Below are 72,089 nucleotides of genomic sequence, written 5' to 3'. Positions count from 1 at the left end.
ACAATTAACCCATGGTAATAAAACTAAAATCAACACGTCAAACATCATGATTACGGAAGTTTAAATAAGCATAATTTATATATTTCATATTTAATTGCACTTTTAATTATCGCACTTTAATTTATTGTCATTTATCGTACCTTTTAATTATCGCAATTTTATTTTATCGCACTTTCATTATCGTTATTTACTTTATGCTTTAAATTAAGTTATTTTTAATATTTTACATTAGGTTTTAACTGCGACTTAAGTTTTAAAATCGACAAACCGGTTATTAAACGGTAAAAACCCCCTTTTTATAATAATAATATTACTTATATATATTTTTGTATTTTTACAAATATAGTTTTTAAAAATATAGCGTTAAGCTTGTTTAAAAGATCCCTGTGGAACGAACCGGACTTACTAAAAACTACACTACTGTACGATTAGGTACACTGCCTATAAGTGTTGTAGCAAGGTTTAGGTATATCCATTCTATAAATAAATAAATATCTTGTGTAAAATTGTATCGTATTTAATAGTATTTCCTTGTAAAAATTATAACTATTTTATACACCACCTTGCACACATCAAGTATTTTTGGCGCCGCTGTCAGGGAACTCTTGCTTAAACGCCGGAAGCGTAACGCTATATATATAAAAAAAAGATTTTATTAGCGTTTTATTAAGTTTTTATTAAAAATATACGTTTTTTTAAAAAAATATAAAAAATATATAAAAAGAAAAATAAAATATATATATATATATATTTAAGAGTTTGTTACATATATATATATATATATATATATATAATTATAAAGTTTCTTTATCTTTATTTTTAGTTTTAAGAATTAAGTTTTTATTTAATTTATATAAATATTTATTCATATTAAAAACAGAAAAAATATATATATATAAAAACACTCGAGGCCCGGTACTGTAGCAGCCCATAACCTGGCTCGAAACCCTAGCTCATGCGACCGCATGGGCCCGAAGGCAAAAGTCCATGCGATCGCATGAACATACCTGACACGCCACAGTTGACTGATTCCTGCATTAATTACGGAGTATTTATTATTATTATTATTATTATTATTATTATTCTAAATCCTAATTAGGGTTAGTTAATTAAATAATTAATTTAGTTTTTGTTTTAATTTTTAGTTTTTATTTATATTTTAAGTATTAATTAGTTTTAATAAATTATAAAATTAATACTTTTATAAAATAAATAATATAAAAATAATATTTTTTTTAAAAATTGTATTTTTACAACTTTAAGTATATTTTTATATTTTGTACCATTTTAATCGTTTATTCATAATATTTGTATTTTTCACTCGTATTTAGTTTTAAGACATAGTTTTTGCCATAGTTATTTTTATTTCTAGATTTTCAGGTTTTGCCGTAAAATCCCTTAAGTGCTTTTTCTTTATACTAAGATTTAAGTGCTTTAGAATTTTGCGACGCCGTTTTTAATATTTTAGTACCTTTTTAAGTTATTGCCATTTTGGGATATAGTATTTCTTTTAAGCTTTAATATTTTTAGACGTAACTTTTAATTCTTAGTTTTTAGTTCCTTTTTAAGTTTCGACGCGCTACTTCTTATTTTTATTTTTCGACGCCTATTATTTTTCGACCTTTTATTTTTCGACGTTTTTTCGACGCGCTCTTTTTCTTTCTTATTTCGCGACACTCTAGTTTTTAGGACTTAGATTTTTCTTCTATTTCTTCTCTAAAATTTCTTTAAATTTCAACGAAAAATTATTTTAAGCGGTTGAATTAATAGACATCCAAATTTTCTGCTTCGCAGTAATAGTTGGATTTGTTAGTGGCTGAGTTGTGAGCTTTCGATTTAAAGGGTTCTGGCTCCCTGCTGCATCTATTGGCTATTCGAAACGTGGGAAAAAGCAGAAAAGTCTATTAATTTGATAACTTATATAATTTTTATAACTAATAGGATATTCAGTGAATGCACCGAGCAAAACGTTCACCACCTTTTGTACGTTCACCACCTGTAACACGATCAAGATATCTAGCAAATATTGTCGCCGTTTATTTTTCTTTAGAATCTTCATCAAGTCGACCAAGTACTCCAATTCAAATTTCTGATAATCCATTTTTTGAACCTGACCTCATAATTGAGAATCCGGAGGATATTCAGAGACAATTCAGAGATCCTGAACCATTAATCTTTCCTCCGGAACCACCAATCATTCAAACAGAGATTGTCGAGGAACCAACCATTAAATCAGAATCCTATAGTGATTCAGATTCAACAAATTCAATCATGGAGAATCTGGAACCTCTAAGTATGGAAGATCGAATGAGAGCTAAACGCATTGGCCAAGGTCACGCAATTACTCAACCAGACATTAATGCGTCAGATTATGAAATCAAAGGACAAATCCTACACATGGTAACTAATCAATGCCAATTTAGTGGTGCACCGAAGGAAGATCCAAATGAACATCTTCGTACTTTTAATAGGATCTGTACTCTATTTAAAATTACAGAAGTTGAGGATGAATAGATATATCTCATGTTATTTCCCTGGACTTTAAAAAGAGAAGCCAAAGATTGGTTAGAATCGTTACCTGAAGGGGTGATTGATACATGGGATGTTTTAGTTGAAAAATTTCTTAAACAATTCTTTCCGACATCTAAAGCCGTGAGACTTCAAGGAGAAATTGTTACATTCACGCAAAAGCCAAATGAATCTTTATATGAAGCGTGGACAAGATTTGGAAAGTTATTAAGAGGATGTCCTCAACATGGTTTAGACACTTGTCAAATAGTACAAATATTCTACCAAGGATGCGACATCACTACAAGAAAAGACATAGATATAGCAGCTGGTGGTTCCATTATGAAGAAAACCGCAACTGATGCTTACAAAATTATTGATAACACTGCTTCCCACTCACATGAGTGGCATCAAAAAAAAGATATCGTTAGATCATCTAAAGCAGCTAGAGCGGATTCTAGCCATGACTTAGATTCCATTTCCGCAAAGATAGATGTTGTCGAGAGACGAATGGAAAAGATGACTAAGGATATACACTCAATACGAATTAGTTGTGAGCAGTGTGGAGGACCACATTTGACAAAAGATTGTCTTAGTATTGAACTAACAATGGAACAAAGAGAGAATGTTTCATACATAAACTAAAGGCCTGGAAATAATTATCAGAATAATTATCAACCGCCAAGACCAATTTACAATCAAAACCAGAATTATAACTGAAATGTTCCATACAACAACCAACAAGGTCCTAGTAATCAACAAGTATCCAACAATACTTACAATCAGCAAAGACATATTTTTCAAAACAAACCACTACAAACCGATGATAAAAAGCCAAATTTAGAAGATATGATGTCAAAGCTAGTTGAATCTCAAACTCAGTTTTTCACATCTCAGAAACAAACCAATGAACAAAATGCTCAAGCATTTAGAAATCAAGAAGCTTCGATTCAAAATTTGGAACAAGAAGTGAGCAACCTAGCAAGGTTGATAGGTGAAAGAAAACCGGGAAGTTTACCTAGTGATACAAATTCTAACCCCCAGAATGAAACAGCTAAAGCCATTACCACAAGAAGTGGTATTACACTTAAACCACCTGAAATACCTATAATTTCTGATGACACTATTCCTACTCCACAAGAACCACAACCTGAGCAAGATAAGGAAACAGAACCGGTAGTTGAAAAGGTTAATGAAGATAACACAGTTAAGGCTAAACCTTATGTTAAACCATACCAACCACCACTTCCTTACCCGAGTAAAATGAGAAAAGAAAGACTTGAAGCCGAGCAATCCAAATTCTTGGATATGTTTAAACAAATAAATGTAAATCTTCCTTTCATTGATGTAATTTCAAGAATGCGTAGATATGCTAAATTTCTGAAAGATCTAATCACAAATAGAAAGAAAATGGAAGAACTCTCGGCTGTTACTATGAATGCTAATTGTTCTGCAGTGCTATTGAATAAGATACCAGAAAAATTATCTGATCCAGAAAGTTTCACAATTCCATGTTTTCTGGGTAGTCTTAGTTCAATAGAAGCATTGGCAGACTTAGGTGCTAGTATAAATTTAATGCCGTATTCACTATACGCTAAACTAGACCTTGGAGAATTGAAACCAACACGAATAAGTATACAACTAGCCTATTGATCAGTAAAATATCCTAGAGGGATAATGGAAAACATGCTAGTTAAAGTTGGTACTTTAGTATTTCCAGTAGATTTTGTTATTCTGGACATGGAAGAAGATTCTCGAGTTCCTCTCATATTAGGAAGACCATTCTTAAACACGGCTAAGGCAATAATAGACGTGTTTGGTAAGAAACTGACCATAAGTATAGAGGACGAGAGTGTTACCTTTTCTGTTGATAGAGCCATGCAACAACCGCAATCTACAGATGATACATGCTATTATATTCAAACTATAGATTCACATGCAGAATTGTTAGAAGAATTTCCAGAATTACAAGGAACAGGAGAATGTTCTTTAGGAGAAGGAACTGAACTAATTGATGAAACTGAAATGTTAGCTACACTTATAGCTAATGGATATGAACCAACAACAGAAGAAATTCAAATCTTAAAAGAGGAAGACAGATATCGATATAAATCATCGATAGAAGAACCACCAACATTAGAGTTAAAGCCACTTCCAAACCATTTGGAATATGCTTATTTACATGGTGAATCTGAATTACCTGTAATAATATCGTCTTCTCTTACTGAAACTAAAAAATCTCAACTTATTTCTGTGTTAAAAGCTCATAAACCAGCTATTGCATGGAAGATTCATGACATTAAAGGAATAAGTCCTTCGTATTGCACACATAAAATCCTTATGGAAGAAGGTCATAAAACGTATGTGCAACGCCAACGAAGACTAAATCCGAATATGCAAGATGTTGTTAAGAAAGAAATTATTAAACTGCTTGATGCAGGTTTAATTTATCCAATTTCTGATAGTCCATGGGTAAGCTCAGTTCAATGCGTACCTAAGAAGGGTGGCATGACTGTCATCACAAATGAGAAAAATGAGATTATTCCTACTAGGACTGTAACAGGATAGTGTGTTTGTAATGATTATAGAAAATTAAATGACGCCACCAGAAAAGATCACTTTCCCTTACCTTTTATTGATCAAATGTTGGAAAGATTAGCCGGAAATAGTTACTATTGTTTTCTTGATGGATTTTACGGATATTTTTAAATTCAAATAGCACCCGAAGATCAAGAGAAAACCACATTCACGTGCCCTTATGGTACTTTTGCTTACAAACGCATGCCATTTGGACTTTGCAACGCCCCTGCAACCTTTCAAAGGTGCATGATGGCGATTTTTCACGACATGATAGAAGAATGCATGGAAGTTTTCATGGATGACTTTTTAGTCTTCGGTGATACATTTGAGTCATGTCTAGTTAATCTTGAACGAATGCTTATTAGATGCGAACAATCAAATCTAGTACTTAATTGGGAGAAATGCCATTTCATGGTTAAAGAAGGAATCGTTCTTGGTCATAAAATTTCAAAGGAAGGAATTGAAGTGGATAGAGCTAAAGTAGATGTAATTGCTAAACTTCCACATCCCACCAATGTTAGAGGAGTTAGGAGTTTTCTAGGGCATGCCGGTTTTTACCGACGTTTTATAAAAGATTTTTCTAAAATTGCCACTCCTATGAATAAACTCCTAGAAAAGGATGCTTCATTCATATTTTCAGATGAATGCATCAAATCTTTTAATATTCTTAAAGAAAAACTCACTAATGCGCCGATCATGATAACTCCAAATTGGAATCTACCGTTTGAACTTATGTGCGATGCAAGTAAGTTTGCAATGGGAGCCGTTTTAGGACAAAGGATTGAAAAATGATTTCAACCTATATATTATGCTAGTAAGACGTTACAAGGAGCATAAACGAATTACACAACTACTAAAAAAGAACTCCTTGCTATTGTCTTTGCTTTTGACAAATTTCGTTCATATCTCGTTCTAGCTAAAACGGTGGTCTATACTAACCATTCTGCTCTTAGATACCTATTTTCGAAATAAGATACTAAACCACGATTAATCCATTGGATCTTACTCTTACAAGAGTTCAATATTGAAATCCGAGATAAAAAGGGAGCAGAAAATCTTGCCGCTGATCATCTTTCTTGTCTTGAAAATCCTGAATTAGAAGTTCTGAATGAATCGGCCATACAGGACAACTTTCCTGATGAATATCTATTGAAGATAGATTATAATGAAATTCTATGGTTTGCAGACTATGCAAACTATTTAGTATGTGGATTCCTTGAAAAAGGATTATCGTACCAAAAATGAAAGAAATTCTTTAGTGATATAAAACACTATTTTTGTGAAGATCCACATTTGTTTAAAAGTTCTCCCGATGTAATAATACGTCGATGTGTATTCGGAAATGAAGCTAGTCAAATCTTAAACCATTATCACACAGGACCAACAGGAGGGCATTATGGGCCTCAGCTCACAGCAAGAAAAGTTTACGATGCTGGATTCTATTGGCCTACAATTTTCAAAGACGCACACCTTCTTTGCAAATCCTGTGATGCTTGTCAAAGGGCCGAAAAAATAAGTCAACGTGATGAAATGCCACAAAATGTCATTCAAGTATGTGAAGTATTTGACATTTGGGGTATTGACTTTATGGGTCCATTTCCAAAATCTCATAATAATCTATACATTCTCGTTGCCATTGATTATGTATCTAAATGGGCAGAAGCACAAGCTCTCCCGACTAACGATGCACGAGTTGTAGTCAACTTCTTAAAACGTGTTTTTGCTAGGTTTGGAACACCGAAAGCTTTAATAAGTGATCGGGGTACTCATTTTTGTAATAATCAACTTGAAAAAGTTCTCAAAAGATATGGAGTAACTCATAAAATCTCCACTGCATATCATCCACAAACAAGTGGACAAGTTGAAAATACCAATCGAGCTTTAAAACGTATTCTAGGGAAAACCGTAGGATCAAATCCGAAGGAATGGTCCATGAAATTGGAGGATGCACTCTGGGCTATTAGAACAGCCTACAAAACTCCAATTGGAACCACACCTTTCAAACTAGTTTACGGAAAAGCATGTCATCTTCGAGTAGAAGTTGAACACAAAGCATTTTGGGCTTTGAAGACATGTAATCTTGATTTACATGAAGCCGAACGTCTAAGATTAAGTCAACTAAACGAATTAGAAGAATTAAGACATGAAACATACGAAAATTCGTTAATCTATAAAGAAAGAACGAAGAAATGGCATGATAAAAGAATCAGAAGTTCAAAAGAATTTAAGGAAGGAGACAGAGTTCTTCTTTTTAATTCAAGATTCAAGCTATTTCCTGAAAAATTGAAATCAAGATGGTCTGGACCATTCATAGTCAAAAGAGTTTTCCTATACGGAACAATAGAGTTAATAAATTCAAATGGAATTGAATTTAAAGTTAATGGTCACAGAGTTAAACATTACATACATGGTCCGATAGAAGTTGACAATGAAGTTAATCACAATTTCAACACCACATCTAACTAAGTGTGGGGAGGTTTGAATCTTTTTAGGGTAATATGTATTTCTGTTAGAGTTAAATATTCTGTTTTCATGTAGTTCTCGAGAATGGAATCCGAATGGTCTTTCCCTAGCAGACCCTAAAGAACTAGTCTTCTCCCCCCATTCTGAATTTTAATTTTTTTTAGGTTTTACGAGATGAATAATTCCTGTGAACTAAACCATGGTCTAATGCTACACGCTTTGATCACTAAACGTAATAATGACACACTCCTGAGTGACCTGGTATCAGAAATAAGAGCCAAATTGGACGGAGTAAGAAAAGAACTCAGAAACGATCATAATAAGTTACTTTTTGGTAAAGGAAAATCAAAATCCGCAGCGAAAAGAAGAGCACGACACCTTGAAAGATGTCACAAATGCGGAAAATGGTCACACGAAGGAAAATTCTCGACGAATCAGACATATTCCAATACCGAGTTCGTTACTTTATGCAGAGAAGGATCGTTCATATGTTTAGAAGAAAAAACGTTGAATGCTCGAGGTTACGCCTATGTAGCTATGGAAAACCAATTAGTTCGACTATCCTATGAGTGGGCTAAAGCAGGTCACTGAGAATTCTATCTCACAGGTAAGTATGTACAGTTTTTATTTTATTGCTTTTAACCTTTTGATAATAAACACTAAATCGTTCGCTATAAAGTATTAAATTAGTATTCAATAAAATTAGGTATGCGTAACCGAAATTATTGATATCATACAAAAATTTATTACATTACTGCGAAATTTACCGTTTATTCTTAAGGTATAAATATCTTTAATCAATCAACCCAAAATATTTCAAAAATTCGTCAGGAGTAAAACTAGGTAATATAGCCGAAATTACTTTACCGAAAAGAGGGGCGTATATTTTTGATAATATTTGATTGATTAAAGTGGGATAAAAGACCAAAAAGATTTTTAATTTTTAAGTTTACTATGTTTTTAAATTTAATATATAAATATTTAATTAATATTGTAAAACTTTTAAAATCAATATATTTAAGTTTGTAAATATTTGAAAAAAAATTATGTTTTTAATATAAGTTTGTATGTATTAAAACAAAATTATAATATAAATTTGGTGTGAATTTTTAAAATTTTAATAATATGAATTTTTAATTTTATGCATTTAAGTTTGGTGTGAATTTAAAAACAAAAATTTACTTTATTTCGTTAAGTTAAAAATGTGATTTTTAAAATTCGTCGTGAGTTGAAAACTAGGTCGTTGAACCGAAATTGCTCTACCCAAGGGAGGGACGAGAACTTTTATTATCATTATTTTTAATCTTATTGAATTAAAGTATGCCAAAAATATTTAAAAAACCCAAAAATCTTTGCTTTTAAAACAACCGCGTTTAAAAATGACAAAATTTTAAAATTTTGTTGAGGGACGGACTAGGACAACGATCCGAAACGCCCTCCTCCTAAAAATAAACAAAATTTTAATTAATTATTTGTTTTATTAGTATAAGGTTTTTATAAAAAAAAAAAAAAAAAAAAAAAATTGGCCTTCAGGGATTTGGCCTTCAGGACCATGCGATCGCATGGAGCTGAAAAATTGGCTAGGATCAAAAAGAAGTCGGGTTCTGCTTCTGTCTCCCACAACACACACACATACATACGAGCACATCTCCAAAATCCACTCTAAAATCATCAAATTTTCATCAAAATCAACCAAATTTCTCGCTACAATCCGCTCTAAACATGAATTTGATAAGGAGTTTATCAAAAAGGGTAACAATTTCATCCCTAAACCTCTTTAAATTTGATTTTTAGTGTTCTTAAGCTATATTTTTTCTAATTTGATTTTGTTAATTTCTAGTGTAATTAGAGTTAAATTGTTAGTATTTTATGCATGTATAACCTAGATTGATGCTATTTAACATGATTTGAAGCCAAAAACTTCAAAATTTTTAGAAATCTAGGGTTTGTGTTCTTGAGCAATTTGGGGCTTTTTGATATAAACAGGTTATGGTCGATTTTTGTCATGAATTATTGCTAAATTAAGTAGTGTAACATGTTTAGGTAGCTAAATGATCCAAACTTTGATCCTAAACATGATTTTTGAGAATTAAAGTGGACTTTTTAAGTCCAAAATTCATGAACTTGATTAATTTGATATAATTGCCATTTGAGACTTGTTTAATTGCTAGTAATGACTATTTTGACGTGTTATTTAAGTTAAATGCTTATGAACTTTGTATACATTTTCATATATGCTTATTTGAAAAAGTGTAGAATTGTTAAAATTATGAAAATGTGTATAAGCTTAATTTTGATTTAACATGTTATTGTAATTGTGTTAATTTGTTATTTTGCTAACACTAATGCATATTTGGATGCACAAATTTTGTGTTTAATGTGTTTTGCAGAGATTTACTAATACTGAAACTGGAGGTTCATCATCATCATCTAGACGACCTGCTCCTGAACCTGAACCAGAAATGCAATATGAACCTGAACCGGAGCAACAACAGGAACCACAACAACAGCGTGATCAACACGTACCTTATTATGATCTGCTACAATTTGTTGATGCCTTCATAGTATTTCCGATACATCCACCAGTAGAATACCCAACGATTCCTGAACACACGTTGCATCCTAATCTGAGATTCGATAGAAGCTAGAGGGATTACCTGGCATATCAAAGTAACAAATTCAAACTAATACCGAAAAATGTAGAAGTGCCAAGAGTAATCGATTGGGATCCTTTGGAAAGGGTCCAACTAGCTAACTCAGTTAGGGAGCATCTGATTCAAAGGTATGGTAGTTCTTCTTTTACCGATTGGGAACGTCTATTTACCATTCGTAGGCCTGTATATAAGGAATGGTGTGTTGAGCTGATGAGTACTATAGCGTTAAATGTAGATGTAGATAGATTAGATGATAGAAGTTTTCTTAGGTTTATACTTGGCCGTAGGATGTACAGGATGTCCATGCTGGACATGGCCAGGGCATTACAGATTTACACTCCTAGTGAATTGCTACTACCCGATTGTATGAATTTGATTTATCGTGGTGAAAGGGTAGATAGGAATTTTGACGCGAACGCCGTCTGGAGGCGTATGTCAAACTATAATGTTTTTACACTAGGAGGAAAACACTCCTACTTACATATTAACAAAGCCGAGCTTCATATAATTCATAGATTTTTGGCTAACTCGATTACACAGAGAGGTCACAACAAGGAGAAAATGACCTTACATGATTTATTTTACCTAAAGTGTATTCGAGACCCAAGAAGCTTTGTTAATATCCCCTACTGTGTTGGTTTTTATTTGTATAAGATGGTGGAAGGAATACAGGAAGGGGGAATAATAGGAGGAGGTATTTTTGTTACTCTCATTGGAGAGTATTTAGGTGTAGATAGGGACCAAGGGGGTCCACTTTTGGAATGTAGGGAACAGGTTGAGCCTTTAGGATTAAAGGTCTATCAGGATGCTAAGGTATTAAAGAGCAGACGCAACCAGCCAGTACCCTATGAAGGTAGTCATCCTCAGGTAGAGAGAGTTTCAGATGAGGAAATGGAGGAAGCAGATGACATTAGGGATGTCATTAGGGATGCTATGACTGACGTCTACCAGCGTGTGGATGAGGTAGATATGATAAACGTGGAGAGATTTCGTCGGATGGAGCAGTGGCAAGCCCGGAATGATTACGAGCATTCCAGGTAACGACAGCATGATAGATGGGACTATCATCAGCGTCTGATTATGAGCCGGCTGTCACCTCAGGATCACTACGTCCCAACCCTACCCGCTTACTATCCTCCACACCAGCCCGAGATAAGACCACCATATACTCTCTACAACCCTAACCAGGCCTACCAGTACACCTATCACCAACCATGGAACCCGAACGATGACATGAACTGGAACCCCTATCCAGATTGATATAGTTCCTGTTGGTGATTTCTATGATTTTTATCTTTTTATGATTTTTATTTATGTTTAAACATATGATATTGTGATACATTAATGTATTGTTTAATATTTTTATTATTTTGTACTAATATTTCATATTTGATTTGAAAGTGTGATTTAAAGTCCCATTTTAAATTACCATGCATGTTTATATTTGTATTGTATGTATTTTATTTCATATACACAACAGGGTAAAACAGCGCATTTTCAAAGACTGACATTAAGTTCAGCAAAAGCTACTGATTTTGACGACAAAACGAAAAACAAATGTGATGTAACAACAAGACGGAATGAACAAATGATGTGCACCATTTATCATTCAGCAAACAAACGCCAATATGTTTGGAAACTTTGGTAAAATTTAATCATTTTTCTACGCTAATCACCCTCAATAATTTAAATTATTACTGATTTCTTGCAAATGAGGGCATTGCAAGATCTTAAGTGTGGGAAGGGGTTAAATTCTTTCGGATTTTTAAAAAATTTTAAATTTAAACACTTGGTTACCATTAAAAAATACTAGTAACGCAGTAGTTGTATTAGAATCTAGTGCTCTCTGATAATAAAGAACAGCCCTAGTCTTATATAATGACTACCCAATTCTAGTAAAATTTTTTAAAATTTTCAATTAAATGAACTCAAAATAATGTTTATACATATTTATGAACGATAAAACTAGGTGTTAATACCGAAATTATTGTAACCTCAGAAAGGACATAAATTGAGAAACAACCCAAAATGTTAGAATTCATTTAAAATGGAATAGAGGACAATAAAAAGGCAAAGAAAGGAAAATAAAAGCCAAGTGTGGGAAAAATTACCAAGTTATTTAAAACATATATCACATATTTTTGTACAAATAACTGAAGATACTTTTGTTTTGGACAAAATTAACCGTTTTACCCAATTTCTTGTAATATATTTGAAAGAAAGATGGATCTACACGATGAATCAATTCCATCATTAAAAGGAAGTAAAGTCTTCCGAAAAAGAAACGCGCTTCTTGATTTAGGTCAGTAAGTTGTGAGCAGCTGTAGGTTAACGAAAAATCTAGAAAAGTCATCTCTAAAATCAGCAGGAAATCCACGGACCTCAGCATCAAACAGGGTCGCCAAGTGGTCAGACTTATCCTAACCATGAGAGGATCTGTCTCGTAAAATGGGGAGGGCGCCGTGCAAATTAGCTTGATAAGACTAATAAATCAGACCCCCAGAAAGGATAATCTCCTTAAAGATTAAAAATCAGCTTTTAAGCATGATATTACTCAATCTTTGAGATTGACTTTAAAGATTGAGAATTACAAACTCATGGAATTCAATGATATCTAAACTCGAGCTTGAAAAAATATTTTGATCAAAATTACAAACCGATTTGTTTTCTGAAAAACCTATTTTCAATGTGTTCATTACCATTGAACGTAAAATCCTAAGAATTCACCTGGAATTCATTAGGTCACCTGAACCAAATCGGGTATCAACTGTAAGAACGGTGGTTGCATAGCATGGTCAAAGACAGGACCTTGTGCCAGACCGAAAAACTAAAGGGTGAGCTTTACTATTACTCCTACAAAGGATAGTAATTGCATCCGACACGTTATAGACCATAATTAAAAGCATGTCAGGGGACATTGCTTCAACAGATGCATGTTCAACGCTTTCCTTTATAACCGGACGGTAGTTTACCGAAAGTTAATATACGGAGCAAGTATACTGGACGTGTTGCTTTCCTAATACAAGGTTAGCAAGTGGGTGACACAAAACCGCAAGTTTTAAGCTAAAATTTTCAAATATAAAACCCACCAAACCTACAAAAAGATTTTGCAAACACCGATGAAGGGTTATTCCGGAAAACTTATCTAGGGTAAAAGCTAGATTTAATTTTCAAAAGATCAAATGTTTTCATAAAGATCCAATTTCCTAAAGGATCCAAATTTTTATAGTCATGTGGGACTGTAAACCACATCGTTACTATCATTGTTCATACCGCCGTATAGAAATCACTAATGTACAAAGTGTGAAGAATAAAGAAGTGATTCTAGTATTTTTATTTCAAGATTATATTGCTTGAGGACAAGCAACGCTCAAGTGTGGGAATATTTGATAATGCTAAAAACGAACATATATTTCATAGCATTATCCCTCAAGAAAGACAAGCTTTAGTTGCAATTGTTCTATTTACAAGTAATATTCGTTTAAATAATAGAAGGTGAAGACAAAAGACAGATTCGACGAATTGAAGACGCAAACGACCAAAAAGCTCAAAAGTACAAAGTACAATCAAAGTGGTTCAAATTATTGGTGAGAAACGTCTCAAAATTACAAGAGTACAAGAAGCAAAACGCAAAATACAAGATATTAAATTGTACGCAAGGACGTTTGAAAATCCGGAACCGGGACCAGAGTCAACTCTCAACGCTCGAAGCAACGGACTAAAAATTACAAGTCAACTATGCACATAAATATAATATAATATTTAAATAATTCTTAAAATTATTTATATATTATATTTATTTATTAAAACGTCGACAAGCTTAAAAACAAAAATATGTGAGCTGGTACCTACCTCCATGCGATCGCATGGCCTGTAGGCTTGTTTTCCATGCGATCGCATGGGCCACTTTTTGTGGCCACATGCCTATAAATTTCGCAGTTTTGAGCAACCTTTACACCATCTTTTTCTTCTCTTCTCTCAACGTATAAATAAATAAATATATATTATAATTTTAATTTTAATTTTAATTTTAATAATAAGGGTATGTTAGCGAATGTTGTAAGGGTGTAAGTCGAAATTCTGTCCATGTAACGCTACGCTATTTTTAATCATTGTAAGTTATGTTCAACCTTTTTAATTTAATGTCTCGTAGCTAAGTTATTATTATGCTTATTTAAGACGAAGTAATCATGATGTTGGGCTAAATATTAAAATTGGGTAATTGGGCTTTGTACCATAATTGGGGTTTGGATAAAAGAACGACACTTGTGAAAATTAGACTATGGGCTATTAATGGGTTTTATATTAACTAAATGATACCTCGTTGATTTAATATATAGACTTATAATTTGACGTATTTATATATAACCACATACGCTTGACTAGGTACGGTGGGCGGGATATCTATAAATACCAATAATTATTCATTTTACCGGACACGGAACTGGATTAATAGTTAATAGACTTGTTGAAACAGGGGTGGATAACATTCAAGGGTAATTGGTGTAATTGTTAACAAAGTAGTAAAACCTTGGACTACACGCAGTCGATAACTTGGTGTATTCATTAAACAAAGTATTAAGACCTTGTTACAATTCGAATCCCCAATTAGTTGGAATATTTGACTTCGGGAATAAGGATAATTTAACGAGGACACTCGCACTTTCTATTTATGACTGATGGACTATTATGGAAAAATCCGTATGGACATATCGAATAATCCAGGACAAAGGACAATTAACCCATGGTAATAAAACTAAAATCAACACGTCAAACATCATGATCAAGGAAGTTTAAATAAGCATAATTTATATATTTCATATTTAATTGCACTTTTAATTATCGCACTTTAATTTATTGTCATTTATCGTACCTTTTAATTATCGCAATTTTATTTTGTCGCACTTTCATTATCGTTATTTACTTTATGCTTTAAATTAAGTTATTTTTAATATTTTACATTAGGTTTTAACTGCGACTTAAGTTTTAAAATCGACAAACCGGTCATTAAATGGTAAAAACCCCCCTTTTTATAATAATAATAATATTGCTTATATATATTTTTGTATTTTTACAAATATAGTTTTTAAAAATATAGCGTTAAGCTTGTTTAAAAGATCCCTGTGGAACGAACCGGACTTACTAAAAACTACACTACTGTACGATTAGGTACACTGCCTATAAGTGTTGTTAGCAACATTTAGGTATATCTATTCTATAAATAAATAAATATCTTGTGTAAAATTGTATCGTATTTAATAGTATTTCCTTGTAAAAATTATAACTATTTTATACACCACCTCGCACACATCAACGAATCATACCTTTCCAAGGTGCAACCTTCAACATTACACGGTCACCCACGTTGAATTCAAAGTCTTTATGTTTAAGATCAGCATAACTCTTTTGACGATCGTGGGCAGTCTTAAGTCTAGCTTGAATCTGAGCAATCTTCTCCGTTGTTTCATGGACTACCTCGGGTCCGGTGATTTGCTTTTCGCCTACTTCGGCCCAACAAATAGGAGATCGGCACTTGCGGCCATACAGGCCTTAATGCTCTAGTGATAACTGTTGTTGTACGAGAATTCGGCTAACGACAAATGCCTTTCCCAGGCCTTTACGAAATCAATGACACATGCACGCAACATGTCCTTCAAGGTCTGAATCGTTCATTTACTTTGCCCGTCGGTCTGTGGATGATAAGCAGTACTCATGTCGAGACGGGTTCCCATGGCTTCTTGTAAGGAACGCCAAAATCTGAAAGCAAAACGGGGATCGCGATCTGATATGATCAATAAAGGTACACCATGACGAGATACAACCTCTTTGATGTACAATTGAGCAAGTCTCTCCATCGTATCCGTTTCCTTCATAGCCAAGAAATGTGCAGATTTGGTAAGACGATCAACGATAACCCAGATGATATCGTATCCGCCCACCGTCCTTGGTAGCTTGGTGATGAAATCCATTGTGATCTTTTCCCACTTCCATTACGGAATTTCCGGTTGTTAAAGCAATCCAGAGGGTCTTTGATGCTCGGCCTTGACTTTCAAGCAAGTCAAACACTTACCAACATAAGTTGCAACGTCTTTCTTAAGATTCGGCCACCAATACCATTCTTTAAGGTCGTGGTACATTTTTCCTGCTCTGGGATGAATCGAATATCTCGACTTGTGTGCTTCATCAAGTATGAGGTTCCGTAGATCTCCATAACGTGGTACCCAAATTCTTCCGGCAAAACATCGGAGTCCAGACTCCCTAACCTCGAATCGAGAGACAAGTATGTTCAAGTGTTCATGAGATATATTCTTCTCTTTGAGAACCTCATCTTGGGCTACTCGGATCTGACTGTTGAGATTCGAATGGATGGTGATGTTCAGAGCACTAACACGAAGAGGTGACGTCCTCTCCTTTCGGCTTAAAGCGTCAGCTACAACATTTGCCTTACCAGGATGATAACGAAGTTCACATTCATAGTCTTTTAGTGACTCAATCAATCGACGCTTTCTCATATTTAGTTGCTTCTGATCGAAGATGTGTTGGAGGCTCTTGTGGTCGGTGAAGATAGTACTCTTAGTTCCATAAAAATAGTGTAACCACAATTTGAGCGCAAAGACAACGACTCCAAGTTCGAGATCGTGGGTAGTGTAGTTCCGTTCATGAATCTTCAGTTGTCGGGAGGCATAAGCGATAACCTTTGATCTTTGCATCAGTACACAACCAAAACTACTTTTTGATGCATCACAATAAACGACAAAATCGTCACTGCCTTCAGGAAGTGATAAGATAGGTGCGGTGGTTAACTTCTTCTTCAAAGTTTGGAATGCTGATTTGTGTGCGGGTTCCCAAATGAACTTCTTGCCCTTGTGAGTCAGCGCGGTCAAAGGACGCGCAATCACAGAGAAACCTTCAATGAACCTTCGGTAGTAACCGGCGAGACCTAGAAATTGGCAAATATGCGTCGGAGTAGTGGGGGTTTCCTACTTGATGATAGCTTCAATCTTGGCGGGATCAACTTTGATACCCTGGTCGCTCACAACATGACCCAGAAACTGGACTTTCTTCAACCAAAATTCACACTTGGAGAATTTCGCATAAAGTTGCTCTTGTCTCAAGAGTTCAAGTACTTGTCGGAGGTGTTGCTCATGCTCTTCTTCGCTCTTAGAGTAGATGAGGATATCATCTATGAAGACGATAATGAACTTATCCAGGTATGGCTTGCAGACACGATTCATGAGGTCCATAAATATGGCAGGTGCATTGGTTAAACCGAATGGCATTATGAGGAACTCATAATGACCATAATGAGTTCTGAATGCAGTCTTCATCACATCACTCTCCTTCACCCTCAAATGGAGATAACCGGATCGCAAATCAATCTTGGAGTAAACGCTCGATCCTTGAAGTTGATCAAAAAGATCGTCAATGCGGGGAAGAGGATACCGATTCTTGATCGTTAATTTGTTGAGTTCACGATAGTCGATACACATACGGAAGGATCCATCCTTCTTTTTCACAAACAACACAGGTGCGCCCCAAGGTGAGAAACTTAGTTGGATAAATCCTCGATCTAGCAGCTCTTGTAGTTGACTCTGTAATTCTTGCATCTCGAAAGGTGCGAGTCTATAAGGTGTGCGAGCTACAGGTGCAGCTCCTGGTACTAAGTCGATCTGAAACTCTACTGCTCTGGGCGGCAGTAATCCAGGCAATTCTTCAAGGAAGACATCGGAAAATTCGTTCACAATTCGAACATCGTTCACGCTCTTCACCTCAGTTTCTACCGTTTTCACATGCGCTAGGACAGCAAGACGTCCCTTCTTCATAATATTTTGCGCTTTCACACAACTAATGAGGTTCAACTTCGAGGTACATCTCTCTCCGTAAATAACCAGTGGCTCACCATCTCCGTGTGGTATACGAAGTGTTTTATCTCCACAGATAATGTCAGCCTTTATCTTGGTCAACCAATCCATACCGACGATCATGTCAAAACTTCCCAATTTGATAGGTATCAAGTCAATCTTGAAATCTACACCAGCTATGTTGATAATAGCTCCTCGACTAATATGGTCAACTATCTCAAGTTTTCCATTGGCTACCTCTACAAGCATACTCTCCTTTAACGGGACTAACGACCAATTAATCTTATCGCAAAAGTGTCTACCTACATAACTTCTATCGGCACCAGTATCAAATAAGACAGAAGCTAATAGATTGTTGATAGTGAATATATCTGTCACCAAGTCGGGATTCTCGTGGGCGTCCCTTGCATTAACGTTGAAAGCTCTACCACGGGGTGGTCCGCCGTCTTTTCTTTTATTGGGGCACGCATTTCTGAAATGGCCCGTTTGTCCGCATTCGTAGCACTTTTTCGGTCCATTGGGGTTTGGCTTCCCAGTCATGGTGGTGACCTTGCAGTCTTTACCGATATGCCCAGTCCGTTGGCACTTTTCACAAACAACATTACAATACCCAGTATGGTTCTTGTAGCACCGCTTGCATTGTGCTAAGGTTCCCTTGTAGTTGGGGTTTGAGTTGGTGTTCGGATTGGGGTTTCCACCGTTGTTGTTTCCTTTGAAATCCTTATGTCATTTTGTCGGGTTTTGATCATAGGTCCTTCCCCTATTGTTATCCCATTTGCACTTATCACTACTACCCGCTTCAGACTAAGCTTTCTCCGGTTCATCGATGATAATTTGGTTCATTAAAGTATGCACCATGCGCATCGCTTCTGGGACATTGGGTGGCTTGGACGAGGTGACGTTTCCCTTAATGGACTTAGGAAGTCCCCACAAATATCTCTCCATACGCTTGAATTCCGGGGTGACCATCGTAGGAAACATCAGGGTTAGTTCCAAATATCTACGATTGTACCCGTCGAGGTCGTTCCCTAAAACCTTCAACTGCATAAACTCAATCTCCATCTTCTGGATCTCGGTCCTAGGGCAATATTCCTCAATCAGGGCCCATTTGAATTCCTCCCATGGGGTAGCAAATGCCTCATTAATACCTTTTGCTTGAGCCAACGTGTTCCACCACGTTAGTGTGCCATCAGACAGAGTGCATGAAGCAAACTTGGTTTTATTCGCTTCCGAGCAGTTACTAACTCGAAATACGGATTCTAATTTTTCAAACCATCTAGTAAGACCAACCGGCCCCTCTGTTCCACTGAAGTTGTGGGGTTTGCAGCTTTGTAACTCTTTGTACGTGTACCCATTACGAATGGGTTGAATAACCGATGGCGGTGGCGGTGGCGGTGGAGCTTGGGGTTGCATTTCCGCAATGGCTGCGGCTACCCTTTCGGTAATCATCTCCTCGATTTGGGCTGCGGTAGGTGTTGATATTGATCGTCCGTTGGCCATGGTGTTTTAAACAAAAATTTTGACTCAAGTCAAAATCCAGTATTCAAATAGTAATAATACAGTATATGGTAACCAACATGGAATCAACACATCACATGTTTATTAAGTAATACAACCAGGTACAAATACCATAGAGTAATGTAAATAGAACACCGTGCAAGAATTAAATAATGCAAAGTTCCATTCATTAATAATAATAAGGTGCATACATCTGTATAAGTTTGTATAATACATAAGTGAAACATAAAACTACAACTAGATTACATAATGAAATCTACTACAAAAGTCCTACGGTGATGGTGGGTGTAGGATGTCCAATACATGAGACATCTGGTCCTCGAGCTCAGTTACCCTAGCACGGAGGATCTCCACCTCCCTCATCAGTTCCTCGACAGAGGGGGAGGGTGGGGTAGGCGGTGCAGTCGGTACGGGTGGTGCTGGTGGAGCTGGTGGTGCTGAAGGTCCGGCTCCAGAAGTAGAGGCTGTGAGGCGGTAAGGCTTACGGATGAAGGGATCAGCTGGATACGGCACAAGTCACTTACGGGTGGTAACCCTACGACGCCCACCAAATGCGTCAGTGATTGCTCAACCTCCGTTGATCCCCAGAATAATGGTGCCGTCGAAATGGTACCACTTCTTCGGCGGGGTGGAGGGTGGCTGAACAGGTGCATCGTCAAGGTCCTCATCTGAATCCTCGTCACTAGAGTCATCTGTGGATGAGTCGTCGGATGACGGGTCATCTGAATCACGTGGAGGTGGCTGCACGGGTGGCTGTACTGGCTCTCCTCGGGCAGCCATCATCTGTCGGTATCTAAAAGGCGGGATTGGCACGAGTCGTCCATCAGGAGCGCGTCGGCACCAATGACGATACTGATTAAGGAATGGACCTTCCACAAATTCCACGGGAATCACACCACCACCAGGATGGTGCTGTGGCTCCTGAGGTACTGGGCTAGTGGAGCTGGAATCTCCGAGAGGTCCTGGGCTCCGTCTGCAGTACCCACTGGGGCAGGCGCATGGCTACTAGCTCCGGAGGATGAAGGGCCTAGGTCACTAGAGTGTGTCGTCGACGGGATCGGGGGATCGGCAATAGTGGCAGGTGAAGTGGCTGAAGTGTCTGAACTGCCCAAAATGATAGCAGGTGGAATATCCGACATCTGAACAAGGAAAAATAAATTTTCCACGTCAGTAAGTCATAAAGCAAGCACGTATTAGGCCAACAGTCTAAATCATGAATAACGGTAAATAGCATGGCAATAACGACAAGTATCATGCAATCGGAAGCAGGTAATAGCATGCAGTAGTGAAATCATATAGTAACATACGGCATATAGCAGTAAAAGTAAGCAGCAGCATGCAATAAGTTCAGCGGAAACAAGTAAACTAGCAAGTTGTAGATTAGTCCTATTAGTGAATCCAACTCGGGTCGATCTTTGACTCACTAATGCAACCTAATTCCCTACAACCAATGCTCTGATACCAAATGTGACGCCTCGTACTAAATCATCATGTACGGACCATCAACAACAGGATCATTACAAGGTCTAACACTATATGCGTTTTCAAAACAAGTTTGCATTCATGATAAAAGGTGACGTCATAACCAACGTCAAATGTTTTACATCAAAAGTATGCTTCTATGAACGGAAGCAAAGATAATAGTACATGACCCTTAGGTCGTTACAAATCATAGTTCAAAAGTAATAAAGTTTATAAATGCAAGATAAACGTTCATGCAGTGACCTCTCTAAAGCAGCGGGTGTCTACAGCAAGACTAGTACAACAACGGAAGATAGCAACCTTAAGCACCTGAGAAAAACATGCTTAAAAACGTCAACACAAAGGTTGGTGAGCTATAGTTTAAGTATAACAGTATGTAAGGTAGGCCACGAGATTTCAGTGCTACAAAGAGCGTTTCAAAACAGTATGATAAAGTATATGTTTAACCGTGGGCACTTGGTAACTAACTTAACGTTTATAACCCCCTGAAAGTACACTTGGCGAGTGCGTATGTTTACGAAGTATTAAACACTCGTTAAATGCTAGCGCGACTAGCCCGAGTGGGGATGTCAAACCCTATGGATCCATATCTTAGATTCGCGTTCACCGGTTCAAAAACCAATGACTAAACGTTACTGAGCTAAAGGGAATGTTTATGCCGTTGTATAACCCACACATATATTCCGTTGGTGCTCGATGCTTATCACGGTTCTCATCCTTGATGCATATAGCTTCAAGTGTACAACTCGTTGATGTGTTTGCATCATCTTAACCAAGGTTTCACCATCATAACACTTGTGTAAGTCTAAGACATGTAGCACAACTCAATTAAGTGTTGTATGTAGTTTTAATGAACCAAAGTTACATCAAAGTCTTAGATTTAACACATACATGAACTATAAAAGTAATATTGAATTACAAACTTGAAAGTAAACTAACTAATCAAGATCTTAAGATGTAGAACATAGTTCTTAGTTAGATCTTGAAGATCCAAGACCCAAAGGTCTAGATCTAAAGTTATTAAGTTAAATCCTAAGTAATAATACTTGAATCTTTACTTTAATGAAACCATAAGTTACAAAACTTAGATTTTCATCTTGTAAAGTGTATGTAAGCTTACAAGCTCTTGTTAATGACAAAATAAGTAGACCATAAGCTATAGAACTTAGATCCATCACAAGTACATGAAGTTATAACTAAAGAGTTACACTTCCATGTTCTTGAACTTTCAAGTTAACTTTTGTTCAAGAAAAATGAGATCAAGATTAACTAGTAATACTTGACCAAATCACAACTTTAAAGTACATAAAATGAAGAAATAATCTAAATAAACAAGTAACTAGTTCATTGTTGTTCATACTTTAAAGATTCAAGCCCAAGTCTTGATCTTTAAGAATGTAAACTTTTAAGTTTACAACATGAATTACAAGTATGACTTACAACACATGAACTTACAATCTTTTAAAATATTAGATGTAGAACATAAACTAGAGAGTTTAGCTCTTGTGTGTTCTTGTAAATACAAGATAATATGAAGAACAAACTAAAGAGTTTGGTTCTTAGTAACAAGTAAGTAACTACAACAACAAAGTAAGTAAGTAATAAACAAGAACAAGTAATAAAACAACAATCAAGGATGATGATGATGAGTGTGCATGCTTTGGTTTTTACAAGATAAAAGAAGGAGAAAAAGCTCAAGTTACTTACAAGAATTAGAGAGAAAAAGAGAGAAAGAAGTGAGAGAAAATTGCAAGTAAAAGTGTGTGTGTGTGTGAAATTTGAATGAAACTAGTAGATATGTTAACAAATTTTGAAAGCAAAACCACTCCCCCATGCTACAAAAGCCGACGGCTTTGGGAAGGGAAGGAGGAAGAGGAGTGTCCACAAGTTAATCTCATGTAATAGGCTTAAAAGTTGGTTATTATGGGGTGTTTGCATGGGAAAGAACAAGTAACAAGATTCCTTACAAGTTAATCTATCTAGTTGTAACTTAATGTCATACTTGCATAAAAGATGGGCTAACTAATCCATTTAAGGGTGTAGGGTGGGCTTCTAAACCCATGTACAATTATAAAGCCCAAGTATGTATGTAGGTAACAAGTTAAATAAATAAGCCCAAGTCCAAATAAATAATAATCCAATAAAAGCCCAAGTAATTAACTAGTAACTTTAGTTAATTAAAATGATTAATAAAACTTAATCATGAATGTAAATAATATTCAAAAATATTATTCGTGTAATGTACATGTGTCACAAAGACGTTTCGGGCATTTAAAGCCAAGTATAGTAACAAGTAAATGTAATAACATACATTCATTTTAACATAAGTATTAATAATAATAATTATTAATAAATAAACGTTGGAAAATCCAGGGTCGTTACAATTTTTGTTGAAAGTTTACTCGCATGTTTTCACAGGTACTTGACTTGTTTGGGCTTCCGCTATGTTAGAGGGTCTGCATGCATTTGGGCAGATTTTGTTAAACATTTTATGAAACATTGAACTTGCATTCTCTTTTGGTTTATTAAATTGTAGGTATTTGGTTGACAATGTTTTATGTCAACTTTGGTTATTTTAAATATGTTGGGTTTGTTTAAACTACATATTTTGGTAAATTTCCTTTTTGGGAAACTTTTTGAATTAAGAATGCAATGTTGTTTAATAAATTCATTTAAAATTCGATCAAGCTGTGGGACCAAGTGACGGAGCCGTTAAGGGTACCTGATGGGGCCATCATAGTTTACTCATCCGGAAGCAGTGCTGATCAGAACAGGCCATTAGGCCCAAGGCGATTGATATTGGAGAGTGTTGAGGAGGATATTGGTACAGCACCGCCAGCTCCTCCTGTTCGACAATCTAGATGTTTAGATAGGAGACCTGCTGAGTACACACAGCCACTAGAGATACATGAGCCACAGACGATGATACACTATGGTGCCACCTAGAATGACTCTGATGTTACATGGTCATTACTCAGAGATCAGCAGAGGCTCTATCGAGCTCTTAGAGCATACCTTCAGTGCGAAGGGATGCTGCGTAGTACTCTGGGCTCGTTGTCATATAGGCTAGCGCGCCGTGTTCAGCCGACATGAAAATCTACCCCCAGGCGTTCCACACCGGCCTCAGTTCACTCATTCGCTTCACCTGCCATCCCAGCACATGCTACTCCTATTCCCATCACGCCACCTGCTCCAGTCACTGAGCCAGTCACTGAGCTACCTGAGAGTTGTCACCTAGTCACGATTCCCATTTCAGTTGAGCCACCCATGTAGTGACCCGAACTTTTCCATGTTTATATATATTAAATGAAATTGTTATTTACATGATTAAGTATTTCCAACATGTTAAACAATTAAACTTGTTAAGACTTGATTAATTGAAATAGGTTTCATATAGACAATTGACCACCCAAGTTGACCAGTGATTCACTAACGTTAAAACTTGTAAAAACTATATGATGACATATATATGATTATATATATAGTTAACATGATATTATGATAAGTAAGTATCTCATTAGGTATTTTAACAATGAGTTATATACATAAAATTGAGTTTATTGAATTAAGAAATTCGAAACGATATATATAACGATTATCATTATAACAACGTCTTACTAAATACATATGAATCATATTAAGATATTGATACACTATGTTTAATCATGATAAATGATAAGTAAACATGTCATTAAGTATATTAACAATGAATTACATATGTAAAAATAAGACTACTAACTTAAGGATTTCGAAACAAGACATATATGTAACGATTATCGTTGTAACGACATTTAACTGTATATATATATATCATACTAAGATATATTAATATATCATAATATCATGATAATATAATAACTTAACATCTCTTTAGATATAATAAACAATGGGTTAACAACATTTAACAAGATCGTTAACCTAAAGGTTTCAAAACAACATTACGACTAACGATGACTTAACAACTCAGTTAAAATGTATATACATGTAGTGTTTTAATATGTAATATTACACTTTTGAAATACTTCAAGACACTTATCAAAATACTTCTACTTATCAAAAATGCTTACAATTACATCCTCGTTTAGTTTCATCAACAATTCTACTCGTATGCACCCGTATTCGTACTCGTACAATACACAGCTTTTAGATGTATGTACTATTGGTATATACACTCCAATGATCAGCTCTTAGCAGCCCATGTGAGTTACCTAATATATGTGGAAACCATCATTTGACAACTAGCATGAAATATCTCATAAAATTACAAAAATATTAGTAATCATTCATGACTTATTTACAAGTAAACAAAATTACACATCCTTTATATCTAATTCATATACCAACGACCAAAAACACCTACAAACACTTTCATTCTTCAATTTTCAAATTGATCTCTCTCAAGTTCTATCTTCAAGTTCTAAGTGTTCTTCATAAATTCTATAAGTTCTAGTTTCATAAAATCAAGAATACTTCCAAGTTTGCTAGCTTACTTCCAATCTTGTAAAGTGATCATCCAACCTCAAGAAATCTTTCTTATTTACCGTAAGATATCTTTCTAATACAAGGTAATACTCATATTCAAACTTTGATTCAATTTCTATAACTATTACAATCTTATTTCGAGTGGAAATCTTACTTGAAATTGTTTTTGTGTCATTATTCTGTTTCAAGAACTTTCAATCCATCCAAGGATCCTTTGAAGCTAGATCTATTTTTCTCATTTCCAGTAGGTTTATCCACAAAAACTAAGGTAATAATGATGTTCATAACATCATTCGATTCATGTATATAAAGCTACCTTATTCGAAGGTTTAAACTTGTAATCACTAGAACATAGTTTAGTTAATTCTAAACTTGTTCGCAAACAAAAGTTAATCCTTCTAACTTGAATTTTAAAATCAACTAAACACATGTTCTATATCTATATGATATGCTAACTTAATGATTTAAAACCTGAAAACACGAAAAACACCGTAAAACCGGATATACGCCGTCGTAGTAACACCGCGGGCTGTTTTGGGTTAGTTAATTAAAAACTATGATAAACTTTGATTTGAAAATTTTTCTTCTGGAAAAATGATTTTTCTTATGAACATGAAACTATATCCAAAAATTATGGTTAAACTCAAAGTGGAAGTATGTTTTCCAAAATGGTCATCTAGACGTCGTTCTTTCGACTGAAATGACTACCTTTACAAAAATGACTTGTAACCTGTATTTCTGACTATAAACTTATAATTTTTCTATTTAGATTCATAAACTTAAGTTCAATATGAAACCATAGCAACTTGATTCACTCAAAACGGATTTAAAACGAAGAAGTTATGGGTAAAACAAGATTGGATAATTTTTCTTGTTGTAGCTACGTGAAAATTGGTAACAAATCTATATTAATCATATCCTAGCTAACTCATATTATATTACATGTATTCTAATATATTATGTAATCTTGGGATACCATAGACACGTATGCAAATGTTTTGACATATCATATTGACCCATGTATATATATTATTTGGAACAACCATAGACACTCTATATGCAGTAATGTTGGAGTTAGCTATACATGGTTGAGGTTGATTCCAAAAATATATATACTTTGAGTTGTGATCTAGCCCGAGACGTGTATACACTGGGTCATGGATTGATTCAAGATAATATATATCAATTTATTTCTGTACATCTAACCGTGGACAACTAGTTGTAGGTTATTAACGAGGACAGCTGACTTAATAAACTTAAAACATTAAAATATATTAAAAATGTTGTAAATATATTTTGAACATACTTTGATATATATGTACATATTTGTTATAGGTTCGTGAATCGACCATGGCCAAGTCTTACTTCCCGACGAAGTAAAAATCTGTGAAAGTGAGTTATAGTCCCACTTTTAAAATCTAATATTTTTGGGATGAGAATACATGTAGCTTTATAAATGTTTTACAAAATAGACACAAGTACATGAAACTACTTTCTATGGTTGAATGATCGAAGCCGAATATGCCCCTTTTTGCTTGGTAGCCTAAGAATTAGGGAACATCACTAATTTTGAGAATTAGTGCACGCCTAATTGACACGAATCCTAAAGATAGATCTATTGGGCCAAACAAACCCCATCCAAAGTACCGGATGCTTTGGTACTTCGAGTTTTATATCATGTCCGATGGATGTCCCAGAATGATGGGGATATTCTTATATGCATCTTGTTAATGTCGGTTACCAGATGTTCACCATATGAATGATTTTTATCTCTATGTATGGGATGTATATTGAAATATGAAATCTTGTGGTCTATTATTACGATTTGATAAATATATAAGTTAAACCTATAACTCACCAACATTTTTGTTGACGTTTAAAGCATGTTTATTCTCAGGTGATTATTAAGAGCTTCCGCTGTTGCATGCTAATATATGGACAAGATTTGGAGTCAGCATGCTGGTATAATATTGTTTAAAACTGCATTCGAAATTTACTTTGTTGTAACATATTAATATTGTAAACCAATATGTATTGGTAGTGTGTAAGTGTGATATTTTTAGATTATCATTTCTGATAATCTAGGTGGTGTCCTTTTAACCTTGTCGATAAAATAAAGGTTATGGTTTGTTTTAAAAACGAATGCTGTCTTTGAAAAACGTCTCATATAGAGGTTAAAACCTCGCAACGAAATCAATTAATATGGAACGTTTATAATCAATATGAAAGAGACATTTCAGTTGGTATCCGAGCGTTGGTCTTAGAGAACCAGAAATTTTGCATTAGTGTATCTTATCGAGTCTGTTAGGATACATTAGTGAGTCTGGACTTCGACCGTGTATTCTTTAAAAACGATTGCTTAACACTTTTGTTGGAAACTATATATTATTAACATATAAATATTATGTGATATATTAACCTCTTAATGTGTTTGATATTGTGTGATAGATGTCTACCACTAGTACAAATTCCATCGACTCACCTAATAATAATGAAGAGTCGAATATACTTTGGGAAGATTCACAAATTCCGGAAGAGGAGGAATCGGAAGAGGAGGAATCGGAAGAAGAGGAACCGAAAGAGGAGGAACCGGAAGAGGAAGAACCGGAAGAAGAAGAGGTTCTGGAGGAAGAAATATTGATACCTACTGTAAATCGATTAAATAAAAGAAAATCCTCAACCAACGGATCAAAGTCAATAATGGTCAATGGTGTTTCCGCCAAGGAAGCAAAATATTGGGAAGATTACCAATTTTCCAATGAGGATTCCGATGATGTTATAAAAATTACCTAAACCCAATTTAATAATGCAAAAGAAAATAATAAGGGAAAAGGTATAAAAATAGAGAAACCTGATTCCAACTCCGATGAACTTTATATGTATCGGCAACGTCCGTATTTCCTAAATTGTAACAATAACCCGGGAACCTCTAAACCACCAGGTTTTTCTAAACCATTGTGGAAAATGACGGCTCGTATTAGAGGAACACCATATATCCCTAGAAAATTAGGAAAACAAACCAAGTTCGAAGAAGAAGAAACCAGTGATTCAGATTAGAGGGTTGTAATCATGTTGTGTATTATGTGTATTGTAGTGTGCTTGTATTTTTATGTTCTATGTAAAAATTGCTTGTATTGTTTGCTAATTATCTTTTATGAATCTAATCCTTGTCTATTTTATAGTATAAAAACAAAATGGACGTTAAGGGTAGACAACCGAATATTTTAGAAGACCTACCAGAGGATATGATTGATGAAATCTTGTCTAGAGTCGGGCAGAATTCGTCAGCACAATGTCAAACGTTTGAAAGACATTCCAGGCATGCCTTAGTATATAAAAGGCTTTCCTTTGAAAGATGGGGTATATCACATTGGGGAGACTTTAAGTTACGCCAAGTTTTCTTTAAGGCATTTAGTGCGGGAAACCCAGATGCAATTTTACGCTACGGGTTACGAACCTTTTTTGACTCAACATATCCCAACATAGGACTCCGTTCTTTAGAAAGAGCTTCTAACATGCAACATAAAGAAGCAAGTTATGCTTACGAATTAATAATGTTCGCTTCTTATCAAATTGAGAAAAAGAACATTGGGTTGCAACTTTTAAATAAAACATTCCCACAAGTGACGGACTCGGTAGTTGAGATGAGAAACAAGGTTTTTAGATTGTTACGGGGCTGTTGGACATTACGAAACCCTCGTCCTTTTGACAACATTACAACATGCTGCCTAGCCAATGGTCATAACGGTTACTTTCCACAAAACCAAGGATGGGAAGTCGTCTTAGTAAAACCAGAATGCATGACTTGTTTCTGGACTTATGAATTACGTGTCTTTATTTCTTTTGCTGAACAACTTGCGTATTAACTAGAATTGCCTTTATAGCTGCGGAGTAGCAATGTTATTATGTGCTATATTTCATCCTATATGTATAATAGCAGTATTGTAAGTTTATAAAATATTGTATAAAGCTTGAACGCGAAATATTATTGTAATAAGTTTTTCATATAGAAACATAGTAGTTGAATTGTATATAGTAGCTATTAAGTATGAACTTAATGGGTAGGTACTACTCAAATTAGAACTATAAAATGCTAATATGAAGAAAAAGCTTTTAAAAATAAGTTCATATTATGCTACGAAATACTATTGACTACTCATAAATTCTATATGATTAACTCAATTCTTTTGGCTATTTTTGAAGGAAATGGCACCGGCAACTCGTCAGAATTTGAACATGAGTGAGGAAGACTTCCGTGTTTTCCTTGCAGCAAACATAGCCGCAGTACAGGCTGCGATGCAAAATAACAATAACTCTGGATCTAGCAGTGAAACTAATTCCACAAGAAATCGTGTAGGATGCTCCTACAAAGAATTCACTGCCTGCAAACCTCTGGAATTCGATGGAACCGAGGGTCCAATTGGATTAAAACGGTGGACTGAGAAGGTCGAATCGGTGTTCGCCATAAGTAAGTGTACTGAAGAGGACAAGGTTAAGTACGCCACGCATACCTTCACATGTACTGCATTAACGTGGTGGAACACCTATCTTGAATAGGTAGGACAAAATGATGCTTACGCACTACCGTGGTCAGCATTCAAGCACTTGATGAACGAGCAGTACCGTCCTAGAAACGAGGTCAATAAGCTCAAGGCAGAGCTTAGAGAGTTACGAACACAAGGGTTCGACATTACCACGTATGAACGACGATTCACAGAGTTGTGCCTATTGTGTCCGGGAATGTTCGAAGATGAAGAAGAGAAGATTGACGCATTTGTAAAAGGATTACCAGAAAGGATTCAAGAAAATGTGAGTTCACACGAGCCCGCTTCCATACAAAAGGCAAGTTGAATGGCTCATAAACTCATAAATCAGATTGAGGGAAGAATTAAAGAGCAGGCGGCCGAAGAAGCCAACACGAAACAACTCAAGAGGAAGTGGGAGGAAAATAGTGACAAGAGTCACCAGTACAACAACAACAATAATTACAACCACAATAGCAATAACTATCCCAACAACCGCAACATAAATCGCAACAACAACAATTGCAATCCCAACAACAACAACTACAACAAACGTCCCAACAACAACAATTACAATAATCGTCCCAACAACAATAACAACCGCAACAACAACAATAATCAGAAACACCAATGCCAAAGGTGTGAAGAGAATCACTCGGGGTTCTGCACAACATTTTGCAACAGGTGTAAAAGAAATGGTCATAGCGTGACAAAGTGTGAGGTCTACGGACCAATGTATAACAGAACTAAAGGAACAAATAATGCTGGAACGAGTAATGTCGGAACAAGTAGTGTCGGAGCAAGTACTGCCAACGTAGTCTGTTATAAATGTGAAAAACCGGGCCACATCAGGAGAATACTAATGGGCAGGTCCGTGGAAGAGTCTTCAATATTAATACGGCAGAAGCACAGGAAGACTCGGAGCTTGTTACAGGTACGTTTCTTATTGACAATAAATCCGCTTATGTTTTATTTGATTCGGGTGCGGATAGAAGTTATATGAGTAGAGATTTTTGTGCTAAATTAAGTTGTCCATTGACGCCTTTGGATAATAAATTTTTACTCGATTTAGCAAATGGCAAATTAATTTCGGCAGATAATATATGTCGGAATCGAGAAATTAAACTGGTTAGCGAAACATTTAAGATTAATTTGATACCAGTAGAGTTAGGGAGTTTTGATGTGATAATCAGTATGGACTGGTTGAAAGAAGTGAAAGCAGAGATCATTTGTTACAAAAATGCAATTTGCATTATACGAGAAAAAGGAAAACCCTTAATGGTGTATGGAGAAAAGAGCAACGCGAAGTTAAATCTTATTAGTAACCTGAAGCCGCAAAAACTAATAAGAAAAGGTTGCTATGATGTGCTAGCACACGTCGAGAAAGTCAATTCTAAAGAAAAGAACATCAATGATGTTCCCGTCGCAAAAGAATTTCCCGATGTATTTCCGAAAGAATTACCGGGACTACCTCCACACCGATCCGTTGAATTTCAAATAGACCTTGTACCAGGAGCTGCACCAATAGCTCGTGCTCCATACAGACTCGCACCCAGCAAAATGAAAGAATTACAAAGTTAGTTACAGGAAATTTTAGAGCGTGGTTTCATTCGACCAAGCACATCACCGTGGGGAGCTCCTATTTTGTTTGTCAAGAAGAAGAATGGTACATTTAGGTTGTGTATCGACTACCGAGAGTTGAACAAACTTACCATCAAGAACCGCTACCCACTACCGAGAATCGATGACTTATTTTATCAACTACAAGGCTCGTCAGTTTATTCGAAGATTGATTTACGTTCTGGATATCATCGAATGCGGGTGAAGGAGGATGATATTCCAAAGACTGCTTTTAGGATGCGTTACGGTCATTACGAGTTTATGGTTATGCCATTTGGGTTGACTAACGCACCAGTTGTGTTTATGGACCTCATGAACCGAGTGTGTGGGCCATATCTTGACATGTTTGTCATTGTTTTCATCGATGACATACTTATTTACTCGAAGAATGATCAAGAGCACGAAGAACATTTGAGAAAAGTGCTAGAGTTGCTGAGAAAAGAAAAACTGTACGCTAAGTTTTCAAAGTGTGCATTTTGGTTGGGAGAAGTTCAATTCCTCGGTCACATAGTGAACAAAGAAGGTATTCAGGTGGATCCAGCAAAGATTGAAACCGTTGAAAAATGGGAAACCCCAAAAACTCCGAAGCATATACGCCAATTTTTAGGACTAGCTGGTTACTAGAGAAGGTTCATTCAAGATTTTTCCATAATAGCAAAACCCTTGACTGCATTAACGCATAAAGGGATGAAATTTGAATGGAAGGATGAACAAGAGAAAGCGTTTCAATTATTAAAGAAAAAGTTAACTACGGCACCTATATTGTCATTACCAGAAGGGAATGATGATTTTGTGATATATTGTGACGCTTCAAAGCAAGGTCTCGGTTGTGTATTAATGCAGCGAACGAAGGTAATTGCTTATGCTTCTAGACAATTGAAGATTCACGAGCAGAATTATACGACACATGATTTGGAATTAGGCGCGGTTGTTTTTGCATTAAAGACTTGGAGGCACTACTTATATGGGGTCAAAAGTATTATATATACTGACCACAAAAGTATTCAACACATATTTAATCAGAAACAACTGAACATGAGGCAGCGTAGGTGGATTGAATTTTTGAATGATTACGACTTTGAGATTCGTTACCACCCGGGGAAGGCAAATGTGGTAGCCGACGCCTTGAGCAGAAAGGATAGAGAACCCATTCGAGTAAAAGCTATGAATATAATGATTCACAATTACCTTACTACTCAAATAAAGGAGGCGCAACAAGAAGTTATAAAAGAAGGAAATTTAAAGGATGAAATACCCAAAGGATCGGAGAAGCATCTCAATATTCGGGAAGATGGCACCCGGTATAGGGCTAAAAGAATTTGGGTACCAAAATTTGGAGATATGAGAGAAATGGTACTTAGAGAAGCTCATAAAACCAGATACTCAATACATCCTGGAACGGGGAAGATGTACAAGGATCTCAAGAAAAATTTTTGGTGGCCGGGTATGAAAACCGATGTTGTTAAATACGTAGGAGAATGTTTGACGTGTTCTAAGGTCAAAGCGAAACATTAGAAACCATCATGTCTACTTCAACAACCTGAAATCCCAGAATGGAAATGGTAAAACATTACCATGGATTTCATTACTAAATTGCCAAGGACTGCAAGTGGTTTTGATACTATTTGGGTAATAGTTGATCGTCTCACCAAATCAGCACACATCCTGCCAATAAGAGAAGATGACAAGATGAAGAAGTTAGCACGACTGTATTTGAAGGAAGTCATCTCCAGACATGAAATACCAATCTCTATTATCTCTGATAGGGATGACAGATTTATTTCAAGATTCTGGCAGACATTACAGCAATCATTAGGAACTCGTCTAGACATGAGTACTGCCTATCATCCACAAACTGATGGGCAGAGCAAAAGGACGATACAAATTCTTGAAGACATGCTACGAGCATGTGTTATTGATTTCAGAAACAGTTGGGATCAACATCTACCGTTAGCAGAATTTTCCTACAACAACAGCTACCATTCAAGCATTGAGATGGCGTCATTTGAAGCACTTTATGGTAGAAAGTGCAGGTCTCCGATTTGTTAGAGTGAAGTGGGGGATAGACAGATTACGGGTCCAGAGATAATACAAGAAACTACCGAGAAAATCATCCAAATTCAACAACGGTTGAAAACCGCCCAAAGTCGACAAAAGAGCTACGCCGACATTAAAAGAAAAGATATAGAATTTGAAATTGGAGAGATGGTCATGCTTAAGGTTGCACCTATGAAAGGCGTTGTTCGATTTGGTAAACGAGGGAAATTAAATCCAAGGTATATAGGACCATTCAAGATTATTGATCGTGTCGGACCAGTAGCTTACCGACTTGAGTTACCTCAACAACTCGTGGCTGTACATAACACTTTCTACGTCTCGAATTTGAAGAAATGTTTTGCTAAAGAAGATCTCACTATTCCGTTAGACGAAATCCAAATCAACAAAAAACTTCAATTCATCGAAGAACCCGTCGAAATAATGGATCGTGAGGTTAAAAGACTTAAACAAAACAAGATACCAATTGTTAAGGTTCGATGAAATGCTCGTAGAGGACCCGAGTTCACCTGGGAACGAGAAGATCAGATGAAGAAGAAATACCCGCACTTATTTCCAGAAGATACGTCAACACCTCCAACTGCTTAAAATGTCGGGACGAAATTTATTTAACGGTTAGGTACTGTAGTGACCCGAACTTTTCCATGTTTATATATATTAAATGAAATTGTTATTTACATGATTAAGTGTTTTCAACATGTTAAGCAATCAAACTTGTTAAGACTTGATTAACTGAAATAAGTTTCATATAGACAATTGACCACCCAAGTTGACCGGTGATTCACGAACGTTAAAACTTGTAAAAACTATATGATGACATATATATGATTATATATATAGTTAACATGATATTATGATAAGTAAGTATTTCATTAGGTATTTTAACAATGAGTTATATACATAAAATTGAGTTTATTGAATTAAGAAACTCGAAACGATATATATAACGATTCTCGTTATAACGTCTTACTAAATACATATGAATCATATTAAGATATTGATACACTATGTTTAATCATGATAAATTATAAGTAAACATGTCATTAAGTATATTAACAATGAACTACATATGTAAAAACAAGACTACTAACTTAAGGATTTCGAAACAAGACATATATGTAACGATTATCGTTGTAACGACATTTAACTGTATATATATCATACTAAGATATATTAATATATCATAATATCATGATAATATAATAACTTAACATCTCTTTAGATATAATAAATAATGGGTTAACAACATTTAACAAGATCGTTAACCTAAAGGTTTCAAAACAACATTTACATGTAACGACTAACGATGACTTAACGACTCAGTTAAAATGTATATACATGTAGTGTTTTAATATGTATTCTTACACTTTTAAAAGACTTCAAGACACTTATCAAAATACTTCTACTTAATAAAAATGCTTACAATTACATCCTCGTTCAGTTTCATCAACAATTCTACTCGTATGCACCCGTATTCATACTCGTACAATACACAGCTTTTAGATGTATGTACTATTGGTATATACACTCTAATGATCAGCTCTTAGCAGCCCATGTGAGTCACCTAACACATGTGGGAACCATCATTTGGCAACTAGCATGAAATATCTCATAAAATTACAAAAATATTAGTAATCATTCATGACTTATTTACAAGTAAACAAAATTACACATCCTTTATATCTAATTCATATACCAACGACCAAAAACACCTACAAACACTTTCATTCTTCAATTTTCAAATTGATCTCTCTCAAGTTCTATCTTCAAGTTCTAAGTGTTCTTCATAAATTCTATAAGTTCTAGTTTCATAAAATCAAGAATACTTCCAAGTTTGCTAGCTTACTTCCAATCTTGTAAAGTGATCATCCAACCTCAAAAAATATTTCTTATTTACAGTAAGATATCTTTCTAATACAAGGTAATACTCATATTCAAACTTTGATTCAATTTCAATAACTATAACAATCTTATTTTGAGTGGAAATCTTACTTGAACTTGTTTTTGTGTCATGATTCTGCTTCAAGAACTTTCAAGCCATCCAAGGATCCTTTGAAGCTAGATCTATTTTTCTCATTTCCAGTAGGTTTATCCACAAAACCTGAGGTAGTAATGATGTTCATAACATCATTCAATTCATATATATAAAGCTACCTTATTCGAAGGTTTAAACTTGTAATCACGAGAACATAGTTTAGTTAATTCTAAACTTGTTCGCAAATAAAAGTTAATCCTTCTAACTTGACTTTTAAAATCAACTAAACACATGTTCTATATCTATCTGATATGCTAACTTAATGATTTAAAACCTGAAAACACAAAAAACACCATAAAACCGGATATACGCCGTCGTAGAAACACCGCGGGCTGTTTTGGGTTAGTTAATTAAAAACTATGATAAACTTTGATTTAAAATTTGTTCTTCTGGGAAAATAATTTTTCTTATGAACATGAAACTATATCCAAAAAATATGGTTAAACTCAAAGTGGAAGTATGTTTTCCAAAATGGTCATCTAGACGTCGTTCTTTCGACTAAAATGACTACCTTTACAAAAATGACTTGTAACCTGTATTTCTGACTATAAACTTATACTTTTTATGTTTAGATTCATAAACTTAAGTTCAATATGAAACCATAGCAACTTGATTCACTCAAAACGGATTTAAAACGAAGAAGTTATGGTTAAAACAATATTGAATAATTTTTCTTGTTGTAGCTACGTGAAAATTGGTAACAAATCTATATTAATCATATCCTAGCTAACTCATATTGTATTACATGTATTCTAATATATTATGTAATCTTGGGATACCATAGACACGTATGCAAATGTTTTGACATATCATATCGACCCATGTATATATATTATTTGGAACAACCATAGACACTCTATATGCAGTAATGTTGGAGTTAGCTATACAGGGTTGAGGTTGATTCCAAAAATATATATACTTTGAGTTGTGATCTAGCCTGAGACATGTATACACTGGGTCGTGGATTGATTCAAGATAATATATATCAATTTATTTCTGTACATCTAACCATGGACAACTAGTTATAGGTTATTAACGAGGACAGCTGACTTAATAAACTTAAAACATTAAAATGTATTAAAAATGTTGTAAATATATTTTGAACATACTTTGATATATATGTACATATTTGTTATAGGTTCGTGAATCGACCAGAGGCCAAGTCTTACTTCCCGACGAAGTAAAAATCTGTGAAAGTGAGTTATAATCCCACTTTTAAAATCTAATATTTTTGGGATGAGAATACATGCAGCTTTATAAATGTTTTACAAAATAGACACAAGTACATGAAACTACTTTCTATGGTTGAATGAACGAAGCCGAATATGCCCCTTTTTGCTTGGTAGCCTAAGAATTAGGGAACATCACTAATTTTGAGAATTAGTGCACGCCTAATTGACGCGAATCCTAAAGATAGATCTATTGGGCCTAACAAACCCCATCCAAAGTACCGGATGCTTTAGTACTTCGAGTTTTATATCATGTCCGATGGATGTCCCAGAATGATTGGGATATTCTTATATGCATCTTGTTAATGTCGGTTACCAGGTGTTCACCATATGAATGATTTTTATCTCTATGTATGGGATGTATATTGAAATATGAAATCTTGTGGTCTATTATTACGATTTGATAAATATATAAGTTAAACCTATAACTCACCAACATTTTTGTTGACGTTTAAAGCATGTTTATTCTCAGGTGATTATTAAGAGCTTCTGTTATTGCATGCTAATATATGGACAAGATTTGGAGTCATCATGCTTGTATAATATTGTTTAAAACTGCATTCGAAATTTACTTTGTTGTAACATATTAATATTGTAAACCAATATGTATTGGTAGTGTGTAAGTGTGATATTTTTAGATTATCATTTCTGATAATCTAGGTGGTGTCCTTTTAACCTTGTCGATAAAATAAAGGTTATGGTTTATTTTAAAAACGAATGCAGTCTTTGAAAAATGTCTCATATAGAGGTTAAAACCTCGCAACGAAATCAATTAATAAGGAACGTTTATAATCAATATGAACGGGACATTTCAACCTACGACCTAGGCATTTGAGATTACAGGGAACATACCTGACTAGGAGCCTTTCCCGAGCCTATCACACCTGGAGTTGTCGTCAGACCTCTGTCTAGATTTAGTACTAGGCCCTGAGTTGGATATAGGGCAACCACTTGAGTACTTGCCGAGACTAGAGGATGATGATGGTCTCTTTGGATATTTCGCAGCGCCGACTCAGCACATTGACCAGGATAGTATTCCATAGACTACTTTACTTTGTTTTACTTTTAGTTTTATCTTTTTAAAGCATTGTACTAAAAAGCTATATATAGTGGAAATGCTGTCTTTCTCTTTTTGTTCTTCATGCAGATATCTTATCAAAAGAGACTGGTCCTTTCTAGCAATTAGGAGACTGACCGTAGGAAGGCCCAGCACTAGGAAAGTAACACGACCATAGGGAAGTAATCCTTCCTCAAACTTATTTCGATTATTACGCACTAAAATCTCTAAGTGTGGGGTAACCCCGCAACTAACTTGGAAATTTTAGAAGTCAATGTCCTTAATTTATAAAGTATTAAAATATTCTTCTTCAGAGAACATTAGGGACAATGTTCTTCGAAGTGTGGGGTAATGGGTAAAGGTTTAAAGGACGAGTAACCGTAAAACGCCATGTTTTGAAAAATTCTTTTGTCTAAAAAGTAATTAAGCAATGGCTATTGGGTGATTTTGAAAAAATTCTTACCTTGTTTTGCCCAAAAGATCCAATAAAATTGCTAGAAATTGGTTTTCGGAATATTCATTATAACGGAATGATTAAGCTGAAACTTATGTTTTGTATCAAAAGATTTCTTTTAAGAAAATATGTAAAAGGCTACGCATGATCAAGCACGACTTCTACTCCCAAAAGGTAAGGAATCTTGGACCCAAAGTATCTGTATGACCCATCAAATCTACAGTACTTTATCATTTCAATTGATGAGCGTGCTGGTGTACGGTTCAAGTTAGAACTTGGTTCTGACATACATTTCAAGACCAATGGTTAGTAAGCACCATAAGTGGTGCAGGTGCGATACTCCTTCTGAAATCATTCTGAATAGAGAAGACAAAAAGCCATCCATTTCCGTTTCCACTCCACACAATTTAAACTGACCAACTCACAAAGAGTTGATGAATCAGAAATAATCACCCCAAATTCACTCCCAAAACACACCATTCACCTTCATTCCCCTTTCCATTCATCAAAAGATCCAGAGATTAATAAAGAGATAGATCGATCAAATTCGATTCAAAAGCACTTGTTGAAAGATTCCGAACCCCTGATTGTTTTTATAGGTCAAAGACCTATTTTCAGTGGACTGTCACTTCCTCTCTGGGCACCAGGAACAAAAGACAAAAGTTATGAAGAAAGGGTATGCTAAAAAAAATGTTTGATGAAAGAGCAAAGTCTCTACGAATAAAGGCAAAGAAAAACCCGAGAAGTTGCCCTAAAAGAAGGATACCGGAGGAGCCAAAGAAAATTCTGGACAACGTCTTAGCAAAATCCGCCTCTTCCAAAGAAAACTTTTACGGATTCCAAGCTACTCTCTATCCAAAAATGGATACTCTGAAGAATCAAAGTCTATCAATTCTCTCAAATATCAAAAGATCTGGATACCTTTCACCAAGCCATTAAAATTTCCAACCAAACCCTACAGCCCGTCTTCCTCTTGAAAGAATGCCTAGAAAGAAGATCAGTGCCGTCCTTGCTTAACCGGTGGAGATATCGATGTTTTACCAAGCCTATGATGAGAGCTCTTACACGACTGGCTTCTGGGTGACAGTACAATTAGAATAGGACACCCTAAACACTTGAATGATATGAGTGATCTGCTAGTGAGGAGCCTGATCATGTATACTCTACATCCGAGAGTTGGAAAGTACGCCTTTTTGACTATGGGCGCAATTGAAATCTAGCGATCAAATCATCGAAGCTCGAACCTTTTTCTAATACTTTCGAAAGATGTGACGACTTATGATGAAGGCATAATAAAAAGATCCACGGGTGGGGCAAGGGAGAATCTATTAGAAAGAACCTTATATTCCGGCTTTTTACTTGAGGACAAGCAAATCCAAGTGTGGGGTATTTGATATCGGCCAAAAAGCCACATTTTTACCCCCTATATTAAGCCCTAGAACAATAAAGATTCAAACTTTCTCGGCAAAATTATAGCTTTTTCGGTTGATTTTGTAGATTAAGTAATTACGAAGGCGATGCAAAAAGAATCAAGTAAAACGGAGCTAAAATGAAGATTCTAGAGCGAAAACGGTGAAAGACAAGAAATCAAGTTACGATTCAGGAAATTCAGCTGACCAGGCAAGCCAAACGGCCTGCCTGGCTCAAAAACGGCCTGCCAAATGGGTCAGACAAACGACCCCTACAAACAAGCTGGCCTGGCAAACGGCCCCTGCAAACGGCCTGCCAAACGGCTTGCCAAACGGCCTGCCAGCCATTTGCAGGCAAAACATCCAAGTCTATTTAAAGGGCTTTCTCCATCCATTTCAACACACACTCAATTTGTAATTCATTTTATATTTTCAAGCTTTAGTTTGTTTTTACTAGTAGTTAGCTTACCTTTTATTTTCCGCAGGATATCCCGGCGAGTCTCCGCGATCTCGGCAGATTTCTTCGGCCTTTTCAGGTTTTTATCCGAAACGCTTGTCTTTTGTATTAAGCAAGTGTTCTTACTTTTTATGTTTAATAATGCGTTCCGATATTACCATGATAGCTTAATTAATCTGCATGTTGCCATGATAGAAGTTTGGGTTAGCGTAATTATGTTAATTTAGTACGATTACTATTGTGATACTGAACTAGGAAGTCTGATAGATTTGTATGCTAGCATGCTAAGGATTGACCAACCTAGGTTGTGATCAGGACTTGTCCACCTATATGAAATTTGATACTTCATAGGATTGAGACCCCTGGTTATACTGTATCTAAAGATTCTATGAACTCGGTATGGCCGGAGTTCCCGAGAGGCAATTAATGCGCTTTAAGGACACGAAACTTAGGAATTGAGACATGAATGACCTAGTATGCCTATTGACTGTTCCGAAGAGACTTCTTAGGAGCTGTTAAGATCTAGTTAGTATCTTCACTGTGTGACCCAAGCCTATTGCATGTTCTTGTTTGATTGTTGCTTTAGGACTTAGTCATATCAACTGTTTAGCTATTTATTAGGTTTCTATCTGCTTCACTATCAGTATATCAACTATAATGCTGTATAATGTTTGAATTGATATGATCTCATTAGTATGATGGAATGGTTGTTAGTTTTCACTTAAGGTTTTGCCAACTTAAACCGACGGACTCCTTCCGTTTGTGATCAGTGTTCAATCAACACGGCACGTTGTTATTCAGTTAACCAAACTGATAACGAGGGTTAGGACTAGAGCTCAACTCACTAATAAACCTAGTACTTTACCGAGGATAACCTCCAAGGCATAGCTACCTTTCAATTATACAACCAAGTGACATACTTCTCACTGCTCAAAGAGAACTCTGAGAGTTCAGAGACAAGTAGGTCTGTGCAATTGGCTCATCCAACCAGATCTACATCATTCCAAGCATAGTCTTAACATAAGCATAATTACCTTTCCCTAACCCAATACTGATATCTTGGTTAACATTTCCCCGATCTGCATACTCCGAATATCCTTCCACTTATTTACTTTTTCGCACTTAGAACTTTTAGCTTAAACCAACTACTATCCTTTATCTAGGTAATTTAACTAAAAGACAATTATCCACTTGATCTTCAATTCGTTAATCCACAAAAAAGACGACACTAGGTTAACTTACACCTTCTACACCTTAGAAAGTAAAAGTAAATTTAGACCCCGCACAATATAAATAAACAAACCCACTGTGTGCAACCTTGATCAACTAAACAGGATGTCCTGCGGCCTAACGACATCGCACGAACTAAACCATCCGTTTAGGCCGTATCTTTGTAGTGACATCATTGACTTTCGTAATTATGAAAGAAGTTTGAATCAATTGGCCGATTGACTCTCCATAATATTCAAAGTGGTTAAGATAATAATATTTTCCATAAACAAGAATTATCCTTTTCACAAATATAGCATAAGTAGTTATAGGAATAATTCTTCAGTATTTTGCTAAAACTTGAACAACCCGCTAAATCTCAAAATTCATGCTAAGTGTTTTCTTTGCTGCCTCTAAGAGGGAGTAACAAATTCTTGCTGGCCAAGGAGTAGCAAATCTTTGATGTCCAGGGAGCAACAAAACCTTGCTGCCTATGGAGTAGCAAAACACAATGAATTTTAACAAGTCTTTTTGCTACTGCCTCTTGTGATGTCTCTTGTGATGCCTCTTCTGCTGCCTCTTAAAGGGAGCACCAAACTTGTGCTGCCTCTTCAGTACTTTCTCATGCTGCCTCTTCAGCACTTTCTTGTGCCGCCTCTAAAGGCTTTTCTCGTGTTGCCTCTTAAGAGATAGCACCAAACACTTCGGCAAATTCCATCTTACTAAGAAGACATAGCACAGAAAACACTTAGTCAAATTTTAGTTCACCAAACACATAGCACGAATGCACTTAATCAAATTTCAAGTAGAGCAAGTCATGATATTAAAATATAAAAAACCACTTATAAGTCTGGGTAGTCTATTACTTAATGGGTGTACACTTCGTACCTCTTAATCCATTCACAAGTGTAGACTAAATCTCTCAGTTACACTAAATTTTCAACAAAAGCATTATAATCAACGTGATTATTTATAACACTCCCGCCTTACTCGTTGTTATCAACCCATAGAGTCAAGTAAAAACCGTACACATGTAACACATGAAATTTTATTAATATCAATAATGATCCAATTATGGTGAATCACGTCTACAATCTTGTTATCAACCCTTACATCCAAGTAGTCAAGTAGAAACCGTGCACGTGTAACACTTAAAATTTTAGTGACATCCATAATGATCCAATTTTGATGAATCACGCCTACATTCTTTATGAAACAAAATTGTAAACGTGCAATTATTAAAACAATCAGTTCAATAAAAAATTCTTAAAGCTAGTTTCTGTGCTTAAATATACATATTAATCAAGTATATAACATGAAATCACATATCATAAATTAAACATTTGAATTCGACAAGAGTACTATCGCCTTCGCCTTCTAGGGGCGGTCTCTCTCTGGCAATTAAAGAAAGTAGCCGCAACAGGCAAACCAAGTTCATTTTCCTGAGCAAAGTTTCTAGTGTTGAATCTATCTCTTGAAGTTGGGCATCTTACAGTTTGTCTTCCCTTTTGCTTAAAAAGGAAGAATACATACCTGCGTACAAATTTCAATTAATAAGAGTTAATTCATATCTAATATGAGAATAACTCACTTAGCTAGACTGCAAATATCCGTGTAAAAAAAGTTATCCTCTCGGATAACCTGAACAATGTAATACTATAACCGTTTGCCCATTTAGAATTAGATGTAGCCTGAACAATGTAAAACTATATCTATTTTGCCCATTTACAATTACATATATAAAAAATATTTAAAGAAAACAAGAAAATGAGTGTTACTATTACCTGTGGATGCCAATGTTTGGCCTGGGCATTTGATAGCTCACTAACTCATTTCCTAAATAACAAAAAATAATACAATTCAAACAAATATTTTAGCAGTCTTTTGTAATAATCTAGTTGAAATAGGTTGGTAAAATGGTTGAAACCTAAAATCACATAGATATTTGGATTTGACATAGGTTAAGTGTTGAGTCCACTTCTGAATGAAGAATTTAATTATGACAAAACATGATTGTAAACACTAATTGTAATGTGCAGGCCAACATAAATTTATTTATTCGTTAAACGACATTGTATGTCGTGTCTAAGTGCTTCGTATACTTCCTTCACTATCAGCACAAGATAGTTCAAGTTTTAAGGTTTCTTCTTACCAGCATGAGATGTATGCAGAACTAGCAAGAGCAATTCTAGAAGAACCAAGTAACTGAAGAACCAGCGGAGCCTGGAGCAGCACATAACACTTAGACAAATCGTGCTCCATTACAAGCATGATAGTTTTCTGTGTTTTCTACATCAATTGACACTATTCAACTGACATCAAAGACAAAGTTGAACAAAGAAGGACGCGAGTTAGCGGTTGACAAGTGACCTTACATGAAAACGAAGGAATGCAGAAGATTAATCCATGCGCAGTTCATGGTTAATTCTTTGTCAACGCCTTGGGAACCCAACATTCCATTTCTTTAATCAAAATGAATGTCCAAAGGGGTGTTCTTGCAATTATCTATCAAAGAAGGAAAGGAAGACCATGTGCTTCCTGATACAGTTGTCGGCTTGGTATAAACATCCTTTGTACCAGTGGACAATAGATCGTTTACACGGTTTTTAGGGCTCTTATAAATAGATGAAACCACAATTGTATAAATTAGTGGTGTGGATATTAAATCAAGAGAGTCCAACCTGTAAAGCTTAATTTGGTGAAAGCTATTAGGTATAAACTGTATCAATCGGTTATCTATTCCGTCAAGGATAACCGTGATTCTTTGAGATTATATCAATAAAAGAATAACGTTAAAAATTACACGTGACTCTGATTTAATTGTTTATTAATTGCACTTAAAACTGATAATTAATCTTAATTAACAAAAAGAATTGTATTCTCCCCCCTCTACAAACTTCTTGTTGTTAATTCGGGACCAACAATTGGTATCAGAGCTTAAGTCTTGATTATTTCATATCTTAAATCTGAATTCTCTAATGGCCGCATACAACAACACAACTTATCTCGAATATAGTTTTACCAATAGACCAACCAAGTTTGATGAAGATGATTATGAAACTTGGAGAGAGGTTCATGTTTCATTTTGAGTCAATTGACACACTTATGTTTGGCATTTCAAATAATGGCCCATATGTCCCTATGTCCACCATTGAAGCTAGACCTGCAACCGAGGACTCTCCAACTATTGAAGCAAGAGAGGTTGTTCTTCCTCCATCTAGAAGGGAGGATGAAGACAGACGTCGTGTTGGACTTGATCCTAAAATCAAAACTATGATAGCTGTAACTTTACCTAATCATGTGTTCAAATTGATTAAGAGGAAAACATGTCCTAAAGCTATTTTAGATTATCTTGACATCACCTATGATGGAAAAGATGAGGTCAGGTAAAACAAAATCATTGCCTTGAAAAGGGAATATGAGCTCTACTTTGCTTATAAGAATGAGACTTTGAAACAAACCTTCAGTAGATTTAATTCTCTTGTTGCTGACCTGGATAGCTTAAAAGCTAATTACACTAAATTTGAACAGGGCAACAAATTCATTGACTCATAACCTACAAAGTGGAAACCTGTTACTGACCCTCTAAGGACAACCCAGACTTTAAAGAATTTTGATATGTCATCTCTGTATGGTATACTATGGAACCATGAGACGGCAGAAGCAAAACTTGAATTAAACCATAAAGAAAGTTTTAAGTCTATCCCCACCACCTCAAAATCTACTAAGTCAGATGATACTGCTCTTGTTAATGCTGCTAAAAAGAAGGCACAAAAGGCCTTACTAGTTTAAAAGTTGTTAGCAGAAGAAGAGGCAGAAGTGGATGATGAGGATAGTATGACTGAGTCAGAGGATAGCAGTGATGGTGATGATTGGGAAGGGTTTGCTGAGGGAATGGCTTTACTGGCTAGGCGTTTCAAGAAATTCAACCGTAGTAGGACTAGTAAACCATACAAAGTCAACAAAAAACCCAGTGCTAGGTATTCAAGAAAGTCAGTATCTGGCCCAAACTCTGAGTGTTATAACTATGGGAAGGTAGGGCACTTTACATCTGAGTGCATCTCCAGAAAACCTTCCACACATACCAACTCTTTTTCAAAAGCTGACAAGTACTAGAACAAGTACAAACCTATGAAGGCCTAGATAAAGGAAAACTCAAAGGCTGAAAAGAAGGATAATAAGCCAGAGAAAGTGTTAGTTGTTGAACATCATGATTGGGATGAAACCAGTTCATCATCTTCATCTTCAGACAGTGAAAGTGATGAGAAGTGCACTAGTTATACATATGGTAAAAAGTTATGTTTAATGGCCAGAGAAACTGAGGGAGTTGATGAGGAAGAAAGTGCTAGTATATTTTTAGATAATATAAGGGAAGTTGACCAGAAAAGGGATTCACCTCAATGGATATCTGAAATGTTTGACTATCTGAGAATTGATCTCTGCAGAGGAAGCAAACGTGAAGATGTTTTCAAAAATGAAATCAAATCTTTAAATGAAAAACTTAAAAGCAAAACTAATGAAATTAAGACCTTAACTGGTGAAATTTCCCAACTTGAAAATCAAAATTATGCTTTACAATCTCTTCACTCAGAAGCACCAGAAGTCAAGAACTAGTTTAAGGTCCTCAAAAGGGTTATAGCTTCTTGATGTACATCTGCTCTACGCACTACTAAGTGTGTTAATGAGTAGGTGCCTGCCCAAGTTGAAGCTTTATTTGTTGTTAACTATGTTGTTGCTGCTGCCCATGCAGAAGTTGAATTCATGGACCCTGTTCTTGAAACTAATCTTGAAGATGTCTTTCCAAACACCTTTGCCAAGATAGTTAAGGGTAAAAAGGTCTTGAAAAATAAGTTTGTTAGACCTACAGTGACCCCACCACAGTTCATGAAAATCTTGGAGGATGAAGTTAAAGCTAGAGAATCCAGTACCTCACATGATGAGACTACAGACCCCTCAAGCATCAACTACATGTCTCCAAAGGAACAAAAGATTAAGAGGGAGATTACTGAAAGGAAGCAAAGAAATTCTACACTAGTTAATCCCCAATTTCTCTAAGTTACACAACTACTGATCCTGCTGTGAAACTTCAAACTGGTCAACCAATATCGCTAGACCAAGCAGATGTAGCTTCATCTGCTGGCTCAACAGTGTCTTCCAATAATGGTAAACCAAAAGACAAAGGTAAAGCAGCAATCAACAATGATTATGGTACTGGTTCCAAACAGAAAGTTGTCCATAAGGAAAAAGCTAAAGTGAACAAGATTGTGGAGTCATGTGCTGTGTCAAATATCACTGAGATACTGACTGTGAAGCTAGACCAGTTGCTACTGGCTGTAGCCCAAAGCTAGCAGCAGAACCAGACTCCCAGTTCATCTACCCCCAACTAGTTACTAAAGCCAAAAGTGAGGAAATGCTACAATTGTGGCAGCAAGACTCACTTGTCTAACCAATGTCCTGAGTACAAGGAGCTGTAGAAGGCATATCGTGAAAAGATAGCCAAAATTTCATACATATCTGCTGCTTAAACCCTGACCACATCTGCTACCGCTTCTTTAAGCAAACCAGTAGAAAGGAAGAGATCATCTAAGATGACCCTTCCAGAACCCATCCTCGGATAGGTTCCTAAAAAGAACTAATCTCACGGTACTGTACAGGGCATTCAAAACAAGCAAATTTGGTATCTCGATAGTGGTTCTTCGAGACATATGACCGGAAGTAAGTCCTTGCCGATGGATTATCAAGAAAAGGATAGTCCGGTTGTTTCATATGGAGATAATTCACTTGGTTAGATAAAGAGTTTTGGTACTTTGATAAATGGGAATGTCACATTCACAAATGTGACATATGTAGCTGGGCTTAAACACAATTTACTCAGCATAAGCCAAGTGACAAACAAAAGAAAGATAGTCCAATTCAGAAGAAAATTTTCCACTATTATTGACAAGATAGGGAAGCCTCTGTTGACTGCTGACATGAGAACATGTATCAAATTGACATAACGCATCAGTCACAAAAACTTATACTTGTTTTTATTCAAAGTCAGCAGACAACCTCAAGTGGTTATGGCACAAAAGACTATCACATCACAACTACAAAGAGATTCACAAACTCTCAAGCAAAATTATAGTGTCTGGACTACCCACCATGTCTTATGTGAAGGACATATTGTGGCTTGGTTGTGAAAAAAGAAAGCATTACCAAGCATCATTCAAGTCAAAATAAATCTCATCTGTTGAGAAGGCATTTCACTTACTTCATATGGATCTGTTTGGTCCTGTCAATGTTGCCAGCTGTAGTGGGAAGAAATATACATTGGTTATTGTTGATGAATATTCAAGATACACATCGGTATTCTTTTTAAAGAAAAAGAGTCAAGCTGCTGATGTAATTATCAATTTTATCAAAAGAATGGAATTATTGAATGGGAAACTGGTGAAGCAGCTAAGAAGCGATCATGGCACAAAATTCAGGAACTCTACACTTGAAGAATTCTGTGCTGACAAAGGCATTTCACAAAACTTTTCTGTTGTGAGAACACCACAACAAAATGGTGTTGCAGAAAGAAGGAATGGAACTCTCATTGAAGCAGTAAGATCAATGCTAGCTGAGTCTGGGCTGAAAAATTCATACTGGGCAGAAGCTGTGAATACTGTCTGTTTTACCCAGAATAGATATTTGTTTGTAAAAAGACATCAGAAAACTGTTTATGAAGTTCTTAGAGGAAGAAGACCCTTCATGCATTTCTTCATGTAATTTGCACTCCCTGTTTCATTCTGAATAATATGGACCAGCTTGGCAAGTTTGATGCTAAAGCTGATGAACGAATATTTATTGGATATTCCAACATGTCAAAAGCATATAGGGTCTACAACAAAAGAAGGGGATTTTTTGAAGGATCAATAATGGTAACAATTGATGAAACTGTCCCAAACTTATCTTCTGGTCAAGAAGATGAGGAGTTAATTTTTGAAAAGCCTACTCAGCCAGCTCTTGATGAAGTATAACCAACAGTAGTACCCTCACCAATTCATTTTGATGGGGTCTATGAAGATGAGATGTAATTTTTTATTCCATCTGTTTCTAAATCAATTGGACCTATTGGCTCTACTAAAGTATTACAGATTGAGCAGAGGTCCACTGGTTCTGAAGGATCTTAGTTTGGTACTGGTTCCTCTAAAGAAGTACAATAGTCTCATACTGATGTGCACACTATTAGGCCTACTGATGATCCTGATGTTGTGTGTTCTACAACCAGCTCTCCTATTCATAACACCATATGGACTAAAGAGCATCCAAATGAGCAAATCATTGGAAATCTGGCTAGTAGAGTAAAAACAAGAAGGCATGTAACCAGGAACTTCTTTATGCATGTAAACTTTGTGTCTACCATTGAACCCACTAATGCTAAAGAAGCATTAAAGGATCCTAGCTGGGTAGGAGCTATGCAAGATGATCTCTCTTAGTTTGATGGGAAAAAAGTATGGCAGTTGGTACCTGAACCTGAAGATGAAGAAAAGAAAATCATTGGTACCAAGTGGGTGTTCAAGAACAAAATGGATGAAGATGGGGTTGTAATCAGAAACAAGGCTCGATTAGTAGCCTAAGGGTTTAGGAAAGAAGAGAGACTGGATTATGAAGAGACATATGCACCAGTAGCAAGGATGGAAGCAATCAAAATATTCCTAGCCATTGCTGCTCATATGAACTTTAAAGTATTTCAGATGGATGTCACATCTACATTTCTCAATAGGAAGCTGCAAGTAGAAGTCTATGTCAAGCAACCTCCTGGTTTTGTAAGAAGTAAATATCCAAACCATGTCTATAAGTTGGACAAAGCTCTTTATGGCCTGAAATAGGCACCTAGAGCATGGTATGAGACACTTTATGTGTATCTCACTGGTTTGGATTTTAAAGTTGGAACAATTGATACCACTATATTTTCAAAAGAGATAGATGGTGATCTCTTGCTGGTACATATATATGTGGATGATATTATTTATGGTTCTACAAATGAAAAACATTGTCAAGATTTTTTAAAACTTATGTATGAGACATAGGAAATGAGTTTACATAGACATTTGCAATACTTTCTTGGACTACAAACCAAACAACTTGATGATGGAATTTTTATAAGTCAAGATAAATATTTCAATGATATGCTAAAGAAATTTAGTATGACTTGTTTAAAAGATATATGGACTCCCATGTCAATAGCTATCAAAATGGATGTTGACTTAACTGGTACATCAGTCAAAATAACTGAATATAGAGTTATGATTGGTTCCCAATTATATCTTATAGCCAACATACCAGATATTATGTTTGCCACATGTCTGTGTGCTAGATATCAATCTGATCCTAAAGAGTCACACATGCTAGCAGTGAAAAGAATATTTAGGTATCTGAAGGGTACTCCTAAATATGGTTTTTGGTATCCCAAAGACCAAGATTTTGAACTAATGGGGTATTTAGACGCAGATTTTGCAGGTTATAAAATAGACAGGAAAAGTACAAATGGTGGTTGCCAATTACTGGGTGGAAGCTAGTCAGTTGGACCAGTAAGAAACAGAACACTATGTCTACATCTACAGCTGAAGCAGAATAAGTTTCTATTGGTAGTTGTACTGCTCAAGTACTATGGTTGCAAAGCCAGTTGAAGGAATATGGTGTATACTTCACAAAGACTCAAATCTATTGTTTTAACACCAGTGCCGTTGCCATTACCAATAATCCTGTTATGTACTCAAGGACCAAGAACATTGATGTACGGTATCATTTCATTAGAGATCATGTTAAAAAGGAGATGTCGAGCTTCACTTCATTTTCAACAGATCAACAGTTAGCAGTTTTATTCACCAAGTCATTGGATGAGAAACGTTTCAACTATCTCATTTCTGAGCTGGGTATGCTTGAACTCTAATAGTAGAAGACAACTTTGTTGTCATACTGGTTGTACATTGTACAAGGCAAACTAGTAGTACATACTTGACTGTTTACTGCTTGTATATATATGTGTAGTGAACAACCAGCACCATAAGGTTTTCTACTTAGTCAAATCTGTTAGAATTTAATTAAATAGCTGACAAGTCATAAGTGATCTCAAAATTAAACGAGTCTCATTTATTCCCAATGATTTAAATTAAATACTAAACAAATTAAATGTGTCGAATGTTTGGTATTTTCTATGAAAACAAACCATGTTTTTTGAATTAATTTGAATTAAAACACCTACTCGAAAAAATGAGTACTTTTGTCGGTTATATGTCAATCAAAAGACTATATAAACTATCACATCTGCCCATGCGCCTGCAGATGTTAGACAATGTTTATTTCTCTCTCATCCATTCATGTCACCAATCCATGTAGATTTAATAAAAGGTTTTCATTTCTTAAATAAATCTTTCTTTTACAAGCCCTAACTCTCTGATTTTCTCTCGACTTTTCAAATTCTCAACCTTTCAATCTTCATCTTCATTTTCAGTCACTAAGAATTGCAGAACAAAACCAATCCGAGCATCAAAACCCACAACCCTAGGAGGAACAAGAAGAACATGCACCTGTAGCATTATTCACTCTTCATGAGCATCTCACTCCGGCACCAGGTGCCCTTGAGCATTATATTCTTCACATATCGAAAGGCAATGCTCCTCACACGATGGCTATTCCTCCCAATCGAGCAGATTTTAGTTATGAACCAATGGTTAAGTACCTTCGACACTCACCAATTGCCTATGAAATTTCCGGTGTTCCATCAGCTATTTATACGGCGTGCCTTGGAAGATTCTGGTACACATGCAGCCTGAACAAAATTCCAAAAGGCAAGGAGTGCATCACTAGTATGGTTACGGAAGAATTCTCCTACTAAATTACTCTGGGCATTATTAGAACTTCTCTTCATCTTCCCAAAGGACCATTTTTGGTTCTTCCACTAGTGATTAATACAGGAAGCAAGTTTTGGAGTATGTCATTCTGATGGTCCAGTCACTCACCACAGTCCACAGAGGAAGAACATGTCATAGTTCTAAAGTTACATCTTTGGTGATCAAACACAGTGTAAGAGTTCTAAAGTAGGGAGCTTCGATCAGTGCTCAGATTTTGAGCTACAAATTTCTCATGGTCTTGTTTTCAATCGAAACATCGACTATGCTCATCTCATTTACATCAAGCTAAGGGAATTGGTGATTAAGGCCAAAAGAAATGAAATTATTCCCTTTCCTAGGTTTTTAAATCTTTGTTTTGAGTTTAATGTAGAGGAGGACTACTACAAAATCACTGATCCAGCTAAGCCATTTGTGGCAAAGGAGGGTGGGATGTTTCAAAACAAGTGTGTTGAGCTATATCTGGGTTTATCTCTTATAATGCTATAGTATCTAGCTGCTGTTCAACCAACACACCCAGCCTTAACCTCTGGTGCTCTACAACTGAGGGGGAGGGTCCTCATGTAGAGCTAGTAGCCGAAGCTAATCCACCAGCTGACGAAGGGACAGCCACAGTCCCAACTACTGATAAAGTATTATTAGTTATAGAATCTGGTGCTCCTCTTAACGGGACAGTCTCAGTCTTAACTACTGATTCTACTAAAATGGTTATGGAATCTGTTGCTCAACCATTTCTTGGTGCAGGATTATCCTAAGTATCAGATGACAACACACCACATGGGAGACATCATCGGTCTTAACTGCAAAGTTTGCTGAGCTGGCTATGGTCTGGTGCTCCTTAAGTAGAGACAGCACCACTATCAACGGCTAGATCACCCAAGGACAATGCTATGGAATCTGATGCTCCTCTAGACCATGAACTAGATGTGTCTAAACTTGTTGTCACAATTGTTTCAAGTGTCAAAACTGGTTCTGAAGAAACCAAAGGTACTTTAAATATTTTATTTCATACTGGTTTTAAAACAAGTGTGAAGAGGAACAGCAACCCATGTACTTCTAACCTAGCACATCCACACTTTTATAAATCAGAATTTGACATATATCTTTTGATGTCAGTACAACCAGCAAAGATCATACCTCACTTCCAAAGCTGACTTGAGCTATCTCTTCATCATGTTGAGCTAGCTCAACCTACAGCCTGTTGTAACTTAGAAAACAAAGATGAGTGTCACACTAATACATATAAATTGGACAATTATCTTACACAATCTGAGTTAACATGTGCCCTCAATGAGTCAGCAGAGTCACGGCTGCACTTACAAGCACTACACTCTGTCTCAATCGAAGGGCTGACTAAAACATAAGTCATTCCCCATAGACCAACATCAGATGCAATTGTTGAGTCAAATTTATCTGATTTAGCTTTTGCTAACCTAACTGGTTCTTGTATTTCAGATGTTGTTGTTACAGGTTTTGAGGAGGATTTGGTATATGTTGTTGATGATGATGTGGCTTTGAAGGATGTTGCTGCATCTCATGTCGATATGTTTGTTGACACTAAGGTTGTTGATTCTTCTGAACAGCCTTATGTGTATAGTTCGCCAGATCCTGAAGAGGTGGTCCCCAGAGTTGTCCACAAAGGGGCTATACATGCTCCCAAAGTTGCCTATGTAGTTGACCAGCTCACTATTAATCCTTCCAGTGCACTCAGCTGCTCACCAGCTACCAGATGCAGAATTACTAAAACAATTATAGCATCTTGCTGGTCAGGTGGATGTTCTGGATCAACTCAACTCAGCTGACACTACAGAGAAACTTTATTCGGACTTTGTTGTTTCACATGTTGTTGCTGCTCCGTCTACTGGGTCTTGGGTACCTTTAAAAAATATTGTTGATGCTAAAGATAAAGTGATCAGTACCACTCCCAAGCGACTAGACACTTTTCATGGTGATGATCTACCAACGCCCTATGATTCTTCTAATTCTTCATCTTCTTTCGAGGATAATGATAAGGGTACTGGTACTGCTAATAAGCCAATGGATCTCGATACTGGTTCATCTTTTACTGATGAAGATAACATTGATTCTAAGCCTTCGGGCGAAGGTAAAAATGGTGATGATTATGGTGATGAGTCTGATGGTGACCTTCCACCTCCATCACCCCATAAAGTTACTCTTCATCATGCACAGACTGCTCCATCCACCTCTTTACAAGTTGTTGAGGTTGAAGGTGTCTTATCTTGCTGTTCAGCGACCTGCCTCCCATGTGACACCCTTCATTCAAAAGACTGTTGCTGAAACAGTGTATGAAGCTGTTCGAAATGCTTTTCAAAATGTTGAAGATAATGCACCCACTTGTGCCGCCATTTCTGCTGTTGAAGCTTACCTGAAACAAATATCCGAATTTTCTAACAGTGTTACTACTTATCTTCATAACAACCAACTCAACAATGCAGATCTGGGCTAATGAATTCTCACTCACGAAAAGTATGTTGATCAGCTCTCTAGACTGGAAGATGATCTAGATGCTGAGAGACAACGTAATCATTATTTGAATGAAGAAATTTTTTTTTCTAGAGGATAGACTTACCGATCTTCAAGAACATCTTGACTCCAGGGTACCAGCTACAGATTTTCTTAGACTTGCAGAGACTTTACATAAAATGGTTGAACTTCAGGCCAGTAACAGGGAAGATGTGGAAAAGATGGTGATGATCACCTCAAGGAATGAAGTTCGTATGGCCAATATGTGTAGAAAACAACTTAGTGCTGACCCTGGAGCAAATCTTTCTAGGGCTGATGCTGACTTGAACCATCATGTCTTGTCATGTAGTGATAGTGACAGTGATTGTGAAATCATTGCACCCTCAACCTCTACCTCTGATGATACCAAAAAGGGGGAGAAGGATGAGAAGAAGAAGAAAGACAATAAAAGAAAAACAACTGAGGGGGAGCATGAACATGAAAAAGCTCCTAAGCAGATACAGAAGGATGGTGATGATCAAGATGGTGAAGAGAAGAAGTCCAATGCTACTGAGACAGAAGCCCATACCAAAGCTAAATTCCCTGTTGTGTCTCAAACTATTGAAAGAAAGCTGCAAAGATCTACTGATAGACACCAGAAGAGACATCAAGCAATGGATGAGGCTTTAGAATGCCAAATTTGTTGAGTATTGTAGGAAGAGGCAGCAAAAGATCCTTCAAAGAATCAATCTTCCTGATGCTGAGAAGATAGAAGCTAACTTTCAGGTCATATTTGAGAAGAAGAAGAAGGCAAAGCTATATGCTGCCAGGGATCAAAGAATTGAAAGACTCACTATTGAAGAGGTTCAATCTTACTTGCATTCCAATCAACCTTATGAAGCTAAATCTGCTTTCTTTCAGCAATTGCTTGCAAGTAGCATGCCAGTTGGAGCTAAGTCTACAACATAGATAACACATCAGTCAACTCAACCAGTAGGAGCTAGTCAAGCTTCTACTGGTGATCAAGATCAAGTACAACATCAACAACCAGTAGAAGCTGGTCAAGCGTCTGCTGGTAATGAAAGTGTTTAAGTAGAAACCAAGTCTACTACTGAGGGGAGAAACTTCTGTCAACTCCTCCCAAGAACACAAAGGAAGCAGCAACCCCACTTGAACCTACTCTTATTAATATTAAAGGGCCAAGACTCAAACCAAGTATCATGATCCAATTAGGTACAAGCCTTATTTTCTTCAAGTGGTGATGATGATGATAATGAGCTTCTGCCAGAATCTGACGATGAAAGCCTACCCCCAAAGAAATAACCAATGACCTATGTTCCATAAAAAGATTTGGTGAAGGCATTTGAAGAGGCAGAAGAAAAAGTATCATCTGGTGAAGACTCAACTAGAGATGTTGAGAAAGAAGACCCAACAGGAAGTGTGCTACTAGGTAATAGAAGTGTTGAATACCCAACACAGGTGGCAGAGCTGGGTACTCAAGAAACTGCTACTGAAGGGCCAACTACTGCTCAACTTACTGTTCCAACCACACTAACGCTAGAACTTGAAGCATCACTTGAAAGAATGTTGCAACAAACAATGCAAGGTGTCCAAGCAGGTCCTTCAGGAACAGAAGAGGTTCCAAAAAATCCTCTTCCTCCACCTCCATCACTCTCCTTTGAAGAACAAGAGGCTCTCAAAATGGGTGTAACTGTTGAAGAATGGCAGAGGAGAGATGCACTGGTTAGAGAAGATAATGTTAAAAGAATCATATCAAGGTATCACCCTCTAGATCAAGATTTGTATATCAATACCTACAATCTCAACATGCATATTGAGCAATACCTAAGAGTTAATGGCTTGAGGCTCAGCACTAACAAGGAACAAGAGATGTTTGGAGAAGCTCAAAATATCAAAATGGGTCTCACGAAATACTTAATACTAATGAGTACAGAGGATGGAAGAAATGCAGCAGCTGCAGCAAAAGACTTGATCCTTTCTTATGAAGAATATATTATATCCGTTCAGTTGGAACAACAGATGAAGTCTGATGCTGAGATAAGTGAATTGATCAGTCAACAGCAACAAGAAAAGAAGTTGGCTGCTCAAGAAAGGAAAAGAGAAGAAGAAGAAGAGTCTCTTAAGGTAGCCAAAGCTTTTGTTGCTACTCAAGACAAAATTCTAGATGCAGAAGAGGCGGCTGAGAAAGCAGCACCTACACTAGAACAATCTCTTGCTGGCATATTACAATTGATTAAGACAAATATATTCCAATGTGATTACTAAAAGACTGAATCCAGCATAGATAATCAAGTTCATAAAAAGGATAAAGAAAGTCTTCTAAATCATTAGGGAGAACAATGTTTCTGAGGAAGTTGATGTGGATGACCTAAGATTATATGGTCACTCTGAATGGATGGAAATAATTCAATACTTCGCTGGCAAGAAGAAGAGAAATCTCAAGGACACGCTCATACCAGAATAAAAGGAATTCTTCGAGAATGCCACTTTATGTGCCAATGCACCAGAAGTTAATGTTGATGTTGAACTTGCAAAAGGGAAGAAGAAGAAAATTGGTGTTGGCCCATTCTCATTCAGAATGTGAACCAATCATTCTACCTCCAACAATTCCAATTTTTAGGATAGAAGATCTCCCAGAGCTGTTTCCAGATGTGGATCCTTCAAGTATCAAGATAAAAGAAGAACTAGTAGATGAAGAATAGAATCTTGGTGTCTTGAAAACTTGTAATTTTTGTCTTATGATCTTTGTAATTTTCCATTTATTTTTGTGTATATTGAATGAATATAATGGATATTACCTTATGAGTTATCTTCAAAAGTATATCAGATTATAAGATATAGATAACTCATCAAAAGATCCCATCAAAATAAACTTAAGGGACACTTACTACTTATTTTTTCTTTAGTCCTTTAGAGCTGGGCCTTAGTGTTTTTCTTTTCATGTCACATGTTTTATCATCAATAAATAGGAGGAGATTGTTGAGTCCCCTACTTAATTAAGGATTTAGTTATGACAAAACATGATTGTAAATACTAATTGTAATGTGCAGGCCAGCATAAGTTTATTTACTTGTTAAACAACATTGTATGTTGTGTCTAAGTGTTTCGTATGCTGCCTTCACTATCAGCACAAGATAGTTCAAGTTTCAAGGTTTCTTTTGACCAGCATGGGATGTATGCAGAACCAACAAGAGCAATTATAGAAGAACTAGTAACTGAAGAACCAGCAGAGGCTGAAGCAGCACACAACACTTAGACAAATCGTGCTCCATTACAAGCATGATAGTTTCCTGTGTTGTCTACATCAATTGGCACTATTCAACTGAAATTGAAGACGAAGTTGAACAGAGAAGGATACGAGTCGGTGGCTGACACGTGACCTTATATGACAACGAAGGAATGCTGAAGATTAATCCATGCGCAGTTCATGGTTAATTCTTTGTCAACGCCTAGGGAACCCAACATTCCATTTGTTTAATCAAAACGAATGTCCAAAGGGGTGTTCCTGCAATTAGCTATCAAAAAGGAAAGGAAGACCACGTGCTTCCTGTTACAGTTGTCGGCTTGGTACAAAATCCTTTGTACCAGTGGACAATAGATCGTTTACACGGTTTTTAGGGCTCCTATAAATAGATGAAACCACAATTGTATAAATTAGTGATGCGGGTATTAAATCAAGATAGTCTAACCTGTAAAGTTTAATTTCTTGAAAGCTATTAAGTGTAAACTGTATCAACCGGTTATCTATTCCGTCAAGGATAACCGTGATTCTTTGAGATTATATCAATGAAAGGATAACGTTGAAAATTACTTGTGAATCTGATTGAATTGTTTGTTAATTGCACTTATAAGTTGATGGTCTAAAATTGGATGAGCTTGAGATACAGCTCAGTACAAATAGAGTCTTAAGAAAATTGTTCTTTATAACCTATATATGGAATATGGACATGCTTAATAGAAATATTTTTAAGAATCTTGATAAGACTGCTCTCAACGCAACCGCTGTTGGGCCGCCGATCAACAGCGTCGCTGTTAGCACCCGTCATGTGCTCCGTCGTTGAACCACCATCCTCCAATATGCTATGCAACGACATTTTCAGGGACGGAGTACATGATCTGTTTATGTATTTTTTTTAAGCTTCATAAATATGATGTCTGTATGTATATGCGTATCTTTATTCTATATGTACGAATGGAAAATAGATGGAAAACAGAAAAGATATGATGATATAGATGGACAGGTGCTTAGCCCCAAATTACAAGGGTTTTTACATTTTTTTTAATTAGTAATAAACTAGTATGGGCGGGCGCGCGTTGCCGCGCCATCGTATAGATATTATTTGCCAAGCTCATGGAGTCTTCAAGGTTGCTTGCCGTTGCTGGCGAAAGTTTAGGAAAAAATTGTAGGGAAAAGGAAGGGAAAAATAATAAAAAAAGAAATAAACATAACGTTTTTTTGAGAAAAAATAGTTTAAAAAAATCGGTCCAACGGTTTTGTGCAGTCCTTTAGTAAATTTTGTTGGGAAGAATGACGGAGTGAATTTTGAAAAAAAAAATTGTAGCATAGTAGTGGCCCTGTGGGTACAACGGGTGCTGCGCAACGTACAACTCGGTAAAGCATAAAATCATGAATAGTAAGGGAATAGTAGGCCAACTATGACATTTAGTATGTAGGGAAGAATGATAGGGTGAATTTTTGTAAAAAAAAAAAAATGTAGCATAGTAGTGGCCCTGTGAGTACAACGGATGCTGCGCAACGTACAACTCGTTAAAGCGTAGAATCATGAATAGGAAGAGAATAGTAGGCCAACTATGACATTTAGTATGTATAGGTAATAAAAAGTAATAACATAATACAAAGTGTTTTAAGTGTGTGGATTTTTTATATATATTTTTTAATAATAATAATAATAATATTCATAAAAATTAATAATAATTAATGATATTAATAATAATAATATTTATAATAATTAAAAAATATAAATATAATAATAATAATAATAATAATAATAATAATAATAATAATATTGGAAGTAGTGTCAATGTAGTTGGTGTGATGATTGTTAGTAAATGTTGTTGATAAAGTGAAAAGAATGAGCTTCTGAGGTAGCGCTGATGTGACACTAATTTAGTTGAATAACAAGTGTCATGGTAGAGTACTATAAGTAAATTGTTTATGAATGCATCCGACGTGTAAAAAAGAGCATGTTTTGAGTCAAGAAAAGAAGAACATACCAAAAGAGGAGTCAGTGGTGCCTGGGATGTCTGTTATCATCCTGAAAAAGAAAGCAAGTTGCCAAGTGTCAATTCATTTTTCAATCTGCCAAATAATATTTCCATCTCACATCTTTAGTTGAGTATTACAAGTCAATACAGTACTTATAATGTGATTTGGATTTGGATAAGGTTAACTACTCTAGATTTCTACATCATAAATAAATAAAGAAAATTGAAAAGGTAATTTTTTATAGTATATTTTTATGTACATATTGATAGTACTTACTCCTTTCATCCCATATTAATAGTCCAGTATTTCATTTTGAGATGTGTTAAATTAATTATCCATTTTCATAAATAGAAAAGAATAAGAAGTTTAAGTTCTATTATGTCCTTAATGTATGCGAATATGATTAAAGGAAAAAGAAAATGTAAGAGTAAAACTGAAAAGTAAACAAAAAGTACAGTAATTTTATGAAATTTTCTTAACTTAGTGTTTTTTGTCTGTGGACTATTAATATGAGACGGAGGGAGTATAAAATATTCTCCTTATTTCTTTGTTAATTATTTAAAATTAATTTTCCACTTCATAAATCAATAAAAATAAGAAGATAATTTTTTATATTCTTATGTACGTGTGTAGGATAAAATTTTTTGTAAAAATTAGGATAAAACTACAAGATAATGAAAAGATAATATGTAATAATGTTATTTTTTTCAAGTTTATACTTTTTATTCGGAATCCTTTAAATTGTGGCCGAAGATGTAAAATAATTATGTTACGAATTACATATATAATTTTTAGATATCACCAACATGCAATTATTATTATTATTTTTTTTTTTTAAAAGTTGATTATATTATATAGTTGCCTTATTATTAAAAGTTGATTATATTATATAGTTGCCTAGTTATTATAATGGCTTAATAATTCAAGTAATAAAACTTATCTATAATAAAATCAAGATCATGAAAACAAACGAACGAGATCAATTTCAATGTCATAATCAACAACTTCTTTATATCAACAATTCAAATACCAGATGGAATAACTTCTATATATTGGGATTGAAGTTGAACTACTCATTTGTTGTCTAATTCAATACCAGATGGAATAACTTCTATGGATCAGAGATCATGACTAAGAATAGGCTTTTATATAAAGAGCTGAGACAACAGTCACATGATCGAATGTTCATCATATTAACATGATGTGGTACTACGTATAAATGGTCAATACTAAAAGATATTTCTTCCAAAAGAATATAAGCGAAGTTCAAGTGCAAATGACAATTTTAATCGTCTTGGATTCAACACAATAAAGAGAAGATCGACAAATCATTAAGGTATCACAACAACAGATTTTAGAAAACAACTCAATAGGAGAAAAATAATGTATTACGGTGTTCGGTTAATTTCGGGTTATTTTAGGTTTACTTTAAATCCTTCAAAGGTTAGGTTATGTTTGTAGTTTTATCTTTAGTCTTAGTTGTTAACAATATGTATTAGTTAAAATTTGGTTATTTTAGTTAGGCTTTACTATCGGGCAAAGCCCATGTAGTGTCTATATAATTATTTATCCATGTATTCATTAATCATTATTATGGATCAAACCTAAATTTCAACAACTAAATAGACTACATATTCCCACCTACATACCACAAATAAATTTGCTACTCACCCTACACCGTGTATATATCTTGAATACCAATCTAATCGCCGTACCTATCGTTATCTTAATCTTGACACTATTAAGAACATCCTCTTTCATCATGTCACATATGAAGACACCATAATTTTCTCCATCCTAAACCTTTCTTGATCCACCACCCAAAAAAATTTCCACTCAACTACTTCACTTGCTCCTTCCACTCCTGCCCAACGGGCCCATCCCCAATAGCTACTTCACATCGTACATTTTTCACGATCGACATCTTCTTCTACTAAGGCCCAACTGGTCGGCCGCTATTCTAGCACCTCCTCTAGCCAACTCTTCGACACCCAACCAAATTTATATGCCCACACTCAATGACCTAAATATGGCATTGCACTAATTAAGAATAATATTTGGACTCTTATGCCCGACCATTAAACGCGAATATTTTTTGTTCTGATTGGCTGTTCAAGCACAAGTATAATGCAGATGGTACACTAACCGCTACAAAGCTTAGTTGGCAGCAACTAGTCGCAGTGAGTAAGTTGGGGTTGATTGTGATGAGACTTTTAGCTTGATTCTGAGGTCATCTACCATTCATATTGTTGTCAACCCTACCATTTCTCAACATCGTCATGTTCACCAGCTTGACATTAGAAACACATTTCTTAGCGGATCGAAACCTCGGTGACACCGGTTATATGCATCAACCCTGGTTTTCCGAAAGAAAATTGATGGTAAACAAAGTGAAGATCGTGTTACTACTGCACGAAAATTTTCTCGTTGTTGATGAAAATTTGAGATCAAGATTGTGTTACTACTATCACCGAAGATTTTCTTATTCTTGTATGATAAACTGAGATCATTAATCTTGTTGGAGAATAAATCAAATTTTAATTGAAGCCAAGCTACACCTCGCATAGCCGCATAGATGTCTTCACATCATATACGCATGGTGATTTTGGTATGGACAAAGTTAATTTAGCAATAGTTGTATAAATTGGTGATGTTTGTAGTTTGCTTGTAGACTAGCTAGCTTCAAATTGATTGATAATATTTTCCTTTGCATGTGGATCCAATCTCACAGAAATTTGTCACAGAAAGAAATTGGATGTAATACCGGCCGCCATATCTATATCTATATTCTATATGTATATAATATTAAATTCACAATATCTTAATATATAAGCTGATTATTTATATTCATATGTTAATATGACTAAGTTATAAAGTTTATGAGACCATATATATGTGAAATTATACTTGATATGTTTATTACCTTGTGTATGTGTGCCATTAGGGTTTCAGGGCTCCTGATTAGAAACTAAATAATAATATCAAGATGTTGATTAAAACACTACAATGTCTAAAACGCTTTGTAATTAATTTGTTGATACTAATTATTTATTAAATATAATTAGTAATATATATATATATATATATACCAGTGCAACTGCTCCTTGAGATATGGATCACTAGGTCCTGGAACATCTGGGTCTGTCATTATCTGCAAATTAAATTAAAAAAAAATTTGATAAGCAAGATTCATTCATCCAATTACAAAGAAACATCAATTATAAGCTAGCTAAATATAAATCTTAATTCTAATATTACATGCAATTCAATTTATCAAAAAAAAAAAAGTCACAATAATAAAACTGAAGACTTAATTAATATAGTAACCCCAAGGGGTTGGCTTGGTGGTAGGATGCTTGGAAAGTTCCAAAGGGACCCAAGTTCAATCCTCACTTGCTACACTTTGGGGGGCTTGCCTTTCAAAAAAAAAAGACTTAATTAATATAGTACCAGGGTAAAGAAGGATCTCATGTCACCACCATGAATCTCAACCCTTGGTTTAGTGGTAACTGAAGAAGGTAACCTTTCAGTCCCATTGTACACTTGGGTTGATGAGTTCATGTACATAACAACCATATTCACACTTGGTACGAAACGATCCACCACATCTCCGACCACCCTCGATAACACCAGAGGATGATCCGCCATTAGTATTCTCTCCATTATTCGTTCAGACAAATAACATGCTACCAAAAATGTTTTTTACATAAGAAAGTTGTAATGTTAATTTCACTGTGTTTTTAAACATGGACATGTATTAGTAGGGTAAAAACACATCATATCAAGAACTTTTCCAATTATTGCACCCTCTATCTTATTATTCATTCATTATTAATATTATTATAGTTTTACATAACACATGATCAAAATCATTGCTACACTAACTGTTAAGAAGTGATAATATGTCAAGTGCGTATGAAAATGATTTCCACTTAATCAAATATCAAAACACAAATTTGATTAACTACTCAAAAATTATTACTTACTTTTACTTGATATAAAATTATTTTTAATTTATATTATTATTATATTATAAATAGTGTTATAATTATATTATATATATATATATATATATATATATATATATATATATATATATATATATATATATATATATATATATATATATATATATATATATATATATAGGGGAAGGATCAAGAGGGAAGTAACCATTCGGGGGGAAATGGGGGGAAGCAAAAACTTTTTTTTTTTCATTTTTTGAAAAAACTTTGTTCACGAACATTATAGATGAGATGAAAATATAAACATTTAGTAGAGACACTTTGTGATAAATGTTTTTATTTTGGCGGAAAAACGCTCGAAGAAGTAACATATAACAATTATCGTATTTTTCGAGCATATGTTGAGGTTTTAGCTATTGGGGTTTAGATATTAGGGTTTAGATATTAGGGTTAATAGGATTTAGATATTAGGGTTTAGAAATTTAGGGTTTAGGGTTTAGATTTAGGGTTTAGATTTAGGATTTAGATTGAGTTTTTAATACGAACGGTTTAGAGTTTAGGGTTTAGGGTTTAGGGTTTGGTGTTTTGGGTCCATAAACCCAAAACCCCAAACCCTAAACCCTAAACCCTAAACTCTAAATCGGGCTAAATTTTACTTCACAAAATATGGAAAAAAAACGTTCATATTCTTCACGAACAATATTATCTTGAATGTTATTTTTGTCGATCGTTTTCCCGCCTAAATAATGACATTCATCACGAAGTGTCTCATCTAAATGTTCATATTTTCGAGTGATCTTGATGCCGGAAAAAAAAATTCCAAAAAAAAACGAATTTTTTTTTCTTCCCCCGCTTCCCCCCGATTGGTTACTTCCCCATTGATCCTGCCCATATATATATATATATATATATATATATATATATATATATATATATATATATATATATATATATATAGTGGTAGGATCAAGAGGGAAGTAACCATTCGGGGGGAAGTGGGGGGAAGCAAAAACTTTTTTTTCTTTTCGTTTTTTGAAAAATCTTTGTTCACTAACATTATAGATGAGATGAAAATATGAACATTTAGTAGAGACACTTTGTGATAAATATTTTTATTTTGGCGGGAAAACGTTCGAAGAAGTAATATATAACAATTATCGTGTTTTTTAAGCGTATTTTGAGGTTTTAGCTATTTGGGTTTAGATATTAGGGTTTAGATATTTGGGTTTATTGGGTTTAGATATTAGGGTTTAGAAATTTAGGGTTTAGAGTTTAGATTTAGGATTTAGATTGAGTTTTTAACACGAACGGTTTAGAGTTTAGGGTTTAGGGTTTAGGGTTTAGGGTTTGGTGTTTTAGGTTTATGGGATAAACCCAAAACACCAAACCCTAAACCCAAATCCCTAAACCCTAAACTCTAAATCGGGCTAAATTTTACTTCACAAAACATGAAGAAAAAAAACGTTCATATTCTTCACGAACAATATTATCTTGAATGTTATTTTTGTCGATCGTTTTCCCGCCTAAATAATAACATTCATCACGAAGTGTCTCTTCTAAATGTTCATATTTTCGTGTGATCTTAATGCCGGAAAAAAAAATTCAAAAAAAACGAAATTTTTTTTTTTTGCTTCCCCCCGCTTCCCCCCGATTGGTTACTTCCCCATTGATCCTGCCCCTATATATATATATATATATAGTGGTAGGATCAAAAGGGAAGTAACCATTCGGGGGGAAGCAAATTTTTTTTTTTTTCGTTTTTTGAAAAAACTTTGTTCACGAACATTATAGATGAGATAAAAATATGAACATTTAGTAGAGACACTTTGTGATAAATGTTTTTATTTTGGCGGGAAAACGCTCGATGAAGTAATATATAACAATTATCGTGTTTTTCGAGCGTATTTTGAGATTTTAGCTATTGGGGTTTAGATATTAGGGTTTATAGGGTTTAGATATTAGGGTTTAGAAATTTAGGGTTTAGGGTTTAGATTTAGAATTTAGATTGAGTTTTTAACACGAAGGTTTAGGGTTTAGGGTTTGATGTAAAACACCAAACCCTAAACCCTAAACCCTAAACCCTAAACCCTAAACCCTAAACTCTAAATCGGGCTAAATTTTACTTCACAAAACATGAAAAAAAACGTTCATATTCTTCACGAACAATATTATCTTGAATGTTATTTTTGTCGATCGTTTTTCCGGCTAAATAATAACATTCATCACGAAGTGTCTCTTCTAAATGTTCATATTTTCGTGCGATCTTGATGCCGGGAAAAAAAAAATTTCAAAAAAAACGAAAAAAAAAAAATTTGCTTCCCCCCGATTGGTTACTTCCCCATTGATCCTGCCCATATATATATATATATATATATATATATATATATATATATATATATATATATTAATTCAATTTAATAAGAAAATGACACATAAACAAAAACTTTTTTGATTTATATATATATATTAATATATATATATATATATATATATATATATATATATATATATATATATATATATATATATATATATATATATATATATATATATATATATATATATATAGATTTACATATATATGCATAGATTACAATTTAATATTAAATAGATAATATTAATCCGTATAGATTTAATTTTAAATAAATGATAGATTGATAAGATTACAAATTAGTATTAAATAGAAAATATTACTTGTCCATATAGATTTAAATAGTTGTCGTACCCTCGCTTCGTGTCGTAGGTTCGGTTTTCAATGTACTTTATTGCGTTTATTTTGTAAAATTATTTCGTGGCTAACGATGATGTCGTTGAAGCGCAACTCGAGTCGAACTAAAAGTTATAACTCATCAAAGATTTAAATGTTATTTTAAATTAACAATATACGTGCATCTCCACGTTTCGCTATAGAATTGTCGACTTTTAAAAACTTAACGCAATGAAGTCGTTATTTTGTGGAGAAAAATATAAAGAAAACCCAAAAAGAAAAAATAAAAAAAAATTGTTATAACGGGTAGAGAAATATATAAAGGAAACCAAAAAAATAAAATAAAATAATAAAAATAAAATTCTACGGTACCATTGCTACAGTGTTCCGTTGCTACAGTGATTCCGTTGCTACAGTGTTAACGGGCTACAGTTATTTCATTGCTACAGTAAAGTAGGTAAAAACACCGCCCCTAGTATTATTCATCAATTTTGTCTAATAGTTAATATGATAATATGTCCATATGAATAGAATATTAAATTAAATAGATGATATTACTTCTGTATCTGTATAGATTTAATATTAAATAGATATATATTACTCCGTAAGTTTAGAGTTTTAATCATGTGAATTCAATAATTTCTTTGAAATTCAAGGGACCAATCAGAGTGCGACATGTAGCGCGACAATCACATGTGATTGGATATAACATGCAGAATCACATGTAATTGGATTTTACAATCACATATGATTGACATGCAGAATCACATGTGATTTACTGCAAGTCAAATCCAATCACATGTGATTGAAAACAAAATGAAATTTTTTTTCGAAAAAAGAAAATTTGGAATTTTATTTTTTTCAATCACATGTGATTGTCGCGTCACATGTCGCATCTGATTGATCCCATGAATCTCAACTTAAAAATTGAATTTATTTGAATATTCTTCTTTAATATGAAATAGATAAGATTAATATTAAATAGATAATATTACTCCGTATAGATTTGACAAGATTACAATTATATTAAATAGATATTAGATAATATTACTCCTCCCTATAGATTTAAACAATTAACTTTATAAATTATATCAAAATGCTAATATAAATAATAAAATTTTTAGAACGGAGTATCTATATAAAATAATAAAATTTTTATATGTTACTGCTCCGTACATATTTTTTATTATCCACTAATTATTAGTTATTAATTTAATTAATAAAGAGTAGTTAATAACAATTAAATAACTAAGCTAGTTATTTACTAATTATAAATATTATTATAAAAATGAACTTTTAAATGTTTCAATATCACAGGCTCTTAAACTCAAAAGAATAATTGTTTAAAAAAAATCAATTAATTTTGCAAATTTTTTTATCTACCGTACAACGCACGAGCTCTAAAACCTATTACAGCAAAATTGCAATGTGAAACAATTTTTTTTAACTACCGTGTTATGTACGGGTTCCATACATTAACTATTTTATAAAGTGTTAGTAATTTTATCAGTTATTATCAATTTATTAAAAATATTAGCTCTAACAAATACTCCGTAATTGTTTGATAAACTCAAATAATTTTGCGCGGTTATTTACACCCGCACGGGCTCTTAATATATATAACAAAAAGTTAAAGTTGACGTGTTATCACTTAATTAAAAGTTATTTAAGGATGTTATATATATAAATATATATATATATATATATATATATATATATATATATATATATATATATATATATATATATATCGAGCACCGGCCGCAAAGCAGGAAACTATGACCAATAGAGTCAGACACTTAGCTACATCCGCACGCAAAAGGAATGTGGTTCTGGTTGAGGCTTTCTTTTCCTTATATATATATATATATATATATATATATATATATATATAACATTTACTTTATTATTTTATTAATCAATATAATTAAACGAGTAATAGCAAGTGCACATATGATATGTTTATTATTTTGACACATACAAAAAAATATACGTGTCAAATCCATATTTAAAAGCTTGTATGCCATATTTAATAATTTCATAAAATACCTAGATACCTTAAATTTGTAAAAGATTTCATTAATATCTTTGACGACTATTGTGATTACCATTATTTTGCAGAAATAATTAACAACTTATTTTGCTGAAATGACTAACAATAAAATTAAACTCTCGGGTTACACTTTTATTTAAATAATAATTGTATATAATAATTCTAAAATAATATAACTTATACTTTACTAATGTTACGTTCCATAACAAATTTTCATTGTACTCTAAATATTACGTAATATATAATTTATATATTAAAAAGATATTAATGGTGAGAAAAAAATTGTAGACATTACGTTCCATAACACCACCCAAAACCACTTTTAAAATTTTTCAACACCACGAGCTCTTAAACTCAAAAGAACTTTTAAAATTCGTCAACAGCAAGGGTTCTTAAACTCAAAAGGAATTTTTAAAATTTGTCAACATCACATGCTCTTAAACTTAAAAGAATTTTTAAAATTTATCAACACCACGGGCTCTTAAATAATTCTTATAATTTTTCTATTTTTTTTAGTATCGCTATTTACATACAAATATGAACTGTAAATTACATTTTTTGCACAATTTTTACATACCAGTGCAACGCACGGGCTCAAAAACCTAGTATATATATATATATATATATATATATATATATATCACAATCAACGAAATGGAACATCAGTGTATAACAACACTAGATAGCACAATCAACGAAATGGAACTTCAATTTGGGTTGGATTGAGCTCCTTCTTCACAAGACCTAAGCTTTCTCACACTAGGATCTTCTCACACTAGGATATGTGTGTTTGAAGAGATGAAAAATCAGAGGAAATGGTCTCAAAATCTGCTAAATCTCTTTCCAACCCGGCCATGCAAAATTGCAATTTAGTCCCCAATTTTTTTTAATTAATTACAAAACAGTCCACCAGAAACAGACAGAAGTCGCGACGTAACAAAACAGGTCGCGACGTGACCTGTGACTAGGGACAATTGTCACGAGGTGTTATGGAAATTAGGAAACCCTAGAATTGCTTATGTAAGATGATCCTTTCAGTGAATTGAAGAGTTGGAAAAGAAGAAATGAACGAATAAACATAGTACTTATAGGAAAATGGGAAATTTGAAAGATATAATGATCGAGACACGTGTATGGTCCAGATCAGGTGAAGGGATCAATTTGAAATAAAAAAAAATATTAATTAAACTTAAAACAAAAATGAGGGATTTTTGGTGGCAAAATGCATCATTTAGAGTTACATCATATCAGAAAACAGACGGCTACAACAGATGTATGTTTTCGAGGAAAAAGATATTTCTTATCTTTTTAGTTTAATGACTTTATTTTTTGCAAAAATAAAGACATTAAACTGAGGTAACTTAATGGTATATCCTATTGACTACACACATAAAAACAGGATTTTCATATGGAAGAAAGGATCGAAACGCATAAAAGACAGCAATAATAGCTGTTTTATAATATAGTCGTCCAACATTTTACGGTTGTGCCAGGCCGCCTAGCGTCATGCGTAAGCCCCGAAGGAAGCTTCTATGCTTAAGCCCTTAAATAAAAGCGAGAGCGTCACGCATGCCACGTCAGCGCCAAGCCCAAGTCGGTAGCGTATATTTCGCATACTTGAATTAATCAACATCTGACACGTGTTTCCGAAAATTACGAAGGATCTGCGCCTATAAATAGACCTCCTGGGTCACCACATTTCAGAGTTTAGTCACTTGTGGCAGAGAGCACATTCTCTCTCACACAGAGTACTTTCTCACTCTAGAACTTCACCGCTTTGCAACAATACGATAGACGGACCATCTCATAATCTGGTCCTAGAAGACTGATGTAACAACCCTGCTATTCTCGTTAAGCTTCGTTAACTGTCCGTTAAGTTATTTAACGAAACTTACTTGAATTTTGTGTATTTAATTTAATTTAATTAAATGCATACTTGGTCCTTTGAGGACTATTATAACTAATATGAGAATATATTAATTAGGAAGACTTATTTCATGTTTTGAAATACTGAGAAAATAGTACGGTTTTAAGAACTGCAACAGATATCTCTCAGGACTACGAAACGATCGATTTGTTAATAAAATAATTATTTTTAATAATTATTAAGTTTAAGAAAAACATATTTAAATTATTATACATCTAATAAATTAAACTTGGTGGGATGCGTTTTAACGATCGGTTAACATTCCGGGAATTCGGTTTCGATTAACGGCAACTGGTTTAACTCACACAGAGGCGGAATTAGTGAATCAAACCCTCTAGTGAATATGAAAATGCTTTTTGGGATTAATTTAGTCAAACCACAACAATGATTGTGTGATTAGATTAACACCTAGAGTTATTATCTACCTCTTGCAAGGATTTGGGTTGAGAGAGAATCAGACAGGTTACCAGATCTAAGTGAATGTGTGTAAAATGAGAGGCTTAACCTAAAATGAAGAACATAACACTTATATACCTCAGCTGTTGAGTCAACTGCGCATATCAGGTCTCACTCGTATGAGTGGACAACCTCAACCATACGGTTGATCACTCACTCGTGTATGTGTAAACAGATTAGGTTTGTGACTCAGCTCAGCACACTCCTGCGTATGAGCTTGTCAGCCATACGAATGAGGCTTCACTCGTGCGTCTGACTGAGTCTAGATAGTCAAACTTCCATATCTAGTTCCTGCAGTACCTGTAATTGCATACAAAAATAGATAGGATAACAACGACCGATCATGGTAACCTACATACTGAAGTACCTGCCATGGACGTGGGGTAGATGTCTAGGGACTTATGTAAAATGCATCAACAACTCCCCTTAGGATCTAGAACATCTATTACAATAAGTAAACGTCCATAAAAGCATAAAAGTTCATAAGTACCAACAGTTTAAACAAGATTACAGTCCCAAATTCTCTCTCTCACACATAGAAACAACAAATTAACAATGTAAAACTTGATGAAATCATACCAATAGGGTGGCGCTGTGATCAGCTAATAAGCTTAACAAAACCTACGGTGGAAAACGTAAATGGTGATGATTAAATTTTGAGAGAAAAATTGAGTATGGAGTGTAAAAGTGAACACTTTGTTTAACACTCTCATATTTATACTCTCGTGCTCAACCGTACGGTTAAGCACACGATCCACCTTCTAACCGCGCACCTCACAGTCATTCGTGTGATTGACCTAGAAGACTATGGACAAATCTAGAATATGGTCACTCGTACGGTTAACCTTAATCGTGTGGTAACTCGTAGGATTCACACTTCAAACGTGCGAGTGAGCCACTTTGGCAATTTCATATTTTCACAAACTTAGGATTTCGACTCATTTAACAATCTTAGAATTAACTAGCACCTTCAATTTGAGTCATAAATCACTAATCCATCAAGAAATGATCATTAACACTTAGGCAATCCAAACATCTTAACTAAAATGAGATTATTACTCCAAACACTCTGTTTCACAAGGTTAAATCCTACAATGTAATGTCATCTGAAGGTCACTAATACCTTAAATCATTAAAATCCTTCAAACAATCACAAGCTCTACAAACTTCTATCTTATGGATTTGGTGGCGAGAAATATCTTGATCTCAACAAGGTTCTTTCAGATGTCATTGTGCATTCAGAGGATAATTAGAAAACAAAAGAAAGATAAAATGTGTATGAATTTTCTGAGATATAATGCCATGCAACTAAAAATATGCAAAGGAAAGACATTCTATCATGAAATGCAATCACATGCAAACCAAAATATTTTTGTCATTTTACAGTTTTCAATGTAAACTATTTAACAAACAGATAAGCAAAAACATACAAATCCACATTCTTTTTGTGAGCAAGATGATTAATAAATTTTTTTTTCAGAAAAAATGGATCAGAACTGACATATTGAATCAACTTCTGCTGTTCATTCCTAATTGTCCAATCTATGTCTATTATCATGTAATTACTGATATCAATCCTCATTAAACATGAACATATTCCTTCCTGATACTTCGACAATCATGTTGGCATTAATTGCTTGAACATTAAAGAGCAATGATTTTTGAGATCACGCTAAGTTCATTAATCCTTGATTCTTTCATCGCTTATGATTGTACGTTTTTATTAGGTTGTCAATTCATTTCATGTAACTTTCCGTTATCTCTATCCATGTACTTCATTCAAATTGAACAAGAT

The 72,089-nt window shown here is 34.9% G+C and overlaps 1 protein-coding gene across 1 annotated transcript; it reads right to left on the bottom strand.

Annotated features, from left to right (window-relative positions):
- Nucleotides 1–42,736: 42,736 nt before the first annotated feature.
- LOC139844104 (CEN-like protein 2) lies at nucleotides 42,737–62,969 on the bottom strand. Its single transcript, XM_071834317.1, has 5 exons — nucleotides 62,637–62,969; nucleotides 62,276–62,337; nucleotides 59,195–59,235; nucleotides 43,382–43,433; nucleotides 42,737–43,130 (listed from the first exon to the last, which is right to left on the bottom strand). Exons 1-5 carry the CDS (start codon nucleotides 62,847–62,849, stop codon nucleotides 42,959–42,961), a joined length of 540 nt encoding a protein of 179 aa, XP_071690418.1. The 5' UTR covers nucleotides 62,850–62,969; the 3' UTR covers nucleotides 42,737–42,958.
- Nucleotides 62,970–72,089: the final 9,120 nt, after the last annotated feature.

Source organism: Rutidosis leptorrhynchoides, chromosome 4 (assembly GCF_046630445.1).
Source record: "Rutidosis leptorrhynchoides isolate AG116_Rl617_1_P2 chromosome 4, CSIRO_AGI_Rlap_v1, whole genome shotgun sequence".
In the NCBI taxonomy this organism is placed as follows: Eukaryota; Viridiplantae; Streptophyta; class Magnoliopsida; order Asterales; family Asteraceae; genus Rutidosis; species Rutidosis leptorrhynchoides.
This window is presented reverse-complemented; position numbering and strand designations above follow the sequence as displayed.

What these genes read in the sequence shown, in the direction of transcription:
- LOC139844104 (XM_071834317.1), bottom strand. Translation starts at nt 62,849, where the DNA reads ATGGAGAGAATACTAATGGCGGATCATCCTCTGGTGTTATCGAGGGTG. An exon ending in CACCACTGACTCCTCTTTTG is followed by an intron (nt 43,434 to 59,194) that starts GTATGTTCTTCT and finishes TTTGTTATTTAG; the next exon opens with GAAATGAGTTAGTGAGCTAT. An exon ending in CCAAACATTGGCATCCACAG is followed by an intron (nt 43,131 to 43,381) that starts GTAATAGTAACA and finishes ATTTGTACGCAG; the next exon opens with GTATGTATTCTTCCTTTTTA.